This window comes from Salarias fasciatus, chromosome 14 (genome assembly GCF_902148845.1).
Source record: "Salarias fasciatus chromosome 14, fSalaFa1.1, whole genome shotgun sequence".
Lineage (NCBI taxonomy): Eukaryota > Metazoa > Chordata > Actinopteri > Blenniiformes > Blenniidae > Salarias > Salarias fasciatus.
Window position 1 is genome coordinate 30,912,203 of NC_043758.1, and position 60,948 is coordinate 30,973,150.

Consider the following 60,948-nt stretch of genomic DNA (forward strand, 5'->3'; position numbering starts at 1 on the left):
GATGCGGCCTGTTACATTTTATTGCTTTTATAAATGTGTCCATGGTTTGTCCGGTTTGTACAGGGTGTACCCTGTCTTTGCTGGGATTAGCAGCACCGGACTGAGTGGTATGGAAGATGGATGGAGGGATTGTGGTTTGTACAGTTTGCTTTTTCCAGAGGCAAGAATGGAAAATAAAAGTAATTTATAACAAAGTAAAACCAGAGTAATGGCAATTATAAAGTAATGTGTCATTGTAAAACTATCAGTCAGTAACGAACCGTAATGTAGTTGTGGGTGGGATTTGTACAAATGTTTCAAACTTTAAACAGAGGAAAACGACAATTTCTGGAAATGCTCAGGCCTTGTGCACATGTGCAAGTAAATAGACAATAACAACAATGTTTTCCTCCCGAGTGTCGTAACTCTCAGTCCATATCCGGCTGGGATCTGATAGTTTTATAGTTGAGAGTCACACAGAACAGCTGTCCAGCTCAGTCATCTGTCCTTTTGAAAACTCTGTGTCGTTGTTCACATTCAAAGCGATTGTTCTCTTTGCACATGTGTGCAAGTTTATCACAAAAACAACCAGCAGCTTCAACTCAGGGCCCAACGTGATGAACATGCTGTTTCCAGTGTGTGGGCTGTTGATGTGTGAATTTACATTGTTTTCAGAATGTTGTCATGTAAACTTTTCTGCAATGAACTTATTTTGTACATATTCAAATTAAATCGATCAATGTTAAACAATAAAGGTGTAAAATAGCAACGTGACTCACATACATTTTTGCAATAATAAACGCTGAATACTTATTGCATTCATGAACAAAACAATAAGATTATTAATACCTGAACATGTGTTTTTCACTAGAAAGTCTCATTTTGAGCCAAATGACAAAGGAACCTAAACATTTTTTAAAATCTGTAATTTTAGTGACTCTGAGCAGCATTGTCATGTAAACAGACCCACAAAACACAGCAAAAGTTTTTTTTTTTACTTTCACTTTAATATCCCTGGTCAGCTTTTGGATTCCTTTCTGTGTGGAGTTTGCATGTTCCTCAGTGCAGGTTTTCACCAGGTTCTTCGGCTTTCACCAACAATTATACATTAAAAATAAATACTTGAGCCTTTAAATTTCCTGTAGGTGTGAATGTGAATGTGTGTGACTGTCTGCTGTCTCTCGGTCCAGGTGTAATGTGCCTTCAGCCAGAATCAGATGGGATGATCTCCAGACCTCTGTAACCCTAAATTGGATAAAGCGGTCGAGGAAATGGATGTGGCTGACTTCAGTGTTTTGGCTAAACCCAAAACCCAAAACCCCCTCTAAGATTCAATTTCATCACAGACAGGAGACATGCGGTGAAGTTTTACCTGCGGCCTTCTGAGTTTCAAGGCGATATGAGCAGTCGCTCGATCAGTCAGCCATTTCTGAGCTGTCTCGGCCATGACAGGTAGAAATTCAAGCTTTCACAGCGTTCTGGCCTCTTCTCACACTTGTTTTCCTCCTCTTGGCTCTGTCACATGAAGTCCTGGCAGTTTACTCAAAAAGGAATGTCAGCAGGATGACACCGCTGCCCCCCCTCCACTCTAATTGTCAGTTCTGTTGAGTTTAATAATTGCTTTGCCTCCAAGCCATGCTTCTGTCACTGTCTTCTTCTCACCCAGTGAGGACAGGGCAGCGACCGCGGTGTTTTTCTGGAAACACACACACCCTTTATTCTACTCCTGCATTCTGCTATTATCGGTATTTCTCTGAATTCTTTCAGGCCCCATTTACAAGACAACATTTCAGGTGAAAACGCACCGTTTGTGCATTTCCGTTTCAGAAAATCTTCACTTTTACATGACAACATCATCAAAACTTAAAAATGATGCATTTTCACTTGTCTGTAGAGTCTTATATCATCAACACATCATCTGTCAGTAGTCGAAGGTCAGCTAATCTTTCCTATCAGTGGGTGAACGGTCTGTTGTCTGGTAAATTATGTTTCGCCATGACAGGACGATCAAAAATCATGTGCTCACATGTAAAGAAAAACCTGAAATATCCAAAAGATCACTAATCTCCACTTTCATATTCTGTATTAATAGCAAAAATCAAATGGAGCCAGAGTTTGCCCTTCTGCTCTACAGGTTTCTGTCCTCTCTGAGTTCACCTTCACTTCCCCGTCAATGTCTTCATTCACCTTCCCAACCTGCTCCTTACTAATCAATAGTCTGCCTGGAATAACTATGGTAACTACCGGTATAACTGTTTTGCACTGATTCTCGATGGTGGAAAAAAAGAAGGGACTGAGCACAGAACCTGACTCCAGCAAAACGAGCGTGTGATGTTACAGAGAAAGAGATTTCACTACTGGATAGCTAACCCTAAACCCAACCTCTGTAACTTCATTGACTCATTAAACCCCATTAGCTCCCATCTTGAGTTCCTATTAACTTAACGCTCACTCTGAAGTGTTGTCCTGCACATATTGATATTTGTCATGAATCAATGTTGATGTAATGTCAGTGGTTATTAGATCCGTTATTATGAGTGAGAATGACAAAAGTAAGACAGACTGTAAATAATCTGCCAAACTATCAAGAGGAGGCCAAAGCCAGTTCTTACAACACCATCAGCTTTATCACCAGAGACATTTGGGCCAGCAGATTTTGACCGTTGTGGCTCATTAGTTTGAGTGCTCAGTGGATCCAGAAAGATTTCATTTTGAGTTGTTCTACATGCTGTTAAAGAGTTTTGGGGCTCAGTATCAGCATCGCTCGGCACGCTCAGCCTTGTTATGACCCAGGTCATTATTTATTGGTTTGGGTGTTCTTATGATGATCTGCAGTTTTCTTCCACTCTCTCCTCCTAAGTGTGTGTGTGTGCCTTGGTGTGTGATTGGTAATGCAAGGCAGGTGGTGAGCACTGATTGCGCCAGAACAAGGCGTCCGAAGACACCGGACAGGCTGCACCACCGATCAGAGCGTGTTTAAACCACCAGCTGTCAGAAGCTACCTTTCCATCTCCAGCAAAGCCACTGTTCAGATTGTGTGTGTGTGTGTGTGTGTGTGTGTGTGTGTGTGTGTGTGTGTGTGTGTGTGTGTGTGTGTGTGTCCATTGCAGTTTGTGTTAAATATGAGAGATTTTTGATTAGTGTTGAATTGATTGTCATGTTGAGGTCTGATTAGGAGTGGAGAGCCATTTTTATTAGGCACTGCCATGCTTTTCTTGCCTTGTAAACCAGACCCGCCCACTCCTCATCCGTTTGGATTTTGGAGATGAGCTCAGTCTGGGTCGGAGCCCATAGAAGGGGATTTCACGCAGTCCTGAAACGGCCGAGCCAATCAGCGTTGCCACTTTTTGTTTTCAAATTTTTTTGGCGAATTCCGGTGGCTAAACGGGAAGTGACGCTATGGCTGCGCGTATCGGAGATGACGAACTTTAACTTTAACCATCGTCTGAAAGCCGCAATCAGTAAAGTTAGAGCCAAAATACCAAGAATTACAACAATCAAGCAAGAGCAAGAGTCTGCGCTTGGTGAGTTTCTAACAGGAAAAGGCGTTTTTGCGTGTCTTTGTGTGTAAGGAAGCTAGAGCTAATGAGCTAATGCTAATCCTTAGAGAAGCGAACATATTTTGATGATGTGTTTTTTTTTTTAAGCGCTGATTGGCTGAAGTGCGCTGTCAGTCAAAGGAGTAACCGACGCCCCCTGCAAGAAGTTTCAATGGGCTCCTATCCAGACTAAGCTTAACTCCAAATCCAAATGTGGATGAGGAGTGAGCGGGTCTGGTTTACGAGGCTGTCTTTTGCTGTCTTTTGTTTCCTTGTTCTGTCTGTTAGATACGTTTAGGGACAAAAATTATATTTCTGTTTGATGTTTAGGGCACTGCTCACATCTGAAGGAAAAAATAACAGCTTTGTTTGTTGTTTGTTGTTTAACATTAATGCTGTTAAAATGTGCGTAGCATCAACAGAGACTGTTGGGAGGCAATTTGCAGTGATGGAGTGTGAATTCGGCTTAATGTCAGGTGCTTTTATCAGTAATCGGTGTCTGTAAATAGTGAAGAGTTAGTACTTGTGGTGTCCGTGCATCCCTAGTAGATACTATTTAAAAGATGGAGTTGTAAATGTGAAGGAAAAGGAGAATTAGTCATGCATACATGATCCACAGTGTGTCGTTAAACATTTTGAGAGATTAATAGCCTGAACTATCCCATGTCTGTTGGCCTGTCTGAAAAAAGAAAAACAAGAGTCAATCAACCGAGTAAGACCAAAGACAGAAGAGTTAGCAAGCTGTGCCTCTCCCGATAAAACACTGATGGGAACTGAAAACGCACAACTAACAAAACCAGGTCCCGGCCTGTGGTGGTGTGACTTTGTGGAAAGAAAAAAAACGCCACCAAAAAAAAAAAAAAGTTATCTGAAACAAACAGAAGAATATTGTGGAAAATATTGTTTTACCACACGATTGTATATTTTTCTAAAATTGTGCAGCTGCTCTTTTTCTTTTTTGTGTGTCCTTTTTTTTGTTTTTTTTGTGCAATTAAAAAGCACAAAGATATCAACATTCTAAAATTAAATATCTCATCACAAACTGTTAAGTTATCGCAGTGCTCATATCACGTCTTTACCTGATATTGCTCTAGTTGGACGAACCTTAAAACCACCTGGCTAACAATCGGACGGACAGAATTATAAGAGTTTCATGACGTAGCCATGTTGTAGTAAAGCTTACTGAAGATGGTTTTTCTGTCATATATTTTTCAAAAATGTAAAACGCCTTTGCATGTTAGTGTTTTTCAGTATTGATCAGTGCAGTTGGAATAAAGTCTGATATACTGTGTCTACGGTGTGTACCGTCTCCTCTCACCCTGGAGGTTCTGCGTTGAGCTAGCTGTGCCGTGAAAAAGTTCATACTGCTAGAGTGCTTGAAAGTCATTGGAAATGTTCATTTTCAGGTCATAATGAGTGATTTGGCACAGCGATTGAAAGTGACGCTGCTAATTTTAGCTCCAGGTGGAAATCACCAGACTGTCGTGGCGAGTTACGAGTACGGTATCTCCCACATTATTGGAGGTGTGCAAACTGTTGTAGACGCAACCAAACGAGAATGTTCTGCCCTGCTCGTGGGCGGTGTGTGCCGTTCCTTCTGGAATTTAACAGCTTCTCCAGTAAAGTGCCCATTGACGGCACCATCATCTGGATTGCATGTGGAGTTTCCCAACATGCCCCATGTCGTCGGGGAGCGGACCAATCGCAGCCTTTTGCATTATGGCAATTATACAAGTTTGTAGAAATAGTTGGAGGCCAGGCGACGCAGAGGCTCCACTGAGGAGGCTCACAGCAACGCAGAGGCTTTGGCAGTGGTGCAGTGGTCCCTCTAGAAGTGGGTGTACTCTAAATTTTTGTGTTTTTTTTTTTAAGTAGTCCAGAAAAACACCCTGTTTTAAGGAATAGTCACATATAAGATGACTTTTTCCAAAATTCAAACTTGCTCACTATTATAAAATTATCCTTACTCTGTTCAGGAGTCACACAAGCAGCCTGCATGAATGTAAAATATATTCAACATGAGGAAAACATGGTGTTTCAGTTACTTTTGGAACATTTCTTTAAACAAAATAATTCAAAGCTGCAGCTGACAGTACATCCTAGTTCATATTTCACCTTGAATGAAAGATTCAAATCATTCTCATCTACACATCAAAAGCTATCAGATAATTTAAAATGGTTGGAAAATTGAATAAATGCTTTTCTGATCACTGAATGAAATGAATAGCTGATCCCTATTTTAGCATACTTGCTATAAAAGTATATAAATATCACCATAAGTATTGAATTTTATCATTTAATAAATTCTTTGTTTTAAACATGGTTGAGTTCAAACATTCAATGGAACAATGATGCAAAACAATAATATTCTTGACAAAGAAGTCAGCAATATTTCCCTTCCTTTTCATTAACTGTCCCTGTACAAAATAAGTGGGTATACGGCGTATACCGGCATATAGCTATCCAGGACCACACTGCTGGCTTTTGGGTATCCTTCACTGAGTGTAAATTGGACTTCGTGCTGTAGCTGTGTGAATAAAACACAGCAAATTAAAACTTCAACTTCCCCAAATGGACGATGGAGGTGTATGAACGCACACGCAATGGCCGACCTGTACATTACATCATCTCCCTGGTTGATGGAGGAATGTTCTGGCATGATGGATGAAGAATGTGGGATGAGGAATCAGGGCGCGACAAGCGAGCCCTCATTCCTCAGGCTCATGGAGCGACTGTGGATCCGTCTACCTCTGGCCCGTAAGGGGCAGGTGTTGGCCATAAAAACCAACCGCGAAGGCGCCCCCCGCTGTTTACTAGCACAGCAGGCCTGGCGGAGTGTTAGCCCTGTGTTAATTGAACATCAGTACTCGGCCTGGCAACTGGTAATCTCTACCAGGTGCTGTAATCCAACGGGTACAAAGAAGCAGCTTGTGCAATGTTATTGTACCCCACACACACATACACACACACACACACACACACACACACACACACACACACACACACACATACATAGTAAACTTGGCTGAGTTCCAGGCACAAAGAGCTTCTTTCAGTCCGGACTGCCTTTCAAGGAAGTTACACTCAGACTCTAATTGTTACAGATTTACAAGAAGCTGTATAATTAATTGACTTAATTTTTACACAGTGAGCGGTCACGGCGCCATTACAGGGAGCGCCAAGTGGATCAGGTGGCAGCATCTTCCCCAGAGTCTTGTTTTAGAAGATTTGCAGAGGACATGCAGATTGTTGAAGACTGAGTTTTGACAGAAACAAAATTTATATTATATTGACTTGAACCATTGTTTTTAAAAAAAGTGTGCTTTTATATGTGACTTTACCCTTTGGTAACGTTCATATTTATTTTATTTTTTTTTCAGATATTTAGGTCACATTTATTCCACCTCTTTGGAAAGAGAACAACTTATTGGACTCAAAAGATGTTTTAAAGAAATCCTGACAAAATCTTTAGTGGTGAAATGTTTTGATTTCACTCCGTTTTTGGGCCTGTTTAGTTCTGTACATGTGCGAATTGATAAACATCAGTGTTGAACTGTGTAAATGGGACCTTACATTTTCAAACAGATTTTTTTCTTTTATACATTTTTAAAGAATTTGATTATAGTCCCAGTAATGAAAAAGTCTTAAAATATTGTGTAATTCTTGTGGCTTGACATTTTAATTTATTTCAAGTAAGTTAATCCAGTGTGACATAATTCCTTAAAACTGGTAAATCACCGAATAATAACTTCTTCTTCTTCTTCTTCTTTTTATCCAGTCTAGTGTGTACTTTTTATCCTCTTCCAGCCATTTCAGGTTCGGTCAAGTGTGAGTTGAACTGTCTGCTGTTTTTCTGTCTGATCTCATCTCACATTAAAGAACCAGAGTCATATGTTGAGTCCATCTTGACCAATTTTATATTTAACTGAGCTGTTTAAAAGGTCATATGCTTTTTGTATTTCAGGTTGTTGCCTGTCAAAACAGAGAGCAGTAGAAATAAGTTTACAACAGAATTGCTGAGAATCTCTCAGTTTCCTGCCATTAAGTTCAAACACGAGTCGCCTTCAAGAACTGTGTCTCGGACCTGTTTTTGTTTTTACTCTATATGCAACTCCTGGGACAGGAAGTCAACATCTGCTTCCATACTCATGTGTTTGATACTCGTTGATGCTCGCCATTCAAATCTGAGGACCGCAGTCCTCCGTAAACTACTTGGATGAGTCTTGACGAACTCTTAAAGCTCTGACCGACCCCACTCCTGCCAGGGCTGCCGAATGCAGAAGCAACATGTAAAGAAGTCTGTTTTAAGTGTTTCAGAGCTTAGATAAACAGACTCCTACATGCTTTCATTGCGACCAAGTGCAGCAAATCCCTAATAAGAATGGATCAAGTCGAAGAGCATCTGAGTTCCTATAAAGGAAATGCGAGATAAGACTTCAATCCGTCCTCTATCGCACTGAATCCAGCTCCAGGCCGCGGGGAACTGGATCTGACCCCAGCTAACAATGAGTGAAGGCAAGTTACAACCTGGGCCGGCCGTCAACTCGTAAGAGTGGAAACACAGAGAGACAGACAATCAAACACACACATTTACTCCCGCAGGCGGTTTAAAGCCACCAATTAACCTCACATCCATTTTTTGGCCCTTGGAGGGGAAGCTGGAGCGTTTAGAGAAATACGAGAAGGGATCCCGACTGGGCCTGAGACCTGACACGTCCTCCCCGAGCCGTGAGCCTCATCTGTTGAAGCAGAGAACATTCCACATCCAGACGTGCTTGAGTTGTTGGTGATTGGGAATGATTTGAATGTTCAGAAGAACTGCTGACCACAGCTGCGGTGTTCATGCGCAGCGGCATCGTGTCCTGATCGCCGCCGTGTAAACAGGCCCGGAGTCGTGCCGTTCACGCTTCCCGGTGGCGTTCTGAGACCAGCGCCAGCTTTGCGTTCGCCTCCCCTCAGTCTTAAAGTGTGACTCAGCCGCTGTAAAGCAGAAAATAACAGAAAGGGGGTTTGAGGGAGGGGAGCGGTGATGAGAGAGGAGTGTGGCTGGAACTGGGTGGGGTAAAGAGGAACAGACGCATTAAAATCAAGGAAGGAGCCACAACAGTGTCTACGTCAGCGCGTTATTATTGTTCCCAGAAAAAGGTAAATGGCTGACGCAACGCAGACGGCCACACTTTATTGCTTGTTGTCGTGTTGGATTCACTCTGAATGACAGAAGCAGAAAACTGCAGTTAAACTAGATTTAATCATGCAAAGACTGAGATGATCCTTCAGGTCTGTGAAGGAATGAGCTGCAGGAAATTGGACCAAACATCTGTCAGACTTTTGTAATTAAAGAATAAATCTCACAGTATTTTACAGTATGTTTTTCTTCCTCTCAGTAAACCCCAGGAAAGGTTATAATGCACTGATTGCATCATGAGTTCTTCGATCGTTGTAAGTCACTTTATTAGAAAACTACTCATGTCTGGAGACAGACTTTGATCACCTTTAAGAAACATATGATTTTTTTGCTAAAGGTTTGGTTAAGCAGCTTTCTGGAAAGATTTGGAGGCTTCTTACAACTCCAACTTTGTGATCTAAAGAATCTCTGCAGGTCTCAGAACAGCTAACTGGCACGTGCTGTAGAGAAGTGTTTATATGTGACGTGTAGTTGGTTGGAGGGTTAATGTTTTCACATCTATTCACTCTGTTACCTCAGTTTGATTCTCCTTCCTTTAAAATATCGTAATCCATACTCCCCATACACCCCAAAGTCACTCAGTTTTTCCTGCTCTTATGGTCTTGCTCATGATTGCGGATACACACATACAGCTTGGTACAGACCAACATTCCAATGTGTAAAAGTCACCACCAAACCTGCCCGTTTCTTTGCAGTTCATCCAAAAAATCAGCAAAATAACAACGGCGGCTCAGAGCCTTCACGTTTATAATTAGAGCCAGTTTTAGAATATAAAATAGATTCATGGAACACTTACTGGGCTTATTAGATTTAACAAGGACATGGTTTCAAATGTCCATAGTACATTTGCATTTACCCACAAATACCTGCTGCCAGCTGATCCCAATCAGAACCAGGCTCCCAGCGAACCCAGGCTGCTCCACACTGTAATGATGCTTTGTTCTCTCTGACGCTGAAAGCTGCCAACGGATTATTTTATATTCATGGAATATTTCACCCCCCTGGAAACACAACCCGATGGAACAAACAGTCTCTGCTTTGTGCTGACTTCTTCTGAGGATCTGTTGTCACGTATCAAAATGCATCGTTTTTGCATTTTCGTTTCAGAAAAGTTTCATGTTTACACAGCAACACAAACAAAAAAGATGTCCAGTGCAGCAGCACTTCCACCATCAGCTCTCACCACGTGCATCATGGGTACAGCACCTGTAGCATTCTGAGCGGGTTTAATGGGAAGTCTGGAGAAGTATGCAGGTTATCCATCAGGCGCTGTCGGGCCGGGCCTCTCTTCCTCTCCTCCCTGCAGCGAACACATTCTCTACTCGGAATCGGAGAATGATAAATGGAGCCGGGACTGCGGAGCAGTCAGACGCCCTCCTGTCACGCCAACACTTCTTAATCTGCACTCCTCCGAACATCCTTCTCTCTATCTTTCAACTGATACACGAGGGCAGCTTTTACAGTTACATAATGCTGAACTTGTCTTTTGGGGGTTTGGCTGGTATTTGGAAGCTCGTGGCTACAAACAATATTTTCTCGAACGTAACGACGGTATGTTTTACACTTCTTCTCCTTTGGTTTGACTCATTTCTTGAAAGAGAAAATACATTCTGAAAACTATGAGCTCATTTGGTAAAACAAGCTCACAGTTCAGCTCACTTACAAAGCGTCATGTCTCTTCCAAAACTCTTCACTCACGCTACAAAACTAAATTCCTTGATCATAAAAATAGTCACCACTGCCAATCTAAACGTTCAGATGTTTTGTCAATTTGGCAGAGCACCACTGAGAAGTGTAGACATGAAGGAGGCTGAGTGAAGCGTGCACGTGAGCATCTGATAGGTAAACCTGGTGGATGCAGCCGGTCCAGTGACCTCCAGGGTCCCAGGTTCAAGCACTGGGAAGCAGAACAGAAGGACAACACCTCAACTGGACGGTGTCTTTTGAACGTCATGTTCTTTTGTGTTATTATTGGAAAATGCAAGAAAAAAATCGTCACTTTTCCACCGGTGGTGGTTGTTGTATAATCTTTCCAGGAGCAGGATTTCCACAGTGAGAGGAGCATTCAGACACGTTTCGTTGGCCCCACACACACTCCCTGAGAGGAAACTGTTGATCCTGATCCATCTCTAAAGGCTTTTCTAGTAACTGCGAAAATAATTCATCATCAAACTGATCTTTTAGAGGGGAGAAGGTTCTTTTCATAGTACACAAGGAATTACTTTATGGTCTGCTGACTGTAACACTGGGATGAATTGTATATCGTGAAATTAAATTTTGCAGCAATCCATCAAGCCACTGAATATAAGAGAATATCTTTAGGAAGAACAGTGTCGCTTTAAGTGAGCATTTTCTCAAGATGTTCTTCATTAGAAATCTATTTTTCACCCATTTACCAAAAGATCTCTCATATTTTTTTCCACTATTATGCAACCCTGCGTTTTCTTTAAGCAGGGTTTACTATGAAAATATTAAAGTAGCATTGCTATGACCTTTTCCAGAATGAACTGAATCATCGCTCATGTCACTGACGTCCAGCGGAGCTCCGACAAACTGCTCCCGAGTGGCTTTCACGGAGGTATTTCCACATTAGAGTCGATGAATTGGACGTTCGAAGGTGTCAATGAAAGCGCCGGGATGGATGTTTTCCTCAGACAGAAGTCTCGTTTGGTGAGGTTCCTGTCTGGTAATGTACACGAGAACCTGAGTCAATAACGATGGCTGAGGCGCATCAGGGATTCTGCTCCCTTCATGGCGCTGCTCGCCTGGGAAGTGTCATGGATTGAACTGAGCGGACACAGATTAGCCATTAGTGTATTGATTGCTGAGGAGACATGAAGCAGGAGCTTTTAAAGAAGATGATCGGGATGAATACGGTTCACATGGACCTACAGATGTTGGATGATGTATGTTAACATTGAGAGTGTGTTTCAAGTGAAAGCACCTTTTTATTTGAAATATTGTGATGTAACCATGTAAATGTGGCCTTACTCTGCAGATTTCTGAGATAAATATTTGTAGTGCTCTACTTTAGTAAGAGTGGATTGAAAAACAGGGGCCTGATTTATTCAGATCCTGTTGAAGACATGTTAAATTGAGAAAACAGTGGTGGTAAGTGGAGATTTTTCAGTGCTTTGGTCTCTGTTTAGACAGGAACAATCTGCTGGAAACTGTATGTTTTCTCTGTCTTTTGCTTGAGTTCAACGCTGAGCCCCCCTGAGCACAGAATCACATGTTTGGTTGAAGAAATTTGGGCAATCAAGTAATTTCGGTGATACTTTTATTGTCACGTGCATTTTATCAGAATATTATCTCTCAGGCAATTCTAGTTATCTGGTGTTATTATGGTTATCATAGTGGCAAAAAAGCTTAGTTTTTACAGATGAACTCACACAGCTGGTTTTGTTTTTACAAAGCAGCGGGGGATTCAAATTGAACATCTCAGCCTTCAGATCCATCACAGCTCTGCCTGCTGTCATTGCGTCACACTGCTGTGTATCAGCATTGAGTTAATGTTCACATTGACTCCAGAAACCTTGTTAGTGGCTTTCCTTGAAGTCATTGCTCTTTGACCTGCACGGGATTTCATCGATATCTGCAGGTCACACTGCTTCGATGGACTGAGGAGAGTGAATCCTAATGACTTTATTGATTTTAGAATGGGGCATGTGTGTGTTTTTCAGTGATTTATCTTCAAGTAATGATTCGAAGAAGCACCATGGAGCTGGATTTGAACTTACAGGCTTTGTTCTTCTTGAAAATCTTCATGGAGTTTAAAATCCCTGCTCATGTGGATCTGTTGTGTTTTCTCTGTAAAAGCAGCCTAGAAATGACTGTGTTGTATTTGGCGCTATATAAATAAAGCTGAACTGAACTGAACATTATAAAAAAGTTCCACCTTGGGAGGCGTTTTCAAAAAGCTGCTGCCTCAGTGGCTTCAAGCCCCGTTATCGTGTCAACAGACAACCACAACGCAACTTCGAACTGCTGTCGTGTACACGTACCCTGAAAATACCGTACAGAAATATAGAAATGAAAGAAGTTTAGAATAGATATTGGTAGAGTGTTGACATATTTATTCAAGACCCACTGCTGTAACCTTTAAACTGTTTTCACTGTATTACGTAATTCTAGAACTTCACCTGTGTTGTCCAGTTGTTTCTAAAAAGTAATGTTTAAATTTTTTTTATGCTTGAGTATTTTTACTTTGGTCTTTAATTGTTTTACTTTCGTTTTCAATCTTTATTTCTTTGTGCTTCAAAAAAATCTCCTCACTCTCAGACTGACGTTGGTCAACAGACAGACACTATCTTCAGCAGCATTTCTGAAATCCCCTCTAACCCCCATTCTGAACGGTTGACATTTGACCAACGACACAACCTGAGACCCCCTGAGACGCTGCATCGACACGTCGGGAGTCTCCCTGACGGAGCCCCACTGCTGCTGCTGCCGCCGCTGTCGAGGAAATGTCCTGAAAAGTGAAGCGCACCTCTCCACTGGAGCAAGTAGGAGGCAGTTCTGACTCTGACAGAAGGTTTCACTTCAGATCAAGACACTGAACCCCAAATCGATCCCAATCAGCCCCGTTTACATGACAACATTTTGAAAATTATCATTGTTTACACACAAACAGCCGAAACGCTGGAGACGGTCTGTGAGTGTGTGTTTGTTTAGAGATCAGCCCAGATTTTGCCCAGTGTCAGCGGGGAGCAGTAACTCGTAAATCTCATCTATGTAAGCAGATTTACTGTTACAGGGAGGCCGAGCTTTGTTGTTACATGTGTACCTTATAAATCTCCTTTCTAAATGGCTGACATGCACAGGGAGGATTGTTGGATGATATCATGAAAGCGGGCCACACCAGATGTGTAGCGTGGCATTTGCACAAGCATTTCTGGGGTTTTACTTCACCCAGAACAAATAATGGCCCGGGTCTGGCTTTTGTCTCCGGTGGCGAGGCGGGCGAGACGCGGTTCATTTTAATCAGGCTTTTCCAACGACGCCCGTCCTCCGTTGATTTCACCGTCACCTCTGAAAGCTTGTTCCAAACGCCTCAGAATACACTCCGATATTTGGAGGGCTGCGTCGCCTATTTTCACATGAGTCAGGGTGTTTCATTTCTCCGGGCTGCGCCCATTTTACAGAGAAACACACTCGTAGGTCTGCGAGGTATTTTGGATGAAAGCCCTGAGGAAACACTTCATGCATTTCTTTTTTCCCCCTCTTTTTGTTTTGTTTTGTTACTTTGGCAATAGAGCAAAAAAAATACTTGGGACATGTTGACGCTTCAGTTTTCACCACTGCAGTCAATAAAAGTGGCATTTATGGCACAGCTTTTGCACATGCGTTAGAAACGCGGACAGTCGACTGTGATGAATGAGGACGAGCTAGCAGAACACGGGCGTGAAGTATTCCAGACGACGTCCTTCTCCCCCATTTTCTGGCAGGAGAATATCGGAGGGAATCTGATTCTCACGGTTTGCTCCGAGTCGAGGTTTTGTAAACGAAGCGTTGAACACCAAACTGAGGGCATAGGTGACACGAGATAATGAAGAGGCTTTAAATTTCTGTCCTGATATATAGAGCTGAACCAGAGGAATCTGGGGGCCTCCGTCAAGCAGAGGCTTTTCACTGTACATGTAATTTACAAGGCGGAGTGAAAATTGGGAAACTATGAGCGTCTCGTTGCTCCTGGTTAAAAGATGGGCTTCGCAGCATGTTGACAAAAACTTTTCAGTGGCTCTGAGCAGCATTGTTGTGTAAATGGACACTTAAAATGCAATGAAAGTGCTTCAGTTGTGTAATGAAAAAGCTGTATCAACAAATACATGAACGTCTCTGCAAGCTGCACGGCGTCGGTGGTGACAGAAGCAAAGAAACCCTCATTTAACATCACATTTTACAGTTTGTGCAATGGTTTATGCTCATTTAGTTTCCAGGAAAGTCTTTAAAAAACAAAATATTCAGCTTTATTTGGCTTGAAAATGTGCAGCAGCTGCTCGTCTGAAGCACATTAGTCATTCTTGTCCACAGTCGTGCCCTTTGTTATTGTACATGTAGATAATCCGATCAGCATACGCTGGAAAGGCGTGACTCATCGAGCAGTCGTATCTGAAACATGTGTAGGAAACCAAACAAAATGCAAACGTCCAGATTCTGTTAACAAGCTGATAAGACGCGGTTGGTTCGGTGAACCCGCGGTGCAGATCCCTGCACACAGGCCCAAGTGTCAGACTAAACTATTTGGGACGGCACTGCTTCGGCCCTGACAGTGATGTATTGCAGGATGCAGAGGAATGATGATGAGGGGTAACCTGAGATTTCCCACACACATGCATACATCGGGACGGACGTGCGTTCACGTGCGCTCGTCTCGCTCGAGCAAACATACAGAACGCCTGGAGGAGGTTGTGCAACTGTGTGTGCGGCTGTCGTGGACGGAGATGTTTCAGCGAAATGTTGCCTGATGACGACCTGCCGGGCAGAGGGAGGCCTTCCCCGTAACGTCAGGACATTCGGTTCAGTCGATCGTGCAGAGGGTGGAGGAACACGTGGACGTCCACAATGACACCGGTCAAGGTTAGACAGTCAGTGAGAAAAGACAAGGCTGCTTCCACCAGAGTAGGCCCCGTTTACATGACAACATTTTCAATTAAAACACCGAACCAAAGCACACACTCGTCTATGCATTTGCACAGACATTGTTGACCAGAAGAGTGAACCAGGGTATCTATTGTTGGTTCACTGAAATGTGTCCATTAGATTTATATGTTAGATATTAAATTACAAAGCATCCATGCAGGATCCTTTCAGTCTGTATGACTAACATGCAGAGAACCGCTTGTCTTTTCCCTCGTGAAGCAAATCGGACGAGACAGGAATAAAAAGGAGGATTCGTTCTCCAGATTTGCTTGACTGATTTCTTTCTATCATCAAGATTTCTCCAACAGAGGGTCGAAAAGAACAATCGGCCCAAAAACCAAAGCAAAGAATTTCCATGAGAACAAATATGAAAGAAAACCATACCGAGTGAAAGGTAACTTTGGCATGAGACGTTCATGAAATGACGAAGAACAGCGAGCAAAACCGCCGCTGACACATGACTGAATACATGAGGAAGAAAAAAACGAGACACATGGAGCACATTAAGGCGGGACTTTCTTCAGAGTTACATGGGTGACACACACACAAGAAGGGAACACTGAATGCACTGAAAAATAGAACATTACAGAAATATACCTTCACTCCTGGTGGTCTTTTTGGTGTGATTATTTTGCCACATTTGCCTGAAAAGTAGGTGTATTTTTTTTCATCTACAGTATTAATCGCATGTTTTTCACTGCAGATGATGAATAATAAACGTGTAAGGTGATCCCTGATGTAGAAATATCGATCCTATCTATAAAGTCTGCTGAATGGGCAGTTCTGCCATCTTCTCTTGCACATTTGAAGCTATTTCCTCCAAACTTGCTCGAGTTTTTTTTTTTCTTCTGTATGAATCTCGAGTCCTGCTGCGGTCACAGGATTTTGTTTCCAATAACTGGGACCCCCCAACTTTTCTTGATCCTTTAAAGCCACAACCAATTTTTCCTGTGTTTGCTGCTGCTCCAGAAGTTGTTTTTGTGGTTGCGGTTTTCCGTAATCCCCGACCACAAACCACTGCTCCCATGAATAAACTGTTGCTGAAATTTATCCACAGTGTCAAACCTTTAAACGAGTCTGTTCCGTACCAAGGCTCCTCTCTATTGTTTGATTATTTAGCTTTGATCGGCGATGTGTTGATAGTACTGGAGTGGATCCAGATGCCTGGTCTTTCTTCCTCGTGTGAATGTGGATGCACTCACACTCCCTCGGTGTTGCAGTTCACCCGTGTAATCTAGAAGAAAATGCGACTCATTCCCAAGGGCCGAAAACTTTTAAAACAAGGAAACCCGACATAAAAGGAATCCCCCCCTGCTTATTGGTTCCAGTGCCCGTTGAGGCCGCACACAGTTCACAGCTCACAAGGTCTTCATGTTCCCTAAAGCGTTTCCACATTTTACACAAAAATATCCCACAAAGATATTCTTACATGCATATTTCCAAATGGAAAGTTTTTCACCTGGAGACCTCAGATTGTGAAATGTAGATCCTGCCATCGACGCTGCTGAAACATGACTGGAACTGGATATAATATGCTACATGCTTGGATCTGTGTCCAGGTGGAAGGTATACAACTTTCAGTAAATAATTCTGGGATTCCTTGATTTTGGTTTAAACTATTTACTTCCCTGGATCTCCTCTGCAAAGACGGAACATGGAAAGCCCTCAGCCCTCATGAGTGCTGTTTTTCATCCTGTACATGTCTAACCCACCTACAAATCTAGAAAGTATGAAGCCTTTCCAAGAAGTGATCTACTTCAAAACCACTTCCAAGCAATGACACAAGCCTTTCTAAAAACGTCTGAACCATGTTCACACGTTTGAGACAAAACCTCTCCTGTATTTCATCCTGATAATGCAAAGTCACATTGTGCACAGAATCCCGTTCAGTTTCTGTAATACCCTGACGTGCTCTCGTTTCACTCGTGTCACTTTCCTGAACACATTGGGCACGTAACGGAATAAAACAGCGGAGACGAGAAGGTAACCTTTCGAGCAGTCAGGCTGCTGTAATAAGAAAGAATTGGACTTTTGAAGCTCATACATCTGGTTTCACTTCGCAAAATGTTTCAATGGACATTTAATAAATAAAATCCCCAGTTTCAAAAGAGAGATGTGTTGTCTTTACATCATTTGTTTTAAATTTAACATCATGTAATTAGGAGGCCCTCCAGGTGGCTTCTCGTTAGAGGTGTAACCAGTGGAAAGCCCCAAAGTCAGCTCAGGACTTTCTGGAGGGAATGAATTTGCTTTACGAGCCTCTACGATGGGCAGAAGTCGCTCTGATTTCCATATTACTGCAACTCCATTAGGATTGAATGGCAAAGGCACTTTTAATTTGATCCAATAGCGACAGCTGCCACACCACTGGGGGCAGCTTCAGGACGTAGGTCCTGTTTACATGTCGTTTCAAGAGAAAATGCATCATTTTTTTGTGTTTTCACTTCAGAATATTTTACACGGCATAATTCTGAAAACGATGTAATGCAAGGCCACTAGTGGGTGCTGTTGGTTGCCTTTGAAATGAAACCCTGAACACTGAGAAAGGTTGGTTCTAAACATCAACAATGCTGAGTTCACAGACAAGAGTATGGACTGGGAGTCTGGACAGTCTGGAGGGGGACGGTGTTACTGTCCTACTGAGCATGAGCAGAGCAGCCCAATGCAGCGGTGGCGTGCATGTGCAGTAGCAGCATTTCTGCATGCATAACATTTTCAGTGTCTCAGAGAACTGTTTTGCATTTCCACTTGAAGTCGTTGTTTAAATGGGCCTTTAATGTTGTGTCCATGGTGACTTCCACACTTGACTTCCTTGGACAGTCCAATGTTCGGAATTGAACCTGAAACCCCTGGACTGGAAAGCTAACTTGCTCTTTCAAGAGAACAGATGAGCCGAGAAGATGATCCCTGTATCAGGGCCAGAGTGTGTGTAGCTCTCTCCCATCACCATGTTTGAGATCAGTTGGAATTTATCCCACCGCCGCGCTCTGAAAGGTGTTGTTAACACGCGACGACAAAACCTTGATTTATTATTCATTTCAATGCATGTTCAGGAGTTTGCTCACAGCCCGCCAGACAGAACCGGAGAGCAAGTCTTGTGTCTGCCAGGGAGTTTCTGTATGGTTCCACTTTGCGTTGTTCCCCTCTGAGCTGGGTGAAGCAGTCCAGCTCGTGGTATTAGGCCGCTTTGAAGACGTCCGTGATTAATGGTCTGTATGAAATCCTCTGCTGGCGCAGCTTACATCACTCTCCGTTTCTCCCTCGCTCTCCTCGGTGTGACACCTGATAGTTTGTCGGACCGAACGGGTGGCGTCGCCGGCATCAGAGGCTGGCGGTTCACATGTTTTAGAGCGGCGCCCTTTGATCCGACGCCGTCCCATTGGAAACAGACGCACGGCGGAGCACGAGAGGAAAGTGGGATTTGTTTTACAGTACGAAGGCTTGACCGTATGTTTTCTTCACTCCAGTCTGTTAAAATGTTATGACGCACATGCACGCTCATGCGCACGCACGCACTCACACACACAGTTCCTGGTATGAACCTGGCCGTATGCAGTGTGTTATGCAGTCTAACTGGAGCCTGTGATTTAGACTGACGTCCTCTATAAGGAGATCAAGGGTCGACTCTGGAGTCGAGACCAATGCCGTGTTTTTGAAATGTAAAATTTTATCAAACAATAACAAAACTCAGGTACATTCAACCTTGGATCAATCCATACTCAAATTTGAATACTTAACTTGAAATGACTTGAAGTTAAATTTACACAGACTTTATGATTTCTAGGAGGAAGAGCTGCACCAACAAAGCAAAGGGGCGAAACATCGCAGCAGCGTCCATCTTTGTGTTTGATGTGACGATACGTTAAAAAGAGCATCTTGGATTCTCATCAATTCAGTTAGAAATTTCAAATATAGAACAGTCAGCTCAAGGCACTTTTCTGAGAAAAAAAACAACAATTCTACATGAGCCAGCAGAGGACATGGTGAAAAAAAAAAAAAATCCTTTTCAGCAGGAAAACAATCTGCAGAGACTCACATGGTGGTTGTTTTCATGAATTTATTGGTAAAATTTAGAAGGAAAAAATAAAAGGGAAAGAGAGAATATGTGGTCACTTAACCATGCAAAGAGTTAATGACTGACAGCATGGGTTTGTCATTCTGTAAATCCTGTTCGCTGGAGGCAGACGCCGGCTGGATGCGTCATGTTTTTGGGTGGTCTGTCAGTATGAATGTATTCATGTCAGCATCGATTCAGTTTTCTCAAGAACACCAAAGACAACTTAAATTGTGTCTGTCAGATTGTTTCATAACTGGGAAATTCAAAGGTTCACTTGGTCTTTTTATGGATTCAACATATCTGGAACAACTTGAAGCGTTTTTTTTATGGATTACAGGACTGTCGGAGTTTGGTGGTCACCTCAGAAAACAACATGTGCCCTTAACTGGAAACAGCCTTTTCACTCGACTAACCTTATGAAGTCGTTCAACCTGCTTTATCACATTGGGCAGTTGTCCCAAAACAAAGGAGCTCGAAACCAGAGGAAACTTAGAAAAAACTTGACAGGCTGTTTATTAGTTTATTTAATAATGCTGAACCTTTACAATGGGGACACGCTGTTGGAAAATGTGCAGAATGCGGCTCGACTTCATCTACATGAAATAAACAACAAGTTATCAGATCTCAAAGTCTTGTTCCAAAATATGTAAACACTGCTTTGCATTCGGTGAGGCTTTAAAGCTGTCTGAGTCGTGATCGGTGTGTGTTCCGATGCTTTCCGGCTTTGCACTAACAAGTTGGATTCATCACTTTAAGAAAGATTTGCAACATTTGATTAATCAAAATAGTAGAAAAGAACAAAGCAAACTTTAATGAACTGCTTGGGGAAAACTACTACTAAACTACAAAACTACAAACTGTTTAGCTTTCTGCTTCAATACTCCTGGATCTGATGGACGCGTCCTGAAGCTCTGCAGAGAGTCTGCTAACAAACTACTGAGTACAGTCAGATGTGTTGGATGAAGTTTAGAAATGCTGAGCATGCTGGGTAACTTTAACATGAGAGGCCAACTCAGCTTCACATGATGTGGATGGTGCCGGATAACGTGCACGGCTTCAGTGTTTGTTTTCCGGACACAGCCTCCATGCCTCCTGTTTTAACGGCTCTGGAGCTGGAACTGGAGGCGGGCGAGCGCCGGACAGCTAAGTTGTACCATGTGCTTGAATAAAACGCTGATCAAATAATATTTCTGGCGCGGACGAGAGAACTGACAGTGTAACTGATTAGTGCGTGCATTCCTCATTTTGGAATGATATTACCAGACATCAAGATCACTCATCAATCACGTCTAATTTTCTCATTAATAACGAGGAGAAGGTTATAATACGCAGCAAGTGAATGTGTTGTTCTTGAAGTTAATGTAGAGAACTTGAAGAGCCGACTTGTGGATGACCACATTTTTTTGTGTGTGTAATTTTGTAGATTTTTTATGTGCAAAATGATTTCTGGAATAAATGAGGGGAGAATGGAAACGGCAAAGAAAGTGACTCCAGCAACTTAACAGCTTCGTTTACCAAAGGCTCCTTTGAGTTGTCTTAACATGACCGCAGTGAAAGAGATTCCATTACTTTGTTTTCGGTCAGTGTTATTCTATGTGTGTGTGTGTGTGTGTGTGTGTGTGTCAGATGTCCTCCAGATTGCCTGTCCTCCGCCCGGCCGACTCGCTGTGAGACGCTCCTCTGAACGCCTCCCTCAGCAGAGCTCACAGGCCGAGGCGAGGCGCTCTAGTGTAAACCTGTAAAGCAAACACAGCGTGTTGTGATTAAAATCACGCCGTCTCGCTGCACGCCTTCAGCTCCGCCGCCGCAGCCTCTGTGCCCCCTCATTGTGTCCTCGTCCTCCTGGACGTCTCGCCCATTCTTCCGCCTCCCGGTCTGAATCCTTGGCAGCCGCCCAGCTCGGAGCCGGGGCCGCTCCGTGGGATCAAAGCCCGCTGGCATCTTCGGCAGATTCCTGTCTTCCACCGGCTCCTTCACGCCACAAAAGGCCCGTTTTGTTGTTCGAGAGTGAGCAAGCGTTTAAAATGCGCAGAGTCTCTGACGGGACGAGTGAATCAGTCATTGTCGGCGTCTCCGACCGGATCTGGAAGGTGCTGCCCTCTCTTTTTTCATGAACCTGACCTTCTTTCTGCGAGATAACTTTGTGACAGCTGAAAGAGGGGCAGCGTACTGGAAAAGCTTGTTAAACTCATGGAGACATGCAGCCCTTGAAGCTAACAGACAACATAAAGACCTACTGACATTGTGGGCTTTTCTTTTTCTTTTTTTTTTTGCAGCTTGCTGCTTTTCATTAAAGCCAAGATGATTGTTGAAACATTAGCGGGGCAGTTAACTCACCCGGCCCTTATTTTGCAGCGTCACCATAGTAACCTAAATCTATGTAGGCTTTGGAAAACCCCCAATTTAGTCCTCATGGAGGTTTTTTTTTTTCTTTGTGGAGTGAAAAGAGAGGAAGAAATGAGAGACAGAGGTTTTTTTATGTCACCACGAAGCTGGACTCTCAAATTGTGTCACTGGTAACGTGTGTGTGTGTGTGTGTGTGTGTGTGTGTGTGTGTGTGTGTGTGTGTGTGTGTGTGTGTGTGTGTGTGTGTGTGTGTGTTTTGCCAGCTGTCACTTGTGATTTGCAGTGGACCCAGAGAGCAGTAACACTGAGAGAGTTACATGTGTTAGATTCTATAGGCTCGGTGTATGAACACATTTAGCTCAGGATAAAATAATGGACACTCCATTAAAGTGTCAGGTTTGATTTGAACGCTGCAGCGGCAGGAGAGGAAGTACTGCGCTTTACACAGAGCTTCATTTTACCTACTGAAAAGCTCTGGTTGCTCCAACATTGCGTCTTGTCCATGTCGAAAATTTCAGATTCAAACGACGATACTTTCATGAAGATGCATTGTTTTGTGTTTTCATGTTAGAAAAGTTTCGCGTTTACACAGCAATCCTCTGAAAATGATATAGTTTTCATGCTGGGTTTTTTTTTTTTTTTTTTTTTTAAGTAATCAAGCCATATGCTGGTCGGAATAAAAACTAACAATGGGAGAATATGGGTATTCTTATGGTTGTATTACTATTTCGGGTGAATGAACGATAAAACTAGCAAATCCCAGGACAATCCGCACTGAGAGTCATGACACTCCGGAGGCAAATGTTGTTGCTATCGTCCATCTACTCCTAGCATTCCCAGAAAGTGTATTTTTCCTTCATTTACTCAAGTCAGAGTGTTTTTAAAAAGTTATACCTTGCGAGCCATTTTGGAGCAGTTGCATTTTCATTGGCTCCTACCACCGTTGCCGCGTAAACAAACAAAACCCAACAAAAGTTTCACCTGAGAATGTTGTCATGTAAATATTCTCAATTCACCCGAGAAAGTTCCTTTCAGTTCACTGCAGTCAATCTGCAGCAAATCTAGAAAATCTGAATGTGTCCATCGTGACATGCTGATATTCGGGGAAGTAAACTGTTAAATGTTGTTTTCATTACATGTGCTGCTGGGTGCAAGAGCAAAATGCATACAAACTTTGAGGTGTTTTGTAAAAGTTACAGAAGAAATACAAGCGTTTGTATCACCTCGATGCCTCAAATGCAGGACAAGCCCGGTGGCAGTCAATGGTATAATTGTATTTTCTTTCAATTCGTGATGCAAAAGACAGTTTTCTTCCTGATTTTAATGGATGAAAAAGCCCCAGCAAGCACATGTTCATGTATGTACATGTAAGTGTGATAATGTGCTGCTGGAGCTTGACTTGTCCAGAACGTTAAAATAATGCTGCTGCAGGTGTTAAATAAACTCAGAGGAAAGCGTCGCATAAACAGCTGAAAGCAACAAGCAGCTTCATCTGCTCCAAACATTTAGATTCCAGCCCTTTGTGTAGCAAGCAGGGAGGCCCCAGTGGAGCCTGACAACACAACGAAAGCTCTGTTTATGCAATGATTTTAAGCAAAAATATGAGCCTGGTTTCACAGAAAGTCTCCACCTCTGAGTCTGATCCTGCAAAAAAATGTCCACCTCTGAGACTAAGTTCTGCCATGGCGAGCCTGCAGAAAACAAACAAACCAAAAGGCAGTTCTACCTTGAGAGCAGTTTTCAAAAAGTTCCATTTTCAATCTGCTCCTTTCACGGTTATCATGTAAACAGACACTTGAAGTCGTCTTGTGAAGGGGTTCTTAGAATTGATCAAAAGCTGGAAACCATACAGCATTAAAGGTAAACTACATGCTGTACTGCAAGCACAACAGATCAGCATAAGCAGCATATTAAAAGCATGTGTTTGAAATTTGAAGGATGCAGAAAGTGAGCAAAGCAACAAACTTTTGCCAGCATTCGTCTTAATTTGGATTTTCAGATGTACTCTTTGGAGTTTTGTGATGAAGAGTTTATTTTCAGAATGTCTTTGTACTGAAAAACACGATGAACTGAAAAACCATGGGTGCAAAGGTGTCAATATCTAAAGGTTTAGTTTGTTAGTTTCATCGATCTGGGTGAAGTTATGTTGTATTGGATGTCACATGACCCCGACTGAACTGACGTGTTTTAAATGGTGAAAGATATCATGTTTGTTTCTGTGGTTTCTTCGTCCTGACCTGCATCATTTTAATAGGACTATAAAAGTTCTCGATGTTCGCACACGTCACCAGAACCAGTGTTGTGTTTCGACACTCTAATGAAAGTCAGACGTGTCGATTTGGGTTTACATATTTGCACGGTCACACTGATAGAAAGAGTTCTTCAGAAGGAGTGGAGTCACGAGCCTGGTGAGAGTGAAAATGAATTACTGTGATGTAAATGTTTGTCTGGATCAGTTTGTCCTGCACCTCCACCCTCTCCCCCATCATCAGCAGGCCCAGCAGGGGGGCCACTGTGGCTGAGGTGGTTTCAATAGGAATGTAGCAGGTTTGTTTCCCTGTCTCCATGTATCGAAGTGTCCTTTAGCAAGGCTCCTAAACTGCTCCCACTGGATGGACGGAGCACCTCCATTGGTTTCTGGTTTTAAAAGAATTTCCCTTTAGAATGAGTGAAGTATTTCTATTGTATTCTGCTTTTCAGTTTATCCCCTGCTGTCACTTCTGGTGCCCCCTCAAAGGGCTTTGCACCACAGGTTGGTTACCACTAACTTAAAACTAGCTGTTCGTGAATGTTTTTAGTATCAACAGTGATCCAGACCCCAGTGGAATCCCAGTGAAACCAGATCCACTTTGTTTAGCTTTCAGGAGGTAATTAGGTTCAAGCTAACTTCCAAATGACCCAGGAGAACACGTCGTCCCTGCAGCGCTCTTATTCATTCTTCCCAAACCGAACCATAACGGAGACTAATTTGACAGATAAGATATGTTATTTGTTTCTTTCCCCTGAAACTCATGTCATCTTGTTTCTTTCTTTAAAATTATTCATCTGTCATCCGTCCAGGGATCTTTTTCTGTTGGGTTCCGTCTCGATGTTCTCTGACTGCTGTTTGGCCTTTTTTTTGTTTTTTTAAGGTTCACTCAGAGTTTATATCTTCGACTGTGTCCTCTGAAGATCCTCTGCTGGCAAACACAAAGGGGGGTTTCTTCTGCTGCAGGGAGCTTCCTTAAATCACCCCAATATACTCTCTTCACATGCTGCTGGGCTCCATAATGTTTGTGTGTTTACTAGACAGTGCAAATCTACACGATCCTTAGATTTATACATTTTCTTTTATGCAATGAAACAGAAGTATCATTAAAATACTTTAAATGTAGATAAAAGTCATTCAAATCTTTCTATTTTTGACTGATCTCATGGAAAAGTTGAGCTTTCTCTCTGTCCTATCGTCTCTTCTTCGATCCCTGAACCCCAACCAGAGGAGCAGAAAGTCTCCACCTGAGGGTCTGGATCTGGATCTGCAGGCGTCTTCCTGTCAGAAGGCGGCTTTGCTTTTCCACCATCCTCTCTGTTTGTCATGTGATATTGTTGGTTTTTGTCCGTAAAAATGTTTCGAAATGACTGTGTTGCATTCGGAGCTATATAAATAAAAGTGAATTGAATTACACTGATCTGTGTCTGTAACTGTGCCTACAGACTATTAAGGGGAGCTAACTTGCACCTCCTTTTCAAACACATCACAAACAACCATCAGTCAGATGTTGTGTATCACAAATTGTGTTGCGAATGAATCTATTAGTCTGAGCGCCAAGAAAGCAACAAAACTGCGGGGATTTGTTTATCTTTATACATACAAAGCTTTAGTGGATCAGAATAAACTATGTTTTCTTTTTATTACAAGGCCAGGGATCCGCTGCAGTTTATACATTCATTGTGCAAATGTTGTGACAAAGTCGTGGATGAAAATACTAACCCTGAACCTCGCTGAAACAGACGCTTTTAGACCAAGAACAAGTCAAAACAGTTGAGAAGCTCAGCTGTGGAAATATCGTTTGGGTTGTTTCTCTGCCTCAGGTACTGGACAGCGTACAGTTGGTAATTCTGCTCTTGATGCTTTGTCAAATTGAACTTTAGCCTCACGTTGAGTCATGGTTCAGAAATTTAAAGACAAAACAGACAGTGGATATTCATCCTCGCCACAACAAAGTCACGGAAAAGAAGAGCGAATCAAAGAGGACAAGCGGGAAGGAAGATGGACGAAGCGAATGGAAGAAATGTTTTGAATGTTTCATTTTCAAACAGACACATTACCTAAAACTAAATAGTCCTCATGACTGTTTTTAAGTACATAACTTCAGTCTGTCCAAACTATCTTAAAGGGAATCAAAGGGTTGGTCGAGGATGTGTTTAAGTCTGTTACTCTGTAGAAATCTGAATTTGAATGATGCTGTTAAAGATGTCCTGATGCCAATACCTAATAACGCCTTGTTTACGCAACGTTACAAGAGAAAACTCATCGTTTTAGAGTTTTGGTTTTAGAAAAGTTTTACGTTTACTCGGAAATGGCAGAAACACCGAAAACAACATATGGCCCCTATTTTCATGAACTGCGCCTCGTCTAAGCGCAGTGCAAGCGGACGTCTAGCGCAGCCTGCCAATGGGGCGTGTAGAGAACATTTTGAAATTTTCATGAAGGGGTGCAGAGCGGAGCAGCTACGCCTCCATCCCACCAACCGGCGCAAGCGTCGCAAGAGGGAGGAGAGAAAGTGGGTTTAACCCCGCTGAGCATAATCTCGAACAAACTAATGAACACCTCTCCTCATTTTTAAATGCATTGCAGTGAAGCACGCTGCTAATTAACATGATTAAATACATTTTATTTCCTGGCCACTCTGCCACATCCCAGACAGAGGTGAATTTATCTGTTTCTTTGTGCCTCAATTCTGATTAAGATGCACATAAATCATAAATGAAAACTATCCGTCTTGAACCTTGAAAGACTTACTGACTTTATTGTATGCATGTGTGTATAGATTACTTATTGATTAAATATGATCCCCCTCAGACGGCAGCCCTCTGTGTGTAACCCTGCCTTTAGACAGAAGAACACTGCTCAAAGGTTGCGGGTTTGATGAATCATATTGTGGGTGTTCAGTTATTACATTTCACATGGGTGTTTTTTCTAATCCAATTGAAAACAACTGTATTAAAAGCATCGGTATTTAAAACGATCCAGGTTCAATCCTCCCAGGTGAAGCTCATTATTCAGTATCTGTGACATGCGCAAAAGATCTCTCTCCATTTTACAGGTTCTGCTGTTTAGCAGTCTTCAGCCCCAAGCAGAGAGTTTTTATCTGATGGATATTTGCTCAAATAGTGTTCAAACATCTCCATGATGCGCTCAGTAGCGAGCGCTCTGCCATCCTCCGCTCCACCGGCGATGCACCAAGACGCCCGTTTGAGCGTCCGCTGTCAGCACGCAGTGCAGCGGACTCTCCATCCACGGTGCGACCCGCTGCACAGCCCAGTAACCACAGCGCAGGTTTTGGTTACCTGTGTGCACCGCTCAGTGAAATTACCATGAGCGCGCAGATTGCCTTCGCAGAAGATAAACACGGTTGGAAGTAGGAGCTTTCAGTGCACCTTGTGCTACTGTTTTGGCAAAAAATTGTCACTGCACTCAGCTGAATCTGTGCACTGGGCAGGATTAAAAACACAGATATCCGCCGCAATTTTTACAAAAGGTAATTTAAATAAAAAAAATATTTGCGTCAAGAATGATTTTGTGTATCTTTATTGGCACTAACAATCCTAACTGGAAACCTGCCTGTGAGGTTTTCTCAGACAAATTATCAGCTGGCGCACACCTTCAGCACAAAATTATCACTGCGCCCAGCTGATCTGCAGACATCTCCCCCTGGTGCCCAACTTGGCGCAAGTACAGTGAACCATCAAACGTCCCTTGCGCTCTCTGCGCTGTGCCGTCAAAATAGGGCCCATCGTGTTCATGTTGGGCCACTAGTTGGTGCTGCTGATTGTTTTTGTAAGAAAACCACACACACACACACACACACACACACACACACACACACACAGTCTTGTATTTCTATCCTTGTGGGGACCGTCCATTGACTCCCATTCATGTCTAGCCCCTAACCCTGACCCTTACCCTAACCCTAACCCACACCACAACAAAGCCTAACCCTAAAGAAATGTTTTTGCACTTTTACTTTTTTCAGTAACAACAACATGGTCAAGAAAACACTGTTTCTCCTACTTAGGACCGGAAAAAGGTCCCCACAAGGCACGTCGTTCCACGTTTTGTTATCCTTGTGGGGACATTTGGCCCCAACAAGGATAGAAATACAAGAACACACACACACACACACACACACACACACACACACACACACACACACACACACACACACACACACACACACACACACACACACACACACACACACACAGAACAAAATGTCAAACACTGACACTGGGAGAACACTGACATTTTTTTAGAAAGACAACCAAGTCGGATTGTGTTTCCAGAAAGAGTAGTTTTCACCCGTTGATACAACGATGGAGTCAGAGCACTTTCAAAAAGTTCCACCTTGAGAGCTATTTTCAGAAAGTTGTTTTCCGTGGCTCTGAACACCGTTGTTGCATAAACCAACATCCAATACACAATGAAAGATTTGTGTTTTCACTTTAATACGTCATGTAAACGCGGCCTTGGAGGTACGACGGTCTCGTCTGTGTTGGGACGGAGCATAAGACTTCTCCGTTAAAGCTACACGAAAAACCCAGATCCGTCAGATTTATTGATTCAAACCACAGACTGTGGAGGGACACCGAGCCACGAGACAGACAGGACAATGCAGGCGCCAGTTAAATGAATTAAAGCTGTTTGTGTTGACTCTAAAGCCACAGCTGCAAATTCTGTCCAAGTAAGAGGTCTCACCTCAGGTAGAACTCCAGTGGAATGCTTAAAATGCATGAATGTTACTTCATTAAATGACTGAGAGGTTCAATTTCCCAGGTCTAAAGTTACCTCACCACAAATGCTTTAAGAAGTGGGATGAAAGATCTTGTTAGCAGAAAATGATGGGAGGAAGAGGACAGAGGAAAGTCATTTGACAAGGAAAGTCTGATAGGCACACACGGAGGATAGCAATGGAGATGTCATGCTACAAAACTAACTTTCTACAAAAGCGTAGACAGCAAGTCCTATTAGTCAAGATCTCCCTGAATTATGTATCTTTTCTCACCACCAGGGTTCCCAGTTCATCATCAGTCACCTCCAGACAGCACAGCCTGTTGGTGAGTCCACAATACCAAATTTTAGTGAAAGCAAAGGATATTTGTCGAAACACATGGGTGGAAATTAACTGAATAGGCCAGAAGAACCAAAGGAGACGCCTCAGTGACTAGTAAATCAATCAAATCCATAGCTGTGTTAATATAGTGTCATCGTAAGCATAGCCGTCTGTCTCAGTATAACTGATTCAATCATTAAGCTCAGCTGAGGTTACATCGGTTTGCTGGGAACCAAACAGTGCTGAATTATTAACTTCATGCTCCGGTTTGGAGAGTCCGCTGTGTTGAACTTATGCAGGACTCAGTTTAACAGCACTTTCTTATAGAAATGACAAAGAGACAGCAGGTGCTCAAGAATACTTGTTTATTCACTTTAGTTTTTGTTATTTTAGGAAAGCAATCATTCACTACTGGCCAACACAGCCACGTCAACGGACTCTGTCAGCCGGACTGTTTGGTTCTTCCACACACAGCTGATTAAATGAATAAACTGTTAAATATTTGTTCTTTCTTCAGTCATCCAGACCACAACCACAGCTCTATTGGACACCTCAGAATACATATGTTTTAAATATAACATTTAAAGGGGAATTAAGCATTCAGTTTTCCAGTGGCACCTTCTATTTACTGTGTCCTTTTGGACATTTTAGCCATTTCAAGACACATTTGAGTCCTATAGTGTTTCTTTGTAGCATTCAGAGCATCACAGAGGTCATTGTATGTCACAAGTGGGTTATTTAGTGCCTCATTGTGGTTGTTTTTCATCTTTTGTGTTCCACTCTCACACTAGTCTGGAAGAAAAATTTATGTCCCCTTGATTTGGGGCCCCGTGCCTGTGTGTGTGGTAAGCCCATTCATGTATCTGTGCATGGGTTCACATGCTTCTCTGCTACATGCTGCTTAGTTTTTAAGCATGGCGACACCTTAATGAGCCATCATGACGCCTCTCGGATCCCTGATGTGAGCTATTCAGTGTTAAGAATTCTGGTTTTGTCCTCATCCATCCTCAGGGGTCATACATGTGGGTTCATTAGATCACCGTTAGCTACGAAGCCGGGCTGGCATTTATGTACTGCTGGAGTGTAAATACTGCTGTTTACCTTGGATCTACTTTGGGAAGAGGATGAAAATCCAGAGGACTGATCTACTGAACATTTGCACTTGCATCTTGACATTGTGCACACACACGTGTGTGGAAGCTGGTTTAGTATGTTTGATAACATCCTCCATCATGGCCATCTTCATTTCCAACTGACCACAGAAACAATAGTTTCAGGCAGATCGTTGTCACCTAAACAGAGTCCAATACAAAACAACCTCATCTGAACACACATGCATGCAATTTAGTCCACTTTATACAGGATCTTAGTAATTACGCATCTCTGACACAATTGGAACGACGATCTTTCTGTTTGAGTGAGAAACTTGGAGAAACTTGGAGCGTGGCCCAAGTTTCTGGATGTAAAACGTGAATTAATTCAAACATTCTGTCATCTAGATCCTGGCCGGTTGTGCTTGACGGTAACTGATCATTGAATTTTCTCATCATCAGATATATTAATGGTGCACACTATAAACATACTCTTTGATTAAATCCCTTTGAGTTTTTCTCCAAACATTAATTTTTTTCAACTTACATCAAATATAGTGGAGTTTTATGGTCTCTGCCTTCTTTAAATGAAAAACAATACCAGATTATTCACATCATACAGCTATAAAAAGATTAAACGTGCTGTATATCACTGTGATTGTGTTTACAATCATGTTCAAATGTTTGTATCTTTTTAGTTGTGAAAATCTAAGCTACTTAAGTGTTGAATAATCTATGTTAAGTGCTGTTTGTTGTTCTTTGTTGTATATTCTCTGTTTCTGTAATTGTCTTATTGTCTTACTTGTGGTGTATGTGACGGTGTCCATAACATCTTGAACTGACATGAAAGGTTGTGGAAACAAATTTCACTTCACGGGATAATAAAGACCTATCTATCTATCTATCTATCTATCTATCTATCTATCTATCTACCTAATGGTATATTCAATATGACAGCAATGGGAATGAATAAAGGTACTGTAAGAAACAATTGCAACGAAACTCAGTTATATAGATAGTCTACTGAATATGTCAATATTGTGTCTTGATGGCTTCTTGTGATGTAAATCTTACAAAGTTAGCAAGTTCTAGATTCTGCGTCAACCCATTCAATCCTGCAATACAAGTTTGCACCACAAGGTGGTGCCCTTTTTGACTCAAAGAAGTAGATTCAGTATGTGGCTATTGACTGCCACTTCATAATGTTGTCTACCTTATACCCTAACCAGGAGAAATCGCCAAGGATCAATGTTTGACCACAAACTAAAGTGAACTGAGACATCAAAAGTTCTGTATTGAGTCAAGACGAGTTCCTGACTGAAAGCTTTCAGTTCGTGTCTGAGTGATGTTTAACGTTCCCTCTCCTGGCGACGATGTACTGATCCTCACGCCGACTATTCAGGTTATTATTCTTGGGGTTCTACATAAGACTTCTTCAAGACTTCTTCAACTTTCATACTGAGACGTCACTCAGAAAATGTTTCATTTCAAAGACCTCAGAACACATGTGGGAACAGCTGAACGGCATCTCGTACCATCCAGCCGGTCAGAAAGACGAAGAATTCCAGGAAATGGACGGACTGCAGTTTAATTAAATCGACTCATTAACTCTCCAACCAAAAAGAATGAACAAACAAACCTGGTTACACATACAAACGGCTTAATAACCTTTTGTATTAAACGTTAAAGCTAGCGCTGTTTCAGACTGTCAGGAATAGCAAAGTACTGATGAACCAATGGGCAGCTTTTCAGACGAAAGCTTGTAAAACCAAAAAGAAGTCATCATAAGAGTAGAAATATGGTGATTATTGTCTTGAGCCAAATGTTTCTATGACTTCAGTATTTTCCTCCACTAGACCACCTCAGCTGGGTGGACTTGGTTCAGGCAAAGAGCTGAATTATCCAAGAAGGCAGACAAGACACTCATCTGTATGTGTCTGATCCAGACTGGGATGAGTGTTGGAGTGTTGGAGTTCATTCCTGCCAGAACTCGGTGAAAGACAGGCTCCACCCTGCAGAGGTCGCCAGGTCATCACAGGACAGAGCGAACAACAGAATTGAAATGGGAGAAATGACTCTGCACAGCTCAGAGGAGTTGGAATCGAAACTCGAGGCAGAAAAAAAACTGTTCAGAACAATCGTATGTCATTCTTTATCCATATTAGCACTGGAGAAGCAGGAGTCCCTCCAAGCTAACGCCGGGCAAATGGAAGGTTCCACCCTGGACCATCTGCCAATATGACTCATTCCAGATAACATTTCAGTCACTGCAAGCTAAACTTTCAAGTTTTTAATGGAATATCCACCGCTGGATGGACACCATTCACAGGCTGACTGAGATGATTCATCTTCACATATCATTAGTATATAGAGTATAAATTATTCTTCATGATATTTAACAACTATTTGCATCAGTATTCAGTGTCGGAAAGTAGCTGCGGAGTCTCTCCAGCTCCACATATCCAGCCCTCATTTACTTCCATTTGTCAGGACAACACATTATCATGAAAAACCCGAGCGCCTGAAAGCGCCGAGTGTCAAACAAATTCCCCTTCCCGGCAAGGAAAAATGGGCGTCCTGCTGCGCGTCATGGAATATATTTAAAGCAGAGAGTTACTAACAGGAGCTGTACGTCTTGTAGAGAAGCACGGCATCGTCCGTCACTCTGGGGATCCTCTGAAAGAGCTCAGACATCGCCGCTTCGCCTAAAATGGTGTTGTTACACAGGCCGGGGTCAACTCCAAACTCTGCAGCACAGAGTGGGAACTAAACTGAGAAAAATGTGTTTTGAAGGCTGGAACGAACAAGTCAAGGGAGCAGTGAAGATTGACATAAAGTCAAAGAACAAATCTCAAAACTTACAGGAAGCACTGCAATCACCTGTATTCACAGAAAACACATGAGCTGGATGAATTATTCATCCTGCAAAAGACTCCTTTTGTTATTTAACCCTTTATAAGGAACATGGAACACGGAACAGGACCCTTTTCAGGCGTGTTTCAAGGGACATTTTTTAAGCAAAGAATGAAAATAATTACAAGGTATTCAATGATGGGAAATGTATAAATCCAATGATAATGTTGTACATTCCATGATTTATAGCTTAACATATGTCTAAACAGGAAGTATTTTTTAATTTTTTGCAGGAGGAAGTAGTGAAATCCTTTATCTAATTTAGTTCTACTTTCCTTCAAATGTGGCTCAGTTTCAGTGCAGAATGGCTTTCATGGTTCTGGTTTTATCCTCATGCTGAGCCAGTGCCTTGTCTGTGTGACTCTGATGGGGAGTTAAAAATGTGTTGTTTGCATTGTCAATTAACTAAAGGCCCATTTTCATGACGTGAAAACATATTGTTTTTGTGTTGTTGCTGCTGCAGAAAAGTTTGTGTCTGAGATTTCAGATTTGTAAAGACACTTTGGGATTTTGTGCTCAAATTTCATCAAAATGTTCTCCTTTTGTGTTTCCTCATGCTTCAGTAAATTAATCCTTTGTCAACCACAGACTGTGTTTACATCTTAGGCTCCATTAGATGATCGTCCAGTGTTTTGATAAGGAGATAACAGAGTTACTCAATTTTTGAGTGCAGCGGAAATCCACGCTTCTGAGGCAGATTCTGGGAAATTGTACAATATTTGTATTTATCTGATGATTCACTCAGTTTGAAGTATAATCAAAATGAAATTACACACTGTAGTGTTTGTAATGTTTGTCACCCTGCTTATGATTTAGCATCATTTTGTGGTTTTGAATAGTATATGACAGCACCCGAACTGAAGCTAAGCCACATCATATTAAATTTACATCAATGTACCTGAAATATTGCAATCAATTTTTAATCTTCATTATTTTCTGAGAAACAAGCTGCTTGAAAGGCTCAAAGATAATTGATTGGTTTCCTAAATATAATAATCAGTTGACTCACAATTATGCTTATTTTCAGCTTTTTTTCCAAGAGCAAAACAAATCCTCAACATTCCTTGAAAATATTTAGGTGTACCTGATGTATGTTGTTAGGTCCAAAGGGTCCAATAATACTGTGCTGCCTCTAAGGCAATTTGTTTTTTTCTTTCAGATTTGTCCTTTAATTGACAATTTGATACATGTTATAGTAAAGAATCTGTGTTGATAGATCTTCTTAAGTTTAGCCTGTCTGAGGGAATGGATTATTTTGGTACTTGGTTACTGATGGCTTCACATCCTGTTAATCTTCACTTCCTGGTTGTTGAGAAAAGCAAGGCACATGTGTTCATGTTCTGAATTAAATCCTTCTTCATCGGCTAAAACGCATCATAGAAGCAGATGCAGAACTTGATTTATTTAATGTTAAGGATTTAGAAAAGTGATAAAAAGTCATATATTGGTTAAAACAATCAAATATGAGTCTAGTTATTAACAAGCTAAGGAACGTGGTAGCAGGCAACTTAATTTCTACTTCAAGTGCATAGAGGGATGTAAATTCATGTGTTTAGTCACGTTCAATGTCACATAACACAGATTTACCCTGACTATTTTGTATGATTTTATTCACAGTTTTCAGCAGCATGTTGATGAAAGGATGTGACAGTAACTGAGTGACTTTACTACGACTCCTGTCTTCAGTGGCCTCGGATTAGTGTTTAATCAGAGTTTTGATGCTCTGCACGAGAACAGGACAGTTACTCTGGGAGAATCAGAGTGGATGAATAAATGTGCAAAAGTGCTGGTGGTCTAAATGTTTCCTGCGTTAATGGTTGTCTGACTTCAGCCATGTGTTCAGTATTGTCACAATCAAGCAGCAAGCAGCACATACAAATACTGAGTAAAGAGCTTCAGAGTGCAGCTGATGTTGTGGTCATTGAATGTGTGGCTGGAAGGAAAATCCAAGCTTATCAGAAGTTACCAAACAGTAAAACATAACCTTTTGAGGTAATTTAGCAATTTATAAGGATGAGAACACAAAAATGTTCAAAGTTGAAAATTCTAAATCCATGTCCTTGAGCAAGACACTTGAACCCCCAACTGTCTCCACTGGTGTGTGAGTGTGTGTGAACGGGTGAATTTGCTTTGGGGACTGCCCAAGTGGTGTAAAAGCACTATATAACATTGACTGCCTTTACCGTTAAATTCAGCACTGTGTCTACATGCTGATATCAGCCATCGCTGTGTATTTCCCTGCTTGGCGCAGAAGCTTCAGCCGGTTGTTTACAGAACCTCCACATGCATTTCATTCTGCAACGCTGGTCATCCTGACTTTGCGCTTCAGTCGATGTAAAGAAAAGGCCACTTAAAGCCTCGGCAGTTCCCATGGAATGGGAAACGTTAACCCTTCATGCTCATTAGCCTGGTGAGCGGGGTTTGAATGGGAGGACGGGCCTGGGTTCGGGGAACGGGAGGGGGGGCAACGTAGAATCCGCCTGCTTCTTGGCAGAGGCGGCTGGTAACTGCTGTGTCCTTGTGTGAAGCAGATAATGTGATTTCCGGAGAGGAACTCGCTTCACACCTCTCCTCAACACCGGCCCACTGTGAGGTAGAATCGCCTGAAACCCGTTCAGAGAGGACAGTATTTCCAAATGCTTACATTCAGTGGAGGCCCGATCCTTTCAGGACGCTCCAGTCCTTTAAAGGCTGGTGTGAGGTGAGGAAATGGGTGGAGGCGCCGTGGAACAGAGGAGTAATGGCTGACCTTAGCGAGTTGATGTCATGTCCGTACAAATCAAATATTGTCTTAGTGCAGGTTCACACATCGGATGGTTCCTCTCGTCGAAGCATTTTTGCTGTGACTCAAACTGTGACGTGCTCTGAGCTTCTTGGCCCGTGACGCAGGAATAGCTTCAGAGTCAGAGAAGTTTGTTTGTAATTTATTTACTTCTGTTAGTTCTGTCACCAAAAACACATGAAAGTATAAACCAAGTATAAATGATCTCACTTGTACTTGTGGATAAAGACAAACCGGCGCTCAGCCACACAGCCAAATGTACTGATTACAAGTGTAAATCATTGATTGAGTCACGGTGAGAACTTAATTACAAGTTCAACAAGCATTCGGTTGATGTCAAAAACAAGGGTTTGTGTGCAGTCTGAGGGGAGACTCGGCTCATCCGTGCTTCATTTTGAGTTTCTCTTCACTGCTTTTGATGGGAAAATTCTCATTTAGAGATTTTAAGATTAGACAAGGAGCCTAATCTTGCTAAAAAACACAAGAGACAAAAAGTTGACCCACGACAAAAGTGAAAACTTTGTTAAACAGTTGAAGTAAATGATGTCAGTGAAGTTGCATCAATTGTTTAAATAGTGCGTGGTTTAAAGGGACTTTTCAGGTCCACCTGATTAATGTCATTGTCTGGCCTTATGTACCTTTCTAAGTCGCCCTGTTGGGAAATGTGTTTACTCTCCTCACGTCTGTCCTCAGGGGCCGACTTGGAATGCAGACTAAGCCCTCTTCACCAGATAACGTCAATGAAAACAGAACCTAAAGGCACATCTGGTTTAATGGTCGATGCCTTTTCAAATCAAGAGGAATTCAGGTCATTGGGGTTTTCTGGTTTAGTTGAACATTTCCTATAAGGGACACCTGGCTGAAGACAGAGACAAGAACACACTCAATACGCTTACAGTACGCTCATGTCCGTTATAATCTTCCATTATGTAACATAGCGGTTGAAGTGGAGGCACTGGGTGGCCAACTATGTTGAATTTGACTTTCTGGGGCCGTAACAGTGTTGGCAAAAGAAGGAGAGCAGAGTTATTTATGGTGATTTATTCTTGCATGAGGAATTTACAGTATTTAAAGTGGAAATGATCTGAAACAAGTAAAATAGGAAAAGATAATGATTACCAACTCTGTGGATAACAAGTACATAATACAAGAAATGCACCAAAAAAACAGAATAATGGCCATGTGACAACCAACATAAGCAGCTGCTTGCAATATGCTGCTAAACACTACCAAGTAGGACTAAACAGGGGATTCTAACAAAGAACCACTATTTAATATGCTAATTGATCAAGGAAAAAGGTACAGAGGTGCACTGAGTGGTGATTTGTCTGACACTGTGCACTTTTCACCAAAACCTCACAGGCAGGTTTGCAGAGTGTCAGTGTGTTCTTTGTCACACGTTGCGTTCTGCCTTATTCCGTGGACTTTCACCACTTTCACCTCAGAGGAGACATTGCCGGACGGAGAGAGACTCTTGGACTGGCGGGTGCTGAAGAAGAACCGTTATCCCCTGATCTGGAGGCTCAACAGACACCTACCAAGGGTGGAGGGGGCGGCTGTCTCCTGAGGGAGGAGGCGTTTGGCTGCATCCGCCAACCTAAGGAGGCTGGAGTTAATGAAGGAGAGATGGAACTCCACATTGTGGAGCCGGACTTTCAGAGTTTCCAGCTGCCGCGCCAGCGTCTCGAAGTCCCCTCACTGGATGTCCAGAAAGGGCTGAACCTGGCTCTTTTACTCTGATCTGTCTCTCCTCGCATCTCCCGCCTCTCTGTCCCACAAGGAGCTGCATCCCTGCACAGTCCACTTCCTCGGTCCTCAGGTCTCTAACCCCCCTCCTCATTTCAGCACAGGTGCTTCTGATTTCAAGGCCATTACACAGTTTATTCATGCTGTGATCTGTCCACACCATCCATCTTTATTTATTTAATTAATTTTTTTGTTAAATATAGATTACTACAGTTTCCTCCTGGCAGAAGTATGGCAGCCTGGAGCTGCTGCTGCTGTCTTGGACAACGGTGGTGGTGAGGTGGAAATACACTTCCGAGCAGTGCAATTAAAGGCTAGGAGAGGCGTTCATTTGATTGGTCAAGATTACAGTCGGCTACGTTAAACCCAGTCACGCCTTGTCTCCTCCCTGTCTGCCACTGCGCCGGTGGGAGGGAGGCGTGGATGCACCATGCTGTGCCAGACTGCGCTGTTAACAGAATTTGTAAAATGTTCTGGACACACCTAGTGGGGGTGGGGCAGAACAGAGCATCAAACATTGACATTCTCACTGTGAGGTTACATGACTAAGCACTGCACCAAACTTTGGTCTGTCACACACAACGGACACCGTTAAAAATCTCTATCAGAAGTTCAACAACTTTTTCATTCACAAATGAAGAGTTGTCATGGCGATATTCTATTTTGCCTGACACGAACAAAGATAGCAGAACGCTAACTTTTCAAAAGATAACATCACTTTGAGGTTTGATAGATTGCTTAGTTACTGGAGTAGTGAACGGTTTCATCATAAACATCTAATAAAGTATTGCCCACAGACTGTTGAGTCTGTCGGCCAAGAGTCTTGCCTTCCTTCCTCTTCAAAAACATCCAAACGAGATAACATTGACGCCTGTCAGCTGTTGGTAAAAGCAGAGCTGAAACACAGAATTGGTCACCAAGCTGCTTTGCTGTTTGACAAGAAAGCTGATCACTTGGAATGAAACAACCAAATTTGTGTCCGATCACAGCATAAGGTGAAAACTGAGTACAGAATGAGGTAAAAAAAAAAAAAAAAAAAAAAAAAAAAAGGTTGTTTTAATTCACATCCAGACTGTTGGCTCAGAATTTAGTGGAAACGTCATGACGGCATAGAACCATCCTGCCTGGTATCAGCAGCTCAGACAGCTGCTGGTGCTCTCATGGTGTCTGGAAAAACTTTCTTGGCATGCTTTGGGCTTCAGGCTCACAGTGGTGTCTCCTGCTGTGGCAATCTATCATTTATTGTACATAAACCACACACCCATCCATCCATCCACCCATTCATTCATTCATCCATCTTATGAGACAATGGGGGTTTTTCCCTTGGTCAACAGGCTCTGAAAAATTTCAAGGCCAAACAATTGTTTTCGTGGTTATGGCTCACAAAGAAAAACATGGGTGTATCATATGCATGCACACAAAAACAAACTCTATGTCAAATTATGGTCTTCTGAAGAAAAAGACATTGCAACACACTTTCCAGGTCTGCAAGAAATTATCTTTAAAAGTGGCTGAATTGCGATGTGATATACTCCAGCTGTCACATTTCTGTCAGGCTTTGGAAAAATCAAATGAAGCATATTCAAATGAACAAGAAAACCACTTATTACATGTACCAAGATGTCTAATAAGTGATGTTTGACCACATGTGTCACCTGATCCAACAAGAGATCTGTTTCATTTAACAATGCTGTCAGACATTGTTAAACTCTTTTTCACTTTGTTTGCACGTGCCAACTCAGATTTCATTCAACTTCGTGGAACCAGAGGAAACCTATGACAACCATTTGACTTTCATTGATTGGCAGCTGGAAGTCAGGTGGTGTGGGTTGTCTTTCAACCCCAAGGTTGGTGGTTTGATTTCCCATCTCACTCTCCGCGAGTCTTTGGGAAGGAATCGAACCCCAAGATGCTGTGAAATGTTGACAAGGACTTCATTTTGAAGTTTCTATGTTTGGTTCATCTCAACACTCTGTGGAATTGTACAGACACCATGAAGACAATTCCAGTTCACAATGAATAAAGCCCCGTGACACCATGGAGAGGTTGCCAACCCCGCACCAGAAATGTCAGCGGTTTGGAGATTCTTTCATATTACTAAGAATGACAAAGGTAAGACAGACTGAACATTATGCTCAGTCATAGTATAAAGAGTGGGCAAAAGCTAGATTGATACCGATATTGAAACTGGTGCATCCCTCATAGAAATAGTTCCACCCAAAAAAGCTTTTAGCATAGAAAGCGTGAATGTCAGCAGTAGGAATGTCTGATCCCGGGTCTGATATTTTTAATCTATGGCCTTTATGTCTTATGATATGACATCTGCTTGCCTGATCTCATCTAGCTCCTGTCTGTCTCTTGTCCAGTTTGCCTCATCTGGTTTGTTATCATCGAGTCCTTGCTTCATCCAGAACATGGTCCCATTCTGGTGCCAGGCCCTGAATAACTAGCTTTTTAATTTATTTCTTAAAATGCTGTTTTTATCTTTATATCCTGTTCCTCATCAAGATCTGCAAACCCTCTGTGCCTACTGGAGTTTGAAGCCTTGAGTTTCTGGTCGATAGTCCCCAGTTGTGTTGCTTGTTGTTGTTTCCCTGGACTAAATCGGGTTATTCGTACCAGCCCTCTCTCATCTGCATTACCTCATCTCATCCCAACCTATTGACCTTATTTTAAACTCCAACCGTGATTTTTTTTTTTTTGATTATTCATCATTGTGCATCTCTGTATTGCTGTCTGACCTCACATATACCAAACTCCTGCTGCAGTGTGTTATTTCATAAACTTTCACAGCTCTAGTGGCTCTTGAAACATGTTTGGTTCTTCTGTCTCCCTCATTTCATGACATCAGGACTGAAAGCAGTATAGCTCAGGAGGAGAATCAACAAAACTATTATCAATAGCAGGAGTGTAATCTCAAATGCTGATAGGATTAGTAGCAGTAGCACAGGTAGTGTCAACCCGCTGCAGTATGCAGCACACCAAGTAAAACACAGCCTGTCTTGGTCTTTCCTGGTGCTGATCCTAGATCCCAGGTGCTGGCCTCTTGGGTCTGGTTTGTGGATCAGGCCTCCCCTCTGTTAACTGTTAACTTAAAGAAGAAGGAAGGTCCACATACTGAGCCTAGGCAGATGACACCTTGGATTGGGTAGTCTCTGTGGAGGACTATCTTTTGGTGGCCAGTGGCCTCACAGAGAAGGCCGTCTGTAGGCAGCGGGATGGCTTCAGAAAGGGTGTCACAGACCCCGTGCTGCACTCGACTGGGTTTCACATTGTTCAGGTTCTAGTCATGACAAATGAAGAAGTTCCTTTGTGGACAGTTTGAACATTAAAATGAACAGTAGAAGCAGCCAAAGCAGTCGCAAAACAGTAGCATCAGCAGGAGAAATGGTAAAATCAACAGTACCAACAGCAGCATCATCATCAGAGAGCAGTAAAACCAGCTGAAGTACGAGCACTGTCACAATAAATCAGGCTTTATCCACCATAATCATCTCTGAATTAAGAGAAAATGAAGAATCTACTTGTGGCTTCAGCCATCCACATCGTCTCAGATACTTACCGTGGCATGAATCCTTTAAACCTCAGATCCTTGGAGTGATGGTGTCCAAATGTGAGAGACATCTGGCCTGCAAAGCGCCGGGTTTAACGAACAGACGGCAGCCAAGCCGGGTGTGTTATTACAGTAGTGCCTAGACAACAGAGATTGACTCAGCAGAATACCAAAGTGGATGAATGAGAGTGTTTTCATCTGCAGTCATGCCTCAGTAGATGTCGGGCTTATGTATCAGGACTGTCTCATGTGATGGAGGACTGCTTGGCCGAGCAGAAATCTGATGAAACGGACACCGCCACCGAGGAAAACAGACTCATTCCAGTCCAAATGCAGGGTAGAGGCAATACGCGCCCAATGGATTCAGTCATGACTCAACACACAATCATACTCTTATATACTTTATTTTATACAGGTAGATGAATGTATACATAGTATACAATGCAAGAGACAGCTGATAAAAATAAGATTATCTGTACAAGACGTGAACGAATAAAAACACCACCTTTTAGATGGTCGAATGTGAAACAACCTAAAGGACAACGTAGGCTGTGTCCTTTAAGGACAACACATGCTTCAAATACTTGAATATTGACAAAAACCCCAACGGGATGCACCTAAACTCGAACCCAAGTTAGGTTTTCATACCGAAAAACTTCACACTTCTCTTCACTGGTAAATCTACACATAATATCTCTGATCTGAATTAAATGGATGCCTGCCAACCATGATGAATGTTTTAATCTTTTTATACTTTTAAAAACATATATTTCTCTTGGTTATGTACCAAAAAGAAAATCATTTGAGCACCGGGAGAAATGATCCGACATGGGGCACTGCGTGACAGACGAAAGCAACACTTGAGCTAAACCGGAGCTCATTAAAGGCTGGAGGTGATGGAGCAGCTGCAACCCACAGGAACTACTCAAGTCTAACTGCAGTAAAAAGAAGACGTCTCACACACACACACGCGCACACAAACATACATACACACACCAAGCTTTGGATGTAGTCAATATTTAAGTTGGTTGTTGGGATGTTGATATTTTCTCTGTAATGTAATTTGTCACCTGTTTCATTTTGGATCTGTCCATATTTTATAGCATCTGATCGAAGATGGGTTGAGGGGTTTGATCATGTTTTTATGAAATTTACACCCCAGACAGGCTGCCAGTTTGACATAGAGAACTTAGATGAAAGACTTTTGTTGCATTTTGGGCGTCTGTTCCCACGACAGCTGCTCAGAACCACTGAAAACACTTTTTGAAAATGGTCCGAATCCGTGAAAACGGAGGAAAACGTGGCTATCTGAAAACGCTGCGGCCCCGTCTCCTCGTTGATGGCAGAGATGTTGCTACTGTGCATGCTGATTTGTGTTTCTCATTCTGCCTCTTCTCAGAGGTGAACGAGACGCATCCAACTGGGCCGAGGACCAACTGGAAGGATTAGAGCTCTTGGTTGATCTGGATCTCATGAGACCAGAAGAAGTCAAGGACCACAGGAATGTCTGAGCTCTCCACATTTTCTCCACAGCCCCATGCAGACGAACGCAGTATGAAAAAAAAAAAGATGGGCGGATGAACTGAGATGTGCTCCGACGTCGCCATGCTGCTGTCCAATTCATGCAGGTCGGTTAGGGTTTAAACTGGGGATGCACCAATAACAGTACCGGGTATCCGAGCCGATACTGCACAGAGAAGTCATGAAAGCTCCCCGCTTTGGCAATGTAGAAGAAACAGCTGAGCAATTACAGATGTTTTTTTTAAATAGAAGAGACAGACACATCACGAGTGCACCACACAGAGAGACTACATTCACCGTAGAAAATATGTAAATAGCAAAGTCCTCTTCTACACATGTGGGAGGTTTGGTCATGAGATGGGGAATCTTTGTTTATAATTTCTTAATAGTTCATCAAGTATGTAGGATGTACTGGTAAATGTGTCATTTTGATGATCTGTAAAGCTCATCACATCACTTACAGCGAAAGGTTGAAAAAGTTGATGAATTTGTGTCATCCAGCCGGTGCGCCAGCATGAGCCTGGTCTCCTGGTCAGAAAACCTCTGGAATGTTTCCACAGGTTGCTGGATTGTCACAGGAAATACACTTACTGACTGATAAACATTAAAGATACTCGTTAACTCTAACATTTGAATGCCACTTTGATGATTTTTGGAGTGTGTTACAATCTTTGGAAGTGATAATGGTCGACAAACAAGCTAACGACCAACTGCATCAGCTGCTTTCAGGGATCACGTGTGACCTCTAACCCCTGAAACTTTACCGTGACTTCACCACCACTGACCGTCCAACATATATTCGGATTTATATCACTTAGAGAAAATTCCTCCTCCATAACCATAGAAAAACTATAAACTAGGAATGCTTGATATCACTGCCACATCATTTATATGATGCAATATTGGCTTTAAAATGAAATAATGGAGTGTGAAACGAGTGTTTCTGCTTACAGCAGACTCATAAAGTAGAAACTTCAAGATTCTGCCCCAATTCTCAATGCTTGACTCAATGCATCAGATTAAAATGTACCACTTGGTCATAATAAAACTGTTCTGTTTCACAACAATAAGTAAAGTAACACGTGAATTCCACGGCAGTTTGAGAACTTGGACAATATGGGTAAATATATGCACATGGCGATGAATGATCCAATAAGTTTGTGGATAGTTGAGGTCAAATTGTTTCGCATTTTTACTTCACAGGGATGAAATCATGAATAGTTCAATAGTTAATAGTTCAATAGTTCAACATTTTTTTTTGTTTTGATCTAATTGCCACTCCTACAAAACAATATTAGCATTGGTTCTTTTATTGGTTTATAATATGGTGAATCTTGAAGCCACACATTAGCAACCTTTTTACTAGGGATGAACCGATACCGATCATGATACCGATACCAGTATTGGGTATCGAATCTGACACTGGATGGAGTTCTCGTACTTGTGAAAGCTTCCCAATACGACCTCATGAGTATTTCAAACTTTTGAATGTACTGTGAATGTACTGAAATCTCCAAGGCTATTCAAGGTGTGTGTGGCGTTCACATGAGGCAGTGTGGCGGTGGTTCATGGCAATGGATAGTCTTCTTACATCGTTTGTGTCTGGAGTATGAATTAAACCTAACAGCATTTAATAAATACTCAGACTGGTACTTGGTATTGATAACGAGCAAAATTTCAAACTTGTCCTTTAAAAAAGTGGTATCGGTGCATCCCTACCTTTCCATTGGCAAAGCTTGAAAACCACCAGTGGCAGAATTGCTGATATATCCCAACTTTAAATTCTGTTGGACACATCTTCAAGGTATCGACTCAAAAAAACTATTTGAGTATGAAAGTTACCTGGACCACCACAACTGGAATGACGCTAACCCTTTCATGAGGACCTGTTCCTGCAGCAGAGAAATGGAGCAGATACAGTACTATGTTTCACATTTTGATTAGTTCCTCTGTGAACAGAAAAGCTACTGTTGGTTTACAGGTGAGATATTTCACAGCAGTGTCGGCGTAAACTTTCTTTTCTTTGCTGTGAAACCTCGCCTGGTGCAGCTCTGCTGAACCAGCAAACCGGGCAGTTCAGAGGAACCAGATGGTGCACATATACCTCCTTCACGTGTTCGAGTGTCTTTTTCTGATGGTAAACTGACGTTTTGGGGATAACTGTCATTCTAAACAGCAATCCAATATCTGAAAGAGCCCTGGGGAAATGCCCCGGCTTTGTGTCCTAGTAGAGGTAGAGTAACCACAAGTAAAACCTGCCGAAGTTGCTTTGACACTTCACCAGAAGACAGTTGTCTGTTTCTCGTCTTCGGTAAACAAGCGCCTGTCCTGTCAGACAGTGGAGGAAGACCCTCTCTGTTTCCACTGGCTTACTTTGTTGCAGCCTCTTCAGACATAGTTGGGCAACATTTGAGTGTTCTCACACTTTGCTCAGCGCAGATTTGCTGATTCTGGCGAAGGTTCAAGTCAAACGGTCCCTCCGCCTGCCGTTAAGAAGTCCAGACACACCCGGGCCGGTTGTGTCCTGCTCTAACACGGCTTCAGGTTGCACAGGTCCAGTTCCTGAGGCTTCCTCCTCCCAGAGCAGTGCTCTCTGGGCAGATTCAGACCGTTGTCAGTCATGCAGCGCACTGCCCGCCTCCTAAAGCCCCTCCCGCAGGATTTGGAACAAGGAGACCAGGTGCCAGCGTCCCACACAGGACACGGATCCCCGCATGCCCTCACCGATATGGGCCTGTCGGCGCCGTCGCAGTCCAGCACAGAGCGCCCCTCCAGGTTCTGGCACTGCACCAGCCTCTTCTGCAGACCGTTCCCGCAGGTCACCGAGCAGGACTCCCACCCTCCCGTCACCCAGTGACTCGTCGGCCTCTTCCCCATCATCTGCTTCTTCGATTCGATTTTGTTGCTGTCGGACAGGACGCTGTTGTGAGCTTTGTGGCTCTTCTCCTCTTTGCGCAGCGTTTTCTCCTCCTTGCTCTCCTTAGAGATGTAGAAGGAGTAGCGCACCCTGGGAGGAGTCATCTTCCCCACCGAGAGCACCTCCACGGTCAGAGGCTCCTGCAGGGGCCTGGTGGCCTGAAGAATCTCCACGGACGTGGAGGTCCCGCTGTATCGCAGCAGGCTGCCTTTCACCAGCAGGTCGCGCTCCACCGCCGACACCACGTAGTTTCCGTTCAGGAGGTATTTGCCGTGACGGTTCTTCACAGCCAAGTAGTTCTCATCGCTGACGATTCCTCGGTAGCCGCGCTGTCGGATGTCGATGTTGGAGGCTCCCGCAGGCAGCATCACCACAAAGTTGTAGCCATGACTGGAAAAGAGGAGTAGAGGTGTCAAATATTAATGGTGCTGTTCAAACATTTTTCCAAGTCACTATTTGCATAAGGATTTCCGGGGAGAATCTCACAAATCTTCCCTGACAGGTAAACCCAACCATGCATCTGAGGACGAATGAGGGCAGCTACCTGAGCTGTGCTGCTCAGCCAACAAGCAAACTGAACACAAACTGAGATGAACTCATGAAATCTGAGTACAGAGCAGATCTCTAAACCAACCAAACTCAATACTTATGTGGATCCTCATGGATTGTAGAAAAAAAAGGTCCTTCATACAGTTGAAAGAAGTCAAGAAAAGGTGTAGGAAGACAAATATTTGACAGCTTTTCCCTCTTGCCTGAAGCTTGTGTCAAGCTGTAAGTCCAGGATGTGTCAGGCCAGAGGCTGAAGGCAGGACAAATGGAAGCAGATACCTCAGTGAGGTCAAACAGGCGATCGTGTTGGTTGTTAGTTTGAACCCAGACAAGACACAACACGTAAATTATGGAGTCGTTGGAACTTTTTTTTTGGGTGGACTTGCAAAGACAACTTGGCTGCGACTTTGCTAAGGCAACGTTCATACAGCAATGGCAGAAACACTGAAAACAGCGTTGTTTACATGTTGAGTGGGTGCCGCGGGTTATTTTTGTAATGAAACCATAAACATGTGCTGAGCACAACATGCTGTAAATATTAATAGTTAATGTCTACAGCATAATAGTTAATAGTGCACAGAGCTTCATATGGACAGATGAACAAGTTGCATTGCTGTTACAGTGAATTTCAACTACAAAACGACCACGTCTCAGGAGAATGCTGGGAATCAGGACTCTCTGGAGGCTGCCATTGTTGTTACTGTGCAGCTAAGAATGCATGTGCATTTACTACGGCCGTTTCCTCCATATACTTGGGACTGAGCTCAAGCATTTTCAGAAAGTTTTGTTTTGATCCGTCAACACAACGGCCGAATTAAACCGTTTCCGAAAAGTCCCACCCTGAAATCCACTCTCCAAAAAGTTGTGTTTTCTAGTAGCTCTGAGTACCATTGTTTAAATGAACATCAACAATCCAATGGGAGTTTCACTTTTTCTCTTCAAATCATTACTGAAAAACAGGGCCTCTAATTTCAAATATTAATTGACAAATTAGTTCATTTTTGAGAGAGGCTGATCACTGCAAACTCGAAACGCATCACAGGAGTTTAGTTTAGGAGGAGGTCATGCAGGGGGTCCAGTCGAATAGTCACACTTAAACTCGCTCAAATTTACACTCATACCCATTTTTCTGCTTTTACCACATCAACTTTGAGGACATCATATTTATGATATCCCATGCAATAACAACACCACAAAAAAGTGTTATGCATGTTCAGTGAATAAATTAATGATATAGTGAAAAAACCAGCAACAACAGAGCTGGTATGAACTACCAACATGCAGATAAGTGCTAACTGTTTGCATTAATGCCTCTGTGAACTCAAGCTAAAGCTAACATCACTTACAGTTTCATATCTTGCATGTTGCTGTCAGGTAGGCTAAACTCGTTCAGAATCATTAAACTACTCTTTCTACAGAAAATAAGAGTTCAGGAAACTTAATAGAGCTGCTTACTTGTGTGTAACTTATTGTGCTAGTTTTTTGTAACAGGGTGAATCACTTCATCCCAGTTCAGTAAATATTGCTATGACAATAAATGTGTGATATATTATGAATTCCTTTTTATTAAAGCCCTGGAAAGGAAATGCAACCAGGACATTTTCTTTAACTTATGAACCCCTCCAGATCCCAACTTAAAAAAAACTGGTATCGGTGTATCCCTAATACAGATACATTAAATCTGCGTGTAACAGTGTTATGTATGGACTGAACACACTGAGTACATCTCCTGTTGAAACAGTATGGAAAAGATGTGAGGAAGAAAAGCATGCCTCAGCTCTGGTATGTTTCATGGAAGAACAGCAGATCCCCAAAACTACTTACATGGGCTTGGTGAACAATCCTGAGACCTTTTTGCAGCCCTGATTGTCCCCGCCGCACACGCCGCACTTGTCAAACTTCTTGTTAGAGTCCAGCTTGCCGTCGCAGCCCGCCTTGATGCACTTTCCCTGCACGCAGACAGCCGATGTGTCTGGAGAGCAGGGCGTCCCGTCCACCACCTGCAAGCATAGAAGCATTAAACCACATGCATATCCAGTGGAAAGCTTTATTTTCTTAAATCCTGCTGTATATTAAAAAAAAAAAAAAATACAATAGCTGCATTAATAGAAAACCAGGAAGAGACAGAGGGACTGTGCAGTGTCCTTTAGTGTAAACGAGGCGCTGGCTTGTATTTCTGCTCCAAGCTTTGTTTCCTTGCTGATTGCATAAATAGTTGCTGACAGGCCACAGCTGTGAGGTGACACCGTCCCTGAACGGTTCCCTTTCTCACCACTCCATCTGTCCCCAGCAGCCAGCAACACTTGACCTCGCATTGCTTTGCGGCTGATAGAGCGAGCCGCCACCTCTCGGGTTGGGCCGAATTACCCGAGATGTGTCGCTGAAAGCTTGGGCCGCAGCCCGACGTGAGTCCCACTCGTGATTCATGGGCCGCTCGCCAACACGGAGCTCAGGTTACATTACGGAACCAACTAGTTCAGAATGTTAAGAGAATGGGCTTTGATTTTCTTTCACAGCACCGTAATGAAAGCTGACATCGCTGCCCGATGTACAGCCTGCAGCATCATTCACACCACAGCCACTAATTACCATGTAAACCAGCTTCCAGATGGCTGGCTAATTATAGTTTGCCAGTAATGTGAAAGAAATCAACATTTCATTTGGTAGAGAACTTCTCAGAACTCCCCGGTGTTGCTCTACTTCATTAAGGAAGTCTGTTTTAACAAGGCGCCGTTCACACGACGACGATTTCAAGAGAAGGCACGCGTGGTTTCATTACAAAACAGCAGCCACTAGTGGCCCAATGTGAAAAATGAATCATTTTCAGTGCGTTTTCACTTGAAATGTAAACTACAGTCCTGAGCAGAGCTTTTTCAGCAAGGATGGATTTCTGATGTAAAGCAGACTGATGGTGAGAATTATAGGAGGAGTGGTTCAGCTTACCTTCGGTGCGAGGACGTAGAAGTACCCGGTCCCGTTTGCTCGGCAGATGAGCTTGCATTTGTCTTTCGGAGAAATGCCGGAATATTTGGGAACCCAAACTACAGAGGAGCCGAGTCTGTTGGTGTTGAGGTTCAAGCCGTTGAAGGCCTCGCACTGCTCCTCCCGGAAGCTCTTAGCTAAAGAGGGCAAAACAGAATCAAATCAGACTAGTAAACACTAAAGCAGCATAATATGTCACAAATCATTGTGATATTCATGTGTGATCGCAAAAGACTGACAGAACTGGAGGGAGTTACAGCAAAAACTGTCTGAACACCAATTACAAGATTTAAATGAATTTTTGTGAATAAAATAAAAAAATTATTGCAAAAGAAAGGAGAAGTTATCGATTAATTCACTTTATTTGACAATTCTTCATCTATTAAATCAAAATAAATCCTTCAGATCAAAACATGCTCACCTGTTTCAGGACACGAGTTGAGGTTACAGGAGCGGTATTTTATGCGAAGGCCATAGCAGTATTTGCCTCCATTCTCAGGCGCCGGGTTATCACATGCTCTTTTGGCGAGCTGAACGCCTCCACCGCAACTCCTGGAACATTCTTCAAATGCACCCCACTTCCCCCAGCGTCCATCCACCTGAGACAACAGGACAAGTGTTTCAAGTCAAAAAGCATCATTTTTGCATTTTGGTTAGAGAAAAGTCTTGCGCTCTGATAACGCCGGTTTGCACAGAAATGGCAAAATCACTGACAACGATGTCGTTTGCATGCCAGGCCATCAGGTGGAGCTAATGTTTGTATTTATAGTGAAACCACAAACATGTTGAGGGAACAATACAGCAATGGGAGGACAGGGAAATTCGCATGGACCAGGAGTCTGCAATCTGCAGTTCTGAAGCCACACGTGGCTCTTTAGCCGTTCTGTAGCGGCTCCCTGAAGGTTTCAGAAAGATAGATGTAAATCAATAACAAATGGGAAAAATAGTCCAAAACCACAATAGTTTGTAGAAAATGCTAAAACAGCTTAAACAAACAAAAAAAGACTAGAATTAAAGAAAAGCATAACAATTAAAAATAGTATTTTATTGTTTCAATATTATTTTATTTTATTTAAAAAAATAACATTTAAAAAAGCTTAAAAGTGACTGAAAATGGTTAAAAAGCTCAAATGTCAAATTTGTGTAAAATAAACAAAAATATATAACTGCTAAAATAATAACCAAAAGATCTAAAAATGTAACAAAACATTTCCTATCATAAACTATAACATTATGAATGCAAATTTTTGGACGAACATGAAAACTATCATCCATGAAACTTTTTAAACTATGCTAGCCTCATGCCAAAGCAAAATGTTCCACTTAAACTTGATTTGGCTGAAAGTGACAAAAACCGCTCTCTTGGTCATGCAGGTTTCAGACCCTGGAATGGACGGACGGCGACCTTTTTCGAAAACTTTCCCAAAATTTCCAAAAAAGCGGTATTTTCAGTGGTTCACCGTTGTCATATGAATGGACTCCTAAAGCAAAGTTTCGCATTCACAGGCCCTGAATATGTGTCAGCAGTGACCCAACAGGAAGTTGCTTTCTTCCTACGCTCCCTCACCTTTGCCTGCATGGTGCTGTTCTTCTCAACACACGCCCCTTGGTAGCAGACCTTGCCGCTGCTGCAGGTGGTGCCGTCCGCCCAGGGGAAGTGCCGGGTCTGGCAGACCAGCTGTCCGCGGGCCTTCCCGGTGCACCACAGCTTGGAGCAGGGCTGCATGTAGGGACAGGGTTTGGAGCCCGAGCCAAAGGCCAGCTCGCACTGGCGGTGGAGGCTGTAGCTGGAGCCGGGCAGGTGGTCCGGCAGAGACAGCTGCTTCTGGGGCTGGTCCAGCAGACAGTCTCCTGCAGGAACAAACAAACAAGACTGCAAACAGTGAGGCTGCAGCTATAATGTTAAATTATATTATATTATTCAAGGGTATGGACATATTAGCATGTAAAAAAAAAAATGTTTCCCATTATTCAATTCATTTCATCATTAGAGTCATGGACAAAATAACTGGTATTTTATTTCTGCTTCAAGTCCTTCTCCAATTAAAAAAAAAACAAAAAAAAAAAACACCCTAAAGATCTGATTGTGCAGACTGAATCAATTTGTTCTGCAGGGTTTTTTTTCTACCTTTCCAAGCCTGCTAGGCTCTGCTGCTGAGGGGCATCCTCGCTGCATGATGATGCCACCACCATGCTTCACTACGTCTATGCAGTCATGTACAAAGTTTGGTTCCATCAGTTACTCATTGATCAGTTACAGTGGTATTGTTTTTTTCTTTTCCAAAAGTAGTGGCATTACTTCATTAACTGTCAGGAATATTGACCGTGACAGAGGGAAGGGTCCTGGGTCCTTTTTTTGGTGTACAGTTCAGATTGTTTCCAGCTGAGAGCTGCATGATGAAACCTGGACAAAATTAGAGGAGGTCTGAAGTGTTTACTAACCATGACCTCTGTCCAGGAACTCGGTAATGATGGCAGCGCTGCACACAGACCAGGGTCGGCTCCTGTCGATCTGAATCAGCGTGGGAGACATCATGTGGTTGTCCTTCAGCCTCCCAAACACCTCCTCGCATGCCTTCACGTTGTCGTGCGGCATGTTGAAGACGTGACCTGGGGAGGGGGGGGGACAACGGGGTCACATGTTCGCTGGGGTCCGGTGGCTCCTGGGTGGATGCAGTGACACCGCCACGATGACAGAGGCATGAGAAAATATTCATGTAGTAAGAAGCTTTTGACCAGATGTCACAACACGCAGAAGGCACAGCTGGATGGGCGCCGGCTGCGGATGATGTCAGAGCAGACAGGAATGCAGCTGTGCATGGGAACGCAGAACATGGCGCGAGTCCACGTCCGAAACCGGGCCTGACGGGGGAATTCATGCAGTTCCCAAGGAAATCATTTCATCCCATAAATACGCTCCAGTCGTATGTTCCAAAGGGAGAAACAACACAAACTCTGGCTTTTAACATGTTCAATCATCGGACTGGCTGTTTTGAAGGGGAAATTGTGTAATTACTTGACTTATATGAGGACTGGTGTAAACCAATACCTCTTCTGGGACCTCGGGGTTGATCATCACATTTCAGGCACAAGTTCTACATTAGCTGAACAATCCTCTTAACCACTTATTATCAGAGTCGTCCCCAAGGCCCTCCATAATATCTAATGGCATCTGTTCCTCCATTCAACACCAACATCCACCCAATCCGAGACAGGATGGCGGCGACTGGTACCTCTGCCTGTTAACACGAGGTGAAGGACCAGTCCATTTCAGGCTTAGCACTGTTAGCAATTAACTCAACAGCTACGTATGTCCCTGGCATGCACAAGATATCTTGAGGAATCTGGCAACTGTCAATGATCTCAAAACAACTTGAATCTTTTCTTCTTTAAAGCTATTGAACATCTCAAAATGTTTTCACAAGACTGTGGTTTCATTGCAGTACAAAATGAACTAATCTCTGTATTTTCGGGCTGCGCAAAGGTGTTTTGGCAGTATCAACACTGGCAATACAAATGCTGCAAAGATCAAAGCACAATAGCACAAGAACACCTTTAAAAAATATCCAGTCAAAAGACAAAAAACACAAACAAGTCCCAGCCAATGAACAAGACGTTAACATCATCAACATAAGTGTTTGTATTTATTGTGAATCGTATTGTTATTGTTAACACCAGTACATCCAGCCACTCCATCATAAACACAACGCATGGAAAAAAAAAAAAAGTTTCCAGCAGATTGTTCTCGGGAGAACAGCTGTAAAACCCTCATGTGAATCCTGTTTGCACATCATGGCCTCGTGGTATTGTTGGTTGATCGAATGCACAATCTCACTGCATGAAGATGTAATCAAAGCTTCACACAGGAACTCAGTAAATCAGACCCAAAGTGTCCTATAAACACCACTGAGTGGATGAACTTCCTTTTACTTTTTCTGTTGATGTAAGACCTCGGTGAGCCGGACCGTCTGAGATGTTCATTTATGATATCATGGGAAATGCTTTGGATTTTTCAAACGGTTATCTCTCGCTGGCCGCCTGCAGCTGCCAGTGTGGAGTTACACTGTGCAGCTGCTCTGCCGAGCTGCTCAGCTCTCAGCCTGAGAGACCCGGAGACCGGCTGGCTTTCCTTCTGCCCGCTGACACCAGTCAGAGAGGCTGATTCTCAGACAGAACATCAGGTGAACGCAATTAAAAAAGCTGGTAGGACTGAAACGCCGCAGTATCGCAGGGCTAATAAGGAGACCTGCAGATGGAGGGATAGCATGAAGTTTCAGAGCCTTCGGGCAATTAGGCACCTATAGAGTATGTCCATCAAACCTAACTGCTGTATTCCTTAGGCCTTTAAGCAGCTCCAGCCTCGAGCACGTCTCGATCCCCTGCCAAATGAGCACGAGCAAAACTCAGAAATCCGTTTCGCAAGTGTTCTTACCGAGTTCGTGAGCAGTGGTGAAAGCTGAGGGTAGGCCGTCATCCTCAATGACGGAACAGCTTCTCTTCGGGTCGCACATGGTCCCAACGTCGGCCATCCCCAGCGTGTCGCAGGTTGTAGCCCCACAAAGGTCCTGTTAGATGCAGAGAGACGAGTCACGTAAAACAAAAACAAAAAAACATAATTTCTTAGCTCAAACTGTTTGTCTGCAGATTCAGATTGGACTCTTGCCTTGTTCTGGACATGTTCTGCGCGGCCAAACCGTGAAAAATCACTAATTCAAAGCATGTGGGGCTGCGCTTTGCTTGTTCTCTCTTCTTAAAATACACTGAAATAGAGGGCCAGGGGAGATTGGGCTGCCACACACTTCCTCTGGGTGGTTTTCTCCCCCAGGGAGGTAACAATATACCTGCCACACACTGCTGGAGTCAACAGGGACCACTGCCACTGACCCCTCATTGATTCTGCCTATTGACCTCCTGATGTGTTGCATAAAGACCAATGCGACCCAACCTTTTATTTACCCCCAAAAAGGCAATGATTCAAATCGAGAGCAGCACCCGAAGAGTGTAAAACACTTTGTGGGCAGCTCAAGCAGTGTAAAAACACACCATGTAAGTGAAATCTGTGTTCAAATGTGTGTGTAAGGTTCTGGGTAGGCTTGTGCTGATCGGTAATCTGCAGTTGGCATCTGCAAACATTCAGCTAAAAGGTCCAACACAAAAGGTGAAGTCAATCCAACAGTCTTCTGAAATAAAACATGACGGGTTTAAATCGTATTTCGCCTTATTTCAACATTACATCATATTTAAGGGCAAAAGAACAAAAGCCAGAGTCAGAAAAGTAGAAGAATCAACAAGTCAACAGCTGCTCCACTCCTGGCTCATGTGATGGAACAAATCTGCGGGCTGCAGCCATCGGCTGGTGTAGTTTACGCATAACCTCCGACTGATTACCCCCCGCTGCTTTGCTTACTCCCCAGTTGCTTTGGGTACTGGCAATCCCACACGCTGACGGTGAGATGATTTGATTCGAGGCAAAAAACTGTCCAACGTGTGCTGTGATTGTCAAAGTTTCATACGCTCCTATACAGGCTCTTGAGTCATGACAGTGGAATTATCAGACACCCTGCCTTGAAACAGATGGGAGAGAGAACAGCAATAACAGTAGCGGTTGGTGTTCTCAGTGTTCAATAACAAGGCTAAACATCAGAGTCCAGGCAGAATTGTCTTGCTTCTCAGAAGAGTTTAGCTACTCAGTGATTCTGAGAAGATGTATGACTCGATGTGTGACATAAACTTTCTTCATTTAAATATCAATTGCTTTAATGTCTTCACAAACATATCAACATGTAGTATGCTAGAGAAAGAGCTGCACAGACGACTCTGGAGAAAGTCGCTGTACACACCTCCAGCTTGACAGATGTGAGAGAACTGCAGATGTATCAGACTTTGACTCACTCAGCTGATTTAATATTTAGAATCACCTACCAGCCACCTATTGACACTGCAGCCTCGTCTCAGACTGATCTCTGTCGTCACTGGTCTGGCGCTCACTGTGATGTTAGCATCATGTTTGTTTTACAGCATGCAGAAGACACTTCAGTTGTTTCGATGACATACATTTACCATGTTTCCTGGACAATACAATGTCTTGTTTTAAAAAAAACATTATCAAGAGAAAAAAACAAACAGAAAAGTAATGTAAATGTACTCCTCAAGTTCAATTGGGCATCTTTTATCGAGTACGAGTCCGCTGTGCAGTATTGGAGAATACCTGTTATTGGTATCGGAACAGGTGTATCTCTAGTATCTCTTGATTTCTCTAGTCCCTCACAAGTTTCTCACTCTGAACCCTTTTCTGCTGCTCTCTTTCTGTTTTCTGTTTTTTCTTTAAATTCTGCTGTGGATATTTTTATTGCTCGTTCAGTCAGTTCTTCTGTGGTGCTGTAGCAGCTTTCTGTTGTGATACAGAGACACCTACTGGCCACACACAGTATGTATCAGATCAGTTGTTTCTTAATATCAGCAGTCAAACATCTAAAAACAGTGTGACTGATAGTCCACTAATTACGGTACTGAAGTTGTTCTTAGGAAGAACAAACTCAATTCTATGTTTTTTTGAACATTCATAAAGTGCGAGAACAAAGATAGCTTTAAAAGACGCATCCATAGAGGTCAACTGGAACGCCGTTTTTTCCAACGTGGCAACATTCTCAGTCAGGAATCCGAGGCTTCAAGACAACTGCAGTGGAGCGTGAGCTCAAAGCACGACTGTACTGATGACTCTGGACTCAGCTGTTTCCCTCTGGAACGACTCAGTATTATTATTGGAATAACAGACTCATTCAGGATCACTGTCTTCATTGTCCATCCTCTGTGTGCCTTAAATCTCCTCCGGTCCCGGTCAGGGATTGTGTCTCGTGTGCTCTTCAAAGTAAACATGAACTTGTTAACCCGGAGTTGCAACAGCGGCCTGGTGATGCCAGGATCGCCCTCCTGCCAGCCATGTGTCCTGCACACCACCTCCGCTCCATAACCTTCCAGGGTTTTTTTCATTACCAGACTTTTTTCCAATGCAGCAGCTGCTCTCATTGTGATCTTCAAGGACAACAACACCCGAGCTGGACTTTCCTATATGCAGGAGCCTGCGGTGTAAAGAGGGGCTGTTTCCCAGCACGGGGCTGAGTCTCCTCTCATTTTTAACCTCGGAGTGTTTTTGTGTGTTGCTATGCAGTGAAGCAGAAGCAGTGTGTGTCACAGCCAGAAGTGGGCTTAATGGAAAGCAGGCAGCACTGATAAGCGGGGATCAGAAAAGTGGGAGCAGTGGGGGGACGGTGTCTTACAGCTGCGGTGGGCACAAGGACGGACGGGACAGCTGAGAGCAAAAACTTCAGGCAGCAAAAGGATATTTACCACCTGAGTGGGCTCTGATGAAGTTTTGGGATCATATGAATCCAGTTTTGACTTGGAGTCTCTCAAATTCACTGAAGTCTCATTTACATGACAACCTTTCAAGTGAAAACACACTGTTTCTGCACAGTGTGTTTTCTTGAATCAGAAAAGATTCAAACTTAGTAACAGCAGAAACACTGAAAATGGTGTAGTTACCCATTGGGCCACTAGTGGGTGCTGTTATTTGTTTTTGTAATGAATCCACAAAAACACTATGCAGAGAACAATATTCCAGAAACATTAATAATGCCAGTACATAGATATTTGTGTGACCAGATGAGCAGGTGGAATTGTTATTACTGTGATTCTCAACAATAAAACTACTCAATATGGAGAATCCGGCCTGGGAGTCATGACCCTGGAGGTCGCCATTGTTGTTATTGTCCATCTCCTCACACGTGTGCAGAAGAACTGTTTACTCCAGCCACGGTGCACATGAGCAGTAGCAGTGTTTCTGATGTTTGGAGCCAGAGCATCTCCAAAAACTGTCGTTTCTGCCAGTTTACGGGTCGACAGAGTCAGAAAGTCAGAACATTTTCAAAAAGTTTTCAGTACCTACAGGCACCGTAGTCCTGTAAATGGACACAACACAGGGGCAGTTTTGTTTTCACTTGAATTTTGTTGCGTAAACAGAGCCTCAGAAAGGCTGGATTCAGTTTTTATAGTGAAGCAAAACATCCTTCTGACAGACGGCCAGAGCTCGTGTCTTCATCACTCTTTCACTAAAGTTGACTTTAAGAGCTCATTTCGTCAACATGAACACGATACATGTTAGGCTGCAGCCCAAGATAAACACTGCCTGATAGCTGTGTTTTCTTTAGTTTTTTGGCTGTGTTTTGGCTCATTTTTGCTAAAAATGGTATTCTTTCAAGAAGCATTGAGATTTTGGAGCATCTTCCCCTGACTGCGCAGAGAGACATGCTTTCATTCAGGTTTGTTCGTAATGTTTTCTTTTCATAGTTCTCAGTATCCAGCCATCAATCAGCACTAGATAAAAGTTTTTACAGGATCTGCACTTGATTCAAACACCTCATTTATCTTTTCCATGATCGATTTGAATCACAACAAACACTTGCATTATACAATAATGAGAAAATTTGCTGACTTTGAATCACTTTTGTTGTTGATTTTTATTCGGAAAGTCACTTATTCTGATGTCAATTTAAAGCAAAAAAATTTAATTTGAGAAAAAAAATCAACTTTGACAAAGACCTCTAAATTCTGATTAAAAAAAACTGGATAAAAAAAATAGGTGATAAAAAAATCTCATTTCAATGTGTGAATTTTGTGCGGGAAGAAACCCAGTTGTGGCGCACAGCCCCTGACCTGTGACCTCTGACCTCTTACCTGTCTGGTGAAGAGGATGGCGGTGTCCCAGTACTCCGGCTGCTTGTCGCTGTGTTTGTTCAGCTTCTTCTGCCAGGAGCAGAAGTTGCGCAGAGTCAGCGCGGCGTTGCTGGACACCTTGGGCCCCTTGTCTGCGTCGCTCAGCGCCATGAAGCCCACCACCACCAGGTTGATGGAGTTGAGGATGCTCGGGTGCTTGTAGAGCCGCGCCGCCACGGACATCAGGGTCAGGACGTAGTGCTTCAGGTCGTCCCCGTGGAATTTGGCCATGGACTCGTCCGCCACCACCAGCACCTCCACGAACCGGGGGATGGAGGCGAACCGCTTGGACCTGCCCAGGGACTTCAGCACGGTGTCGCTCCAGCTGTCCACCTCCAGCTCGCTCATGTACCTGTACTTCTCCAGGGAGACGGTGAAGTTGGAGTCAGGTGTAACTCCGCACCTGTTGGTGCGTCTGCGGCGGCGGATGACGTGCGTCCCGTGCACGGAGTTGCCGAATCCGGTCGCTGCGCCCTCAGTGCCGGTCGGGCTGATGAAGTACTCCGTGCCATTGTAGGAGAAGCCCCCCTGCAGACCTTTGCACAGGCTGAGCGCGGCGAAGGAGTCCCGGTCCGCGTTGACGTGCCCGGAGTAGAAGCAGTCCCTGAGCTCGCTCTCGGGCTCCACGCTGCCTGCAGAGAGGAAGCTGACATCCGGCGTGAGGTGCAGGTAAAACTCCTCTTTGAACGCGCTCACTCGGAACACAACCTGCTCCGCGCGCCCTTGCGCACGCCTCTCGGGTTTCCTCTGCTCCACGCGGACGGGCACGCAGAAATCCGCCTCCATGCAGTGGCCCAGGCTCATAGAAAGTATTAACTGTGCAAAGAGAAGGAAAGAATTCACATGCACGGCCATCTCTGCTCATGCTCCAGAGAGTCCGCGGTGCGAATCCGATGCTTGCGGCGCAGCAGTCGTGCGCAAATGGCACCCAGGTCCTCTCCTCTTCACCAAAACGCACTATGCACGAGCGCTGCCTCCAGCTCCCTTCCCATCTTGCACCGTCTCCACTCTGCACACCAGCTTCTCCGAGCTGCTGCGCTTTAAAGTCGCGCGTAAACGCCGGGCTGCGGTTATCAAGTGAAATCTGAGTACGCGCGCGAGAGCGAGCTCATTGGTTCCCCGAGTCGGCGCATGCAAACTGCAACCACTTGTAACTCTCCAAATATTATTGTTGCTGTACAGCATGTGCGACAGGAGCGTCACACCCCTCCCTCAGCCCTGACTCAGCTCCAGAGGGAATGCGCAAAGACGGGCCAGTCTGAGAGCGGAGTTCAGTGCTGCAGAGCCCCGTCCCGCATGTTTTAGGGCTCTGCACGATGCAACACACCTGCTTGCATGGAGGGGGTCCCTGCTGGGCTCTCTCACGAGCTGATCGTCAGAGTTAGATGCGTGGAAAAACATGAATGACAGGAACGCCGCTGATGGTGCAGCTTTAACCAAGTTTTAATATTGAGTTTCACTCGAAGTTTGGCCTCCAAGTTTTCAAATAGAAAAACAGCTAAATTCTTAATCCTACCTACACTAATAGACTGACAGTACTCACTGGCACTGTGATTCCTTTTTTCTGAAGTTGAAACTGTTGAAATTCGATTAAATAGAACATATCATCTTGTTCCACAATGTAAAAACACAGAATAGAGACATCTTAACAACAATTTATTGCAAAGCAGAAAATGGAAATGTGTGTATACTCTGAGGCCCCATTTAAATGACAGCATTTAAATGAAAATGCATAATTTAAGACAAGTTTCATGTTTACAAAGCAACACTTTGAAAACAGTGTGCTGAAAACCATGCAGTGCTCATGTTTGGCCACTCTTGTTCACAATTAGTCATCTTCAGAAAGTTGTATTTTCAGTGGCTCCAAGCAAAGCTGTTGTGTAAACGGACACACAAAGCACAATGGCGGTTCACTTGAAATCGTCGTGGTAAACGGGCCCTGAATCTGTGCATATCTGTGCACACACGGACCAAGAACAGCCTGTCCAGGTGAACATCTGGATACACAGACTCTCCAGCACCTCACAGACTCAGGAGAGCCCATGAATGATTTAAAAGCCTAAAAACTGATTCATTTTCAAAGACATGCAGCATCAACCAGTGATAACCCACCTGCACATCACATAGAAGGGTGAAGAAGTGTGTGACCGGCTTCAAGAAACAGGAGACATGTCAGGATGGAGCGCTCCCAATTCAGAATGTAAAAAATGTACTTTACATTTGCATCATATTGACTTAATGTTGTTGGGTTTTCTTATTGAAATAATGAAGTTTTTGCACTTTTTCCTCAAATAAATAACCCTTTTATCATGCAGGTGACCATATATGGTAACCTCTGCATTTCTTACAAAACATCCATTGTGATGTTGATTCAATGTGCACATCATGCTTCTCATAAGTCATATCTTGGGTCATATAAAATATTTTAGGTTTATAGGCAATATTGTGAAAGAGATTTGTCAAATATGGAGAATTTAAATGGTGGGTGACTTTGCTCAGGTAAGTTCTTTTAATTGATTGTTTTAAATATCCCCAAATTACGCTGCTGTGTTTTAACATCCAAATATGTTTTCTGTTTTCAGGTGGTCTATCAAAGGTTGCAAAGAATAATGCTCGATTTGAATCAATATTTCTCTTCAAGTCTTGTTGGAATGAGGCTGGTGTCAATTCACATGAACTGAGTGCTTCTTGTTGAAAGGTGAGATTCAACATTTTCTCCAGTAAACAGCTGAACATGAGGCAATCAGGAGAAATCAGGGTGAAGAAGCAACACCAACAGAAGATCAGTGGCTAACATACACACTCAGGTTCCAAGAAGCACAACGAGGGTGGGGCCAGGGTTGGAGGAAATGGAGTAAAGATTGAAATAGACAGTTTACAATGATCAGCTGAGAGTAATGCGTAAATCTGTCTTTAAAGTGAAGATAACATGAAGGCATTTCAAAAGTGTCTTTGGTTCTTTGGTTTGTTTTCCAAGAGTTAAAAGGGGAAAAAGAAGTGAGCATGAGATTAAAGGCATTAACTGAACTTTCTATTTAAAAAAAAAAAGGGGGGGGGGGGA

General features: G+C 43.1%; 1 protein-coding gene across 1 annotated transcript; it reads right to left on the reverse strand.

Annotated features, from left to right (window-relative positions):
- Positions 1-41,544: 41,544 nt before the first annotated feature.
- Positions 41,545-58,884, reverse strand: adamts15b (ADAM metallopeptidase with thrombospondin type 1 motif, 15b). Its single transcript, XM_030108813.1, has 8 exons — positions 57,849-58,884; positions 53,548-53,680; positions 51,558-51,725; positions 50,683-50,966; positions 49,537-49,714; positions 49,077-49,252; positions 47,958-48,133; positions 41,545-45,974 (listed from the first exon to the last, which is right to left on the reverse strand). Exons 1-8 carry the CDS (start codon positions 58,740-58,742, stop codon positions 45,197-45,199), a joined length of 2,787 nt encoding a protein of 928 aa, XP_029964673.1. The 5' UTR covers positions 58,743-58,884; the 3' UTR covers positions 41,545-45,196.
- Positions 58,885-60,948: the final 2,064 nt, after the last annotated feature.

What these genes read in the sequence shown, in the direction of transcription:
- adamts15b (XM_030108813.1), bottom strand. Translation starts at nt 58,742, where the DNA reads ATGGCCGTGCATGTGAATTCTTTCCTTCTCTTTGCACAGTTAATACTT. An exon ending in CAACTCGTGTCCTGAAACAG is followed by an intron (nt 49,253 to 49,536) that starts GTGAGCATGTTT and finishes TGCCCTCTTTAG; the next exon opens with CTAAGAGCTTCCGGGAGGAG. An exon ending in TCTACGTCCTCGCACCGAAG is followed by an intron (nt 48,134 to 49,076) that starts GTAAGCTGAACC and finishes CTATGCTTGCAG; the next exon opens with GTGGTGGACGGGACGCCCTG.